Consider the following 72,089-nt stretch of genomic DNA (forward strand, 5'->3'; position numbering starts at 1 on the left):
CATTCAACACCATAGTACCCTCCAAGCTCGTCATCAAGCTCGAGACCCTGGGTCTCGACCCCGCCCTGTGCAACTGGGTACTGGACTTCCTGACGGGCCGCCCCCAGGTGGTGAGGGTAGGCAACAACATCTCCTCCCCGCTGATCCTCAACACGGGGCCCCACAAGGGTGCGTTCTGAGCCCTCTCCTGTACTCCCTGTTCACCCACGACTGCGTGGCCACGCACGCCTCCAACTCAATCATCAAGTTTGCGGATGACACAACAGTGGTAGGCTTGATTACCAACAACGACGAGACGGCCTACAGGGAGGAGGTGAGGGCCCTTGGAGTGTGGTGTCAGGAAAATAACCTCACACTCAACGTCAACAAAACTAAGGAGATGATTGTGGACTTCAGGAAACAGCAGAGGGAACACCCCCTATCCACATCGATGGAACAGTAGTGGAGAGGGTAGCTAGTTTTAAGTTCCTCGGCATACACATCACAGACAAACTGAATTGGTCCACTCACACTGACAGCGTCGTGAAGAAGCGCAGCAGCGCCTATTCAACCTCAGGAGGCTGAAGAAATTCGGCTTGTCACCAAAAGCACTCACAAACTTCTACAGATGCACAATCGAGAGCATCCTGGCGGGCTGTATCACCGTCTGGTACGGCAACTGCTCCGCCCTCAACCGTAAGGCTCTCCAGAGGGTAGTGAGGACTGCACAACGCATCACCGGGGGCAAACTACCTGCCCTCCAGGACACCTACACCACCCGTTGTTACAGGAAGGCCATAAAGATCATCAAGGACATCAACCACCCGAACCACTGCCTGTTCACCCCGCTATCATCCAGAAGGCGAGGTCAGTACAGGTGCATCAAAGCTGGGACCGAGAGACTGAAAAACAGCTTCTATCTCAAGGCCATCAGACTGTTAAATAGCCACCACTAACATTGAGTGGCTGCTGCCAACACACTGTCATTGACACTGACCCAACTCCAGCCATTTTAATAATGGGAATTGATGGGAAATGATGTAAATATATCACTAGCCACTTTAAACAATGCTACCTTATATAATGTTACTTACCCTACATTATTCATCTCATATGCATATGTATATACTGTACTCTACAACATCGACTGCATCCTTATGTAACACATGTATCACTAGCCACTTTAACTATGCCACTTTGTTTACTTTGTCTACACACTCATCTCATATGTATATACTGTACTCGATACCATCTACTGTATGCTGCTCTGTACCATCACTCATTCATATATCCTTATGTACGTGTTCCTTATCCCCTTACACTGTGTATAAGACAGTAGTTTTGGAATTGTTAGTTAGATTACTTGTTGGTTATCACTGCATTGTCGGAACTAGAAGCACAAGCATTTCGCTACACTCGCATTAACATCTGCTAACCATGTGTATGTGACAAATAAAATTTGATTTGATTTGATTTGATTTGATTTGATTTGGATTTGTTCAGTCAGTTCTAGGAAGAACCCTCCAAAGATAAAATGGTTAGAATGGTAGAATAAGATTATAAAATGGTTCATGGTAGAACCCGTCATAGATGGTTCTAGGTAGATCCCTCTGCACATGGTTACTGTTTATACATATATATATCTCTTAAAGTACATAACAAAAACACATCATTAATAGTTACCTTCCAGGTAATACGACCCGCAGCTCATCAAGTGTCATCAAGTGTGTGTGACTTTCTATCCTCAATATAGATGTGTGTGTCTGGGTATCTCCTGTGGAAAATGGCCCTCATGTTGAACTCTAGGGTTCCATCCTACTTAAGCACACCTCTTCTTATGTTGTCAATCACACATTAGATCACTGGATACTAATCGGGTGCTCCACAACATAGATACAGACACAATACAATTAGTATTGTGTCTGGAAAGATGGAAATCAAGATTTGTACTGAATATCAGATGTGATCCTATCACATCAAAGTTTATTGGTCACATGCACAGTATACAGGATATAGGCTAAGCTTTGCAGTGAAATACTTACTCGTGGGCTCTTCTCAACAGTGCAGTACACATCCACCATTACATAAGGTGGTAATGTCCGTCATGATAATATAATGACAATGTCCCAGTGATGGGTATACCTGTCTTTATAGGAAGGATGAGTCCAGAGGATGGGGGTCACTAGACCCGGGCTGGGGAAGACACTGTAATTTATGATGCAGAGACATGTTGTAACCTTGTGTGTGTAATCTGACAAAAGCTAAAGGGTTCCCCTGGAAGTCTGATAGTATGTCCTGTCCAGCTGGTCTGGAATCAGCTCAGGTATCTGCCACTATAAAGATATAACACAGAGACAGACACACAACTGTTAACTTAGCTATATCTCATCATTAGAATATGTCATGACGCCATGCATAAATTACAATATTGTGATAATCAGATACTCTGTGAGGCTAAATTATTCCCCAGATTAATTATTTCTCTCTCTCTCATACTCGTAACTAGTATGAGAGGGAGAGGGGGGCACAATGTTTAACTACAGCCCAGACTGCTATGGAATACTTGGTCTTGGAGCATTTCAAATTATTCTCTTGGCAAATCCTAGACATTCCACTTAGTATATGTTACGTTTTGTACGGTATGTTTCGTAAGATATGTTACAAATAACAATTTGCAATTATAACAATTATATATTAAGAATTTGCAAAACGTGCAATATGTTACGAATTTTCTAAACGTACGATATGTCACAGGGGATGACGCTGGAGAGGCGAAGCAGATACGGAGAGTCAAACATTTAATATGGAATGGACATGGAATGAGACAGGAACAGTGTAATACAGACAAAGACAAGTAATACAGACAAATAACAATCAATGCAGCAGCGGGGAACAGAGCTGGGGAACTGACAAATGTAGTGGAGGTAATAAACATGTGATTGAGTGAGTCCAGGTGAGTCCAATAGCGCTGATGCGAGTGACGAGGGAAGGCTGGTATGCGTAATTGATGGCAGGGGTGCGTGATACAGGGCAGCCTGGTGCCTTCGAGCGCCAGGGGCTGAATAGGGGGAGCAGACGTGACATGATATGTTACTAATTCTAGCTAGATGGCTAATGTTAGCTAGCTGACTATCGTTAACTAGGCTAGGGGTTAGGTTTAGGAGTTAGGTTAAAGGGTTGAGGTCAAAGGGTTGAGGTCAGGGTTAGCTAAAATAGTTACGGTTAGGGTTAGGGGAAGGGTTTAGCTACCATGCTAAGTTGTTGCAAAGTAGCTAAAAAAGTAGTAAGTATTTGAAAACTGGATAATTAGCTAAAATGCTAAAGTTGTCCATGATGAGATTCGAACTCACAACCTTTGGGTTGCTAGATGTTCATGTTATAAGCCAACCGTAACCTTCTGGTTTATGTAACCATACCAACCTTAACATACCATACTAATTTCAGTGTCCCAGTTTTAGGTTGACTATGTTAAATCTAGTCTATGAGACCAGGTTGCTATGGAAGTTTGCGTAGATGGTGGTGTAGATTCTGATGGCATGTCTCTCGAGGAGGCTAAAAAGAGATTTTGGCTTGGCAAAGTTGAATATTTTCAGGAGTCGAGTGATTGGTTAAGGGAGGATGATATGAGGAAACAGGAGGCTGAAAAGACCAAGGGAGGCAGAGGATGGGTTTGAATCTGTTGAAGCGAGCAATAACAAGAGAGGGTATGTTCGAGGAAGATTGGTGTCAAGTTCAAACAGAGTGAGCCGGATGCTAGTTCAAGCTCTGGAGGTGAACTGGATGGGTAGACGGTGTTGTGAGGAGCTAAGAGCACAAGCCTTGCGTTGATGGACATGGTTCTGATAATTGTACGTTTGGTCTAGTGGGAGTGCGAAGAAGAGGGTGGAACCAGGCCACTTGGCTGATCCATGGGTGGTTTCAGGTTGGGTGAAAAAGATGGTGGGTGCTGTTGAGTCAGTAAAGTTAACCGGAAGTGGAATTGTGATGTTTGTTTGCTTCTTCAGATCCTTGCAACGCAATTTGGGGAAAGACCCGTATCTTGCTTTGCGCATAGGTACAGGGCAACATTGAAGGTAGTGATTTCTGGGGTAGCGTTAAGTGTGGAGGTGGAGCAATTTAAGTCGAAGATTCCTAGTGTTTGTGATGCTCACCATTTGGATCTTTCCATAAGGGAGGTGTCTGGGTGTCTTTGACTGAGCACAGATGGAGCAGGTGGAGACATAAACCCGGGCATCCCTAGCCAAGGTGGGCCACCAGTACTTCTCCGTTAGGCAGGCGATGGTACGGCTTATCCCAGGATGACCCGACACAGGCGCCGTGTGCACCCAGGCAAGGCTGCGGTCCCGCACACTCGTGGACAAGGTTCTCTGGGTTCTCTGGGCACTGGTGCAGGTTCCATGCACAGGGCCTGCTGAATGTCGGAGTCCACGTCCCACACCACTGGAGCGATGATACGGGATGGCGGGATGATATTGTCTCCTCTCCCTCTCCTCTACGTTCTAGAGGCGAGACAGGGTATCCACCTTCACATTCTTCGAGCCTGGCCTATAAGAAAGTGTGAATTGGAACCTGGAGAAGAATAGAGCCTACCTGGCCTGTCTTGGGTTTAGCCTCTTCACTGCCATGATGTACTCCATGTTGCGGTTGTCTGTCCACACCAGGAAAGGGTGTTTGGACCCCTCCAGCCAGTGCCTTCAGCCTTCTTGACCGCCAAGAGTTCTCGGTCCCCTAAGTCGTAGTTCATCTGGGCGGGGTTCAGCTGCTTGGAGTAAAAGGCGCAGTGCCGTAGCTTTGGAGGGATTCTGGTGGTCACCATGTTCTGCAGCGGACGGCAGGAGGAGGTACAGATAAAGTTAGCCATGGTGGACATCACTGCCCCAACTCCTACTTCAGAGGCATCCACCTCGACAATGACGGGAAGTAAGGGGTCGGGATGTGCTAGCACGGGAGCCCCCGCCATCCAACGAAACCCCGCCCCGCCATCCAACAAAACCTCTAGGGACCTCCTCTCAGCAGGGAGGTAGGAGGAATACGTTAACGGTAGCTTTATTCAGTGTTCGATAATCAATGCAGGGGCGCAGACCCCATCTTTATTTTTAACAAAAAAGAAACTTGAGGAGGCTGGTGATTAAACCCTGCTGGAGGCTCTCCTGTATGTACATCTCCATGGCCTAGGTCTCCGCATAGGAGAGGGGATAGACATATCCTCTCAGAAGGGCTGCGTCAGACAACAGGTCAATGGCACAGTCCCAGTGGCGATGAGGCAGGCAGGCGTGTAGCCTGCGTCTTAGAAAACCCGGTGCAGATCCTGGTAACTCCACTTGAGGGGCGTGGTCCGGACTTTCCACCGTAGTGGTGTTGACAGACACCTCGAGACACCTCCCCTGACACTCCTGCGACCAACCCAGCAGTCTCCTCAGACTAGGAAATAACAGGGTTATGCCAACTGAATCAGGCGAGACGTAAAACAACTGGGTGCCTATAACCAAAAAGGTGATCTGTTCTAATTGAGTGTCATGGGTCAGCAGAGAAACGGGAACGGTGATGTGATGTACTAGTCCTGTCCCTATTTCAAATCAAATGTATTTATATAGCCCTTCGTACATCAGCTGATATCTCAAAGTGCTGTACAGAAACCCAGCCTAAAACCCCAAACAGCAAGCAATGCAGGTGTAGGAGCACGGTGGCTAGGAAAAACTCCCTAGAAAGGCCAAAACCTAGGAAGAAACCTAGAGAGGAACCAGGCTATGAGAGGTGGCTGTGCCAGGTGGAGATTATAACAGAACATGGCCAAGATGTTCAAATGTTCATAAATGACCAGCATGGTCAGATATAATAATAGTCACAGTAGTTGTCGAGGGTGCAGCAAGTCAGCACCTCAGGAGTAAATGTCAGTTGGCTTTTCATAGCCGATCATTAAGAGTATCTCTACCACTCCTGCTGTAGAGAGTTGAAAACAGCATGTCTGGGACAGGTAGCACATCCGGTGAACAGGTCAGGACTCCATAGCCACAGGCAGAACAGTTGAAACTGGAGCAGCAGCAAGGCCAGGTGGACTGGGGACAGCATGGAGTCCTCATGCCAGGTAGTCCTGAGGCATGGTCCTAGGGCTCAGGTCCTCAGAGAGAGAGAAAGAAAGAGAGAATTAGAGAGAGCATACTTAAATTCACACAGGACACCGGATAAGACAGGAGAAGTACTCCAGATATAACAAACTGACCCTAGCCCCCCGACACACAAACTACTTCAACATAAATTCCCGGAGGCTGAGACAAGAGGGGTCCGGAGACACTGTGGCCCTATCCGATGATACCTCTGGACAGGGCCAAAAAGGAAGGATATAACCCCACCCACTTTGCCAAAGCACAGCCCCCACACCACTAGAGGGATATCTTCAACCACCAACTTACCATCCTGAGACAAGGCCGAGTATAGCCCACAAAGATCTCCGCCACGGCACAACACAAGGGGGGGGGGGTCAACCCAGACAAGGAAGATCACATCAGTGACTCAACCCACTCAAGTGACTCACCCATCCTAGGGACGGCATGAAAGGGCACCAGTAAGCCAGTGACTCAACACCTGTAACAGGGTTAGGGGCAGAGAATCTCAGTGGAGAGAGAGGAACCGGCCAGGCAGAGACAGCAAGGGCGGTTCGTTGCTCCAGAGCCTTTCCGTTCACCTTCACACTCCTGGGCCAGACTACACTCAATCATATGACCCACTGAAGAGATGTGTCTTCAGTAAAGACTTAAAGGTTGAGACCAAGTCTGCGTCTCTCACATAGGTAGGCAGACCATTCCATAAAAAATGGAGCTCTATTGGAGAAAGCCCTGCCCCCAGCTGTTGGCTTAGAAATTCAAGGGACAATTAGGAGGCCTGCGTCTTGTGACCGTAGCATACGTGTAGGTATGTACGGCAGGATAAAATCAGAGTGATAGGTAGGAGCAAGCCCATGTAATGCTTTGTAGCTTAGCAGTAAAACCTTGAAATCAGCCCTTGCCTTAACAGGAAGCCAGTGTAGGGAGGCTAGCACTGGAGTAATATGATCATTTTCATTTCATTTCATTACAGTACAACGGTTTGATTTGTTTGATCGTAGCTAGCTACATAGCTAGCTACATAGCCGTCTTTGTATCAAAGATAATTGTGTAGTCTAGAGCTACTTTCTAGGTTAGCTAGCCAGCTATTGTCGTTCTTTTAACGCAACGTAACGTAAACAACACTGCTAGCTAGCCAGCTAGCCCCCGAATAGCAGCACTGTCGAAACTATTACACTCAACGGAACGACTTGATTAGTGTAGTGTCAACAATGCACCCACTGCCAGCTAGCCTACTTCAGCAGTACTGTATCATTTTAATCATTTTAGTCAATAAGATTCTTGCTACGTAAGCTTAACTTTCTGAACATTCGAGACGTGTAGTCCACTTGTCATTCCAATCTCCTTTGCATTAGCGTAGCCTCATCTGTAGCCTGTCAACTAAGTGTCTGTCTATCCCTGTTCTCTCCTCTCTGCACAGACCATACAAAAGCTCCACACCGCGTGGCCGCGGCCACCCTAATCTGGTGGTCCCAGCGCGCACGACCCACGTGGAGTTCCAGGTCTCCGGTAGCCTCTGGAGCTGCCGATCTGCGGCCAACAAGGCAGAGTTCATCTCAGCCTATGCCTCCCTCCAGTCCCTCGACTTCTTGACACTGACAGAAACATGGATCACCACAGACAACACTGCTACTCCTACTGCTCTCTCTTCGTCCGCCCACGTGTTCTCGCACACCCCGAGAGCTTCTGGTCAGCGGGGTGGTGGCACCGGGATCCTCATCTCTCCCAAGTGGTCATTCTCTCTTTCTCCCCTTACCCATCTGTCTATCGCCTCCTTTGAATTCCATGCTGTCACAGTTACCAGCCCTTTCAAGCTTAACATCCTTATCATTTATCGCCCTCCAGGTTCCCTCGGAGAGTTCATCAATGAGCTTGATGCCTTGATAAGCTCCTTTCCTGAGGACGGCTCACCTCTCACAGTTCTGGGCGACTTTAACCTCCCCACGTCTACCTTTGACTCATTCCTCTCTGCCTCCTTCTTTCCACTCCTCTCCTCTTTTGACCTCACCCTCTCACCTTCCCCCCCTACTCACAAGGCAGGCAATACGCTCGACCTCATCTTTACTAGATGCTGTTCTTCCACTAACCTCATTGCAACTCCCCTCCAAGTCTCTGACCACTACCTTGTATCCTTTTCCCTCTCGCTCTCATCCAACACCCCCACACTGCCCCTACTCAGATGGTATCGTTTCAAGACTAGTCATTCAACTGAGACTGCTCTCCTCTGTATCACGGAGGCGCTCCGCACTGCTAAAGTTAACTCTCTCTCCTCTTCTCTCATCCTTCTAGATCTATCGGCTGCCTTCGATACTGTGAACCATCAGATCCTCCTCTCCACCCTCTCCGAGTTGGGCATCTCCGGCGCGGCCCACGCTTGGATTGCGTCCTACCTGACAGGTCGCTCCTACCAGGTGGCGTGGCGAGAATCTGTCTCCTCACCACGCGCTCTCACCACTGGTGTCCCCCAGGGCTCTGTTCTAGGCCCTCTCCTATTCTCGCTATACACCAAGTCACTTGGCTCTGTCATAACCTCACATGGTCTCTCCTATCATTGCTATGCAGACGACACACAATTAATCTTCTCCTTTCCCCCTTCTGATGACCAGGTGGCGAATCGCATCTCTGCATGTCTGGCAGACATATCAGTGTGAATGACGGATCACCACCTCAAGCTGAACCTCGGCAAGACGGAGCTGCTCTTCCTCCCGGGGAAGGACTGCCCGTTCCATGATCTCGCCATCACGGTTGACAAGAACCTTGGCGTGATCCTGGACAACACCCTGTCGTTCTCAACTAACATCAAGGTGGTGGCCCGTTCCTGTAGGTTCATGCTCTACAACATCCGCAGAGTACGACCCTGCCTCACACAGGAAGCGGCGCAGGTCCTAATCCAGGCACTTGTCATCTCCCGTCTGGATTACTGCAACTCGCTGTTGGCTGGGCTCCCTGCCTGTGCCATTAAACCCCTACAACTCATCCAGAACGCCGCAGCCCGTCTGGTGTTCAACCTTCCCAAGTTCTCTCACGTCACCCCGCTCCTCCGCTCTCTCCACTGGCTTCCAGTTGAAGCTCGCATCCGCTACAAGACCATGGTGCTTGCCTACGGAGCTGTGAGGGGAACGGCACCTCAGTACCTCCAGGCTCTGATCAGGCCCTACACCCAAACAAGGGCACTGCGTTCATCCACCTCTGGCCTGCTCGCCTCTCTACCACTGAGGAAGTACAGCTCCCGCTCAGCCCAGTCAAAATTGTTCGCTGCTCTGGCCCCCCCAATGGTGGAACAAACTCCCTCACGACGCCAGGACAGCGGAGTCAATCACCACCTTCCGGAGACACCTGAAACCCCACCTCTTTAAGGAATACCTAGGATAGGATAAGTAATCCCTCTCACCCCCCCCCCTTTAAGATTTAGATGCACTATTGTAAAGTGACTGTTCCACTGGATGTCTTAAGGTGAATGCACCAATTTGTAAGTCGCTCTGGATAAGAGCGTCTGCTAAATGACTTAAATGTAAATGTACAAACCATTCACAAACTGATATCTTTCCGACAGATAAGATCTAAACCAGGCCAGAACTTTTCCGTGTAGACCAATTTGGGTTTCCAATGTCTCCAAAAGAATGTGACGATTATCTAGGCCTTGAATCGGAATTGGTGACTGTATGGGAACCAAAGGAATGCGTAACGCAGTGGACAATCAGCTCTGGCCACAGAGCAGGTGTAGCCATGTGCTCTGGATTCCATGTAGGGTCTTCGTCTGGACTGCAGAAGGTTGTCCAAACGAATCGCCATGCTGATGAGCTGGTCGAGTGACAGGTTGTCATCACGTTAGGCTAACTCCATCTGTACCTCCTCCCGCAGTCCGCTGCAGAACATGGTGACCAGAACTGACTCGTTCCATTCGGTGGAGGCCGCGATGGTCCGGGGGAGGCAGTCCTAGATCCATGGTGTAGTCGGAGTAGAAGCTCACAATGAGTGGATGTCTATGGTAACTGCTAGCATGCTAGTAGATACCGTAGACTTCCAGTCATTGCACTAACGCTACGCTAGTCATTGCACTAACGCTATCTAGGCTAGGGGTTAGGGTGAAATTTATGAGTTTATTACGGCTCAGGGTAAGACCCAGATGCAGACACAGGAGGCGGATAGTTCAAATCTCAGATATTCATTATAACACAGGGGGCAGGCAGAGGTTCATAACCAGGTCAGAGTCAGGCAGGTACCGGACAGCAGGCAGGGTCAGGACAGGCAGAAATGTCAGAACCGGGAACACTAGAAGCAAAACTTAATAACAGGAAACTGGTAAACACACTGGTACAACCTGACAAGACAAGATTAACAACAGACAACAGACAAACAGAAAACACAGGTAAAGATAAACAGGAGATAATGGGGGAAAATGGGAGACACCTGGTGGGGGGTGGAGACAGGCACAAGACATGTGAAACAAATCAGGGTGGGACAGAGTTAGGCTAAAAGGTTAGGGTTCGCTAAAAGGGTTCAAGTTAGGGTTCGGGAAAGGGTTAGCTAACATGCTAAGTTGTTGCAAATAACTACAAAGTTATAAGTAGTTGAAAAGTTGCTAATTATCTAAAATTCTACAGTTGTCAGTGATGAGATTCGAACTCGCAACCTTTGGGTTGCTAGACGTATGCGTTATACACCGACCAACCATCCTCCTTTTGTCTTGTGTAACCATACGAAACATACTGCATATTACTAAATAGAGTGGCTCGGACTTACGTACAGAATAATACTGATAAGGGAATTTATATGTTTAAGGTAATGACTAAAGAATTCCACCCTGAAACTTAATTATTAGATTATGTCAAATGTATTAAGAATAATTTGACTAAAGTCCAATAAGGTTTGGTCGAGACAAGTAAGGAAGAAATGTGTGTGTGTGACTAAGATAACACGGAGGACAATTAAACTATACATGACCTGACCTGGTTGGAATTTTGAAAAACTTACGACAGGAAAGAGACACTGTCAAAGTTTCACTTATCTTGGGAGGGAGGGAACGGTATGGAACTGCCAGCTTTGTAGTGATAAACGTGGAAGGTGAACTGTGGGGAAAGATACATCCCACCTACTGTTTGTGTGTCAGTGTGTGCGTGTAATCCCCCTACTGCTTGTGTGTCGGTGGGTGCGTGTAAGTAGGTGGGGGGGTAGGAGTTATAAAATGACATGTTTGTATTTTGGGTCTTCAGAGTGCTCTCTGAATAAAACGTACAGACCTTTTCCATAAGCTGAGTCTTTGCCTAATTATTATTAAACCCAGGGTCTTACAAAACTTAGGGATAGGTCAAAGCTTAAATAATTGTTAGTTATCATCATTGGGATTGAAAATTCTTGTGACAAATATGAAATGCTCTGAGACCAGGTTGCTCCCCTAGCAGTTGGTGCTTCCAGTTCTCGTTGCAGGAATGGTTTGATTCTTCCAATAATCACTCTATTGCGGCATTGCCTTATCAGTTGTTAGTTGAATATTACATCTAGATATAGGCACTTATAATGCCTTATACATTTCTTCAGAATTAGGCAGCAAAAGCTAGCAGATCTCAACTGGTTGTAGCATGGAGCAGCTTACAGAATGTAATGACATCGGTAGTCGGTAAATGCATCGGTAGTTGATATTTACCTGTAAATGCTAACTAATTGGGTATTGAATGGGTATTCAAACCAAAGTATTGGTTAAAACTTTGCGATGAGCAATTCAGTCATCACTTAGGGCCCCTAAAAGGCTAGAACCGGCTCCTCCTAACCTGCTATGCTGGTTGAAACCGGCAGACCTGCCCTAAGAACAGTCTTGGTTTCCACTAAGGCGATACAGCACAATCTTTGGGTTGGTAGTTACCATAGCCACAAAGTTATAAACCCTGTCTATTACTACTATTTATCTTCTTAAAATGTGATTTTAAACTTAACTTTAACTTTAACCCTAACCTTAACCATACTCAAACTTATGCGTAAACCCTAACCTTAAATTAAGACCAAATAGCACATTTTTGTTAACATACATTTTTACGATAGAGCCTAGCCAAGTTTGACCTTGGCTACGCTATCTAGTGGAAACCCCAATTAAATGGTTTGCATAAGCTATTCAACGCTCTTCCGTGTTTAACTAAGTAGTGAGGAGAGGAATTTAAGAATATGTTTTTTTCTGTGTGGACACTGCTCATGCTCTCAAAATGTCGGCGGCCCAGAGAATACATGTTTCCGAGGTGAGCAGGACGATTATGAGATGGAGTTGGGAAGAAGAGGTCGAAGAGAATGAGGAAAGCAGAGCATGGATTTGAATTTGAGATAGATAAAAATGGAGATGGGGTGTCGAAGAAGATTGGTGTCAAGCGCCGACAGAGTGAGTAGTGCCCCAGACTGAGTTCTGGTGGTGAAATGAAAGGGAATGAGGGTGAGTTAAAGTCAGGTGGAATGTGTGGTGAAGAGCTCGGAACCGATGCCTGCCATCAATGGGCATGATAAAGAACAATCTGGTCAAGCAAGAGTGAGATTTTTGAAGAATGTGGATCCTTACCTTTTGGCGGATCCATTTGTGGTTTCTGGGTGAGTGGGAAAGGAGTTGGGTGCAGTTGAGTGGGGAGGTGAAGCAATTGATGTTGAAGATTGCTTTCCTTTTGGTGTGACAGACCCGGTGGTGAGTGTGGTGAAACCGAGGAGGCACTGTCAGTCCTTTTGAGTCAGCCTTTACCCGACAACGTCGTGTTAGGATATATCAGTTATCCCATTAGAGCTTTTGTGCAGAGTCCACTGAGCTGTTTCAGGTGCACCGTTTATGGTCATGTCTGCAGTAGTTCGTAAGAGGGAGATTCCTAGATGAGGGAAGTGCGTAGGAGGGCATGGGATAGAGGATTGTGTTGTTTCAGTGGATAAAGTTGTGCTTGTCAACTGAAGGGGTGTCCATGTTGCTGGGGATCGGAAGCAGGTTGAGGTGGCTAGAGTAGTTGTGCAGAAGGTGTCGTATACTGAGGCAGTGAAGAGAGTAGAGGAGGATGGGTCAAGTATGAGGGATCATGAGAGGATCCATGTGAATAGTAGATCTGTGCAAGCACAGAGGGATAGGCCAATGAGTGATATATAATTCAATAAGGTTGGCTTCTTAGCGTTAATGGCAATGGTTATCAACTGTACCTCAGAAATGGAACGTAGATCTCTGGCAGCTGTAGAGAAGTATTTTGGTATTTGGGATTTGACTTCAGAAGAGTTACAAGGTGTGTTGGTGTCCAGTCCTCCCAGGCCTTTGGCATGGTGAAGGAGCAGATAAGGTCAAGGTAGTGGAATGGAGTAGTACGTTTTTAATGAGTGTAGGGTTAGTTAGAAGGGTGTATTTTTGTGTAATTGTTAGTTTTTTCTCCTCTTCCCCTTTTGAATCACAAAGTATGATGGATGTATATTATAGTCCAGCTGGGGGCGGTAATGCAAAATATTGGATGCCAACCCAAAAAATAAGAAGGCTTTGCGTTTCCGGTGGTGCACGTCGCATGCGCTCTGGTGCAGAAGTGGAACGCAAGTCCAGACAGCAGCTATCGCCGAACACCCACTTAATCAGAAAAAAGAAATCGAGGTATATTAAATTTAGGTTGCATTATATTAAAGATGAAAGGTTAGCTAAGTTAATGCATTTGTAAGAATTCATGATTCAAGTATTTATACTTCAGTGTTCTAATTGTAGACTGACGTCGATTACTGGATAAGCCTTGAGGCCTGCGACGTGTTTGTCTGCGTGCCGATAGCATGCTTTGTCTAACTAGCCAGTAACGTGTTTAAGACTAGTGAAGAATGATTGCAAACTATTGTTGCTGGTTTTGTAAATTATTATTCAGGCACTTACATACTTGATAGTTTAGATAACATGCGTCCAAGAGAATAATATCAGAGGCTAACAACTGATAATATTAACTACCTAACTATACTCATTCATTAAAATGTTCGCGAGCCGCCTAGTTGCTTTTCTTTCTTCTAGGCCAGACCATTAAAATAAAGAAATGTTACTGTTTAGTTAGCAACTCAAATGGCTATGCCCATTGATGAAAGTGTTGAATACATTGTTTCGTTTTTCTTAACGTAGTGCCTAGTCTTTCACAAATTAAATTGATTCAGATTCTGCGTGTTTCGATTTCTGCTTTGACGATATTGAGTGATGCGCGCTGGCTTTTCCTCTAAAAACCAAATCCCGGCAGGTGGCGATATTGAGTCGTTTTGTCTTATCATCCAATGGTAATATTTTCAACCGGTGGACCGGTTCGTACATAAAACATTCTCCATTCAGGCTGCAAATACAAGCATTTCGCAACACCCGCGATAACATCTGCTAAACGTGTATGTGACAAATATAATGTCATTTGAAATCTGTAGATTTTCCTAATTTAACTCGATATAATGGTGAGAAGTCGGGGAAACAATGCATACTTTCTTTTCCACCACCATGCTACAGTGTCTATTGCTAGTTCAGGATGTTGTGCATCACCATCTGCTGGCCTTTTGGCTACCCAGATGGTGCATTCCTGACCCATTTGCTGAACCACAGACTACCAAGGAGAACAAAGTCTGGCACTCTTGCCAGCTGGCCAATTTATATTTAGCTACAACCCTTAACTACATGGTCATCTGGCATATGGACATTTTCATTGAATATTAGCCCATCAAGATGTGACTGTATAGTAAGTAACTTGTCGATTCTGTCTCAAAGGGCTGACCGACCATAAACCAACCATGGCAGATGGAGAGGGATTTGTGGTGCGCATTCGTGGCCTTCCCTGGTCTTGTGCTGTGGATGAAGTGTCAAGATTTTTCTCTGGTAAGAACCTGGCTACTTATATTGTTAAATGTAAGGAAGTCTGACCTATTTTCAGGTGACTAAATTGGTATAAAATATTACAGATTGTAAAGTTGCAAACAACGGCACAAGCATCCATTTCACCTACACTCGTGAGGGCAGGCCAAGCGGAGAGGCCTTCGTAGAGCTGGAGTCGGAGGACGACCTGAAGATTGCAGTCAAGAAAGACCGAGAGACCCTGGGTCACAGATATGTGGAAGGTAATTAAGGTTTTGTCTCCCTGTTCCAGTACTGACTGCCTTTTAATGTGTTTGTGCCAACATCGTGTTCTGGGAGAGGATTAGATTCCAAAGAATCCTCACATTCATTTTTTTTCCTCAGTATTCAAATCGAACAATGTGGAGATGGACTGGGTCATGAAGCACACCGGTCCAAACTGCCCAGAGACTGAGGGGGATGGGCTTGTGCGGCTGCGCGGCCTTCCCTTCGGCTGTAGCAAGGAGGAGATTGTCCAGTTCTTCTCAGGTGTGTTTAGTGCCCTTTCCCCCTCCACTCTGATAAATTCTTATGCCTTTGTCACAATAGGCAAAACAAATGCAATTGAAATTGCATGCGACATCCAATCTTGTCATACATCATGGTTTCATAAATGATTTGTTTATCCAACTGTTTGGTAATTCTAACATTAGTGATATAGACCATGCTTGCTGTTCAATTTAGCTAGCTAGCCAAAATGTAGCCTATTTTCTAACCATGTTTTACCACGCTAGCTACCTGACCAAGCTGGAAACGAGATTCGCTAGCTAGTGCAGTTCATGTTGGACAATTACATTTGAAACTGGACAAAAACGTTTGGATTCACTATTAAAATGGCATTTTATTGACTGCCAATCATTTGCGGATTGTAGCAGTACGAACACATTTTTATTTCATGCAATGCAACCAAGTTGCAGGCTGACACTAAGCAACACCGATGCATCTTGTTTTGCAAGCCACATGTATTGCAGCCGATTGCTTCATGTGACACATGCTTTAAGATAATCATCCTTAGTTGATCTCAACATGACTTTGAAAATACACTGCCTGTAGTTCAAGATTTGGCTGAAGGAAAATTGTAATCTCAAAGGTCTCTTGACATTGAATTGGCATCTGAACTCTTTGATATAAACATGATAGTCAAAAATAACTGAGACAGATTAGATTAAAGCTGGATACTTCTGTTTTGGATTAATATTAAAGTAACTGTCCAGTGAGAATCTCACTTTTAAAGGCATGTGTTCATTTTTTGTGGCCAAAGCCACAAAGCTTGTGTTAAAAAATAAATTTAAAAAAACTTCCAAAAAACCCACTTCAAGCCCGTGTATCAAACAGACCATTTTGTAAATGCTTGCGATTTCCTCATATGTTTTTGGCCGAGACGTCGCATTGGCTGAGCTGGCCAATCAGGTGTTTATTTATCTTTATTGACCGGTATACACCCACACAATTTTGCTGTTGGTATGCCCACACCATTCACCACAAAATGTATTTATTTTTACGTAAAGGAAGGCTATTTCACTCCTATTGTAATTAATTATATACAACTGGAAACACTGGGCAGTTACTTTAAATTCAGACTGTCGTACATTCAGCAGTAGCATCACCCAAAACTGGTATAATAACTTAATATCTCCCGAATATTCTATGGATCCCTTCATTTCATTTATGTTCCCAGAATGAAGTACAAAAAAAGTAAGTTAATGGTCAAAATGGTGACACCCATCTGGTTCGCTGTTCATAAGGCTTTTCTTTTTATAGGGTTCTCGTGTCTGATGTGTTTTAATTTTGTTTTAGCAGAAAAAGAGCAACAACACTGAATGGGCATGTCATTTAATGTCCCCCACTGGGGTTATCTGTCCTTGGGTTGAAGGGTTGGAAATCGTGCCAAATGGGATAACATTGCCGGTGGACTTCCAGGGGAGGAGTACGGGGGAGGCCTTCGTGCAGTTTGCTTCACAGGATATAGCTGAAAAGGCTCTAAAGAAACACAAGGAAAGAATAGGGCACAGGTGGGGATGGATGGTTGGCTGGCTAAGCTGCTTTTCTTATGGTATTCATCTGTTGCCACAATCGTCTTCTGTCGTAATGACACATGTCAAGAAGCTACACATTCAACAAGGACATTCATACATGTATCCATATGAGATCATCAACCATAGCCTCGTCGAATTCAGAGATTCACTTATTTTTTGCCCAAAAAATACTTTAGTGCTGAGTGATTGTCCTGGACTTTGTTTTGAGTTTTCGATTGATTACCACTCAAGGTGGTCTGACTTCCACTCAAGGTGGTCAGGAAACACCTTTGGTGGATGGAGAATTCACAATATTTTACTAAACTGGGTTGGATAAAAACACATGCTTTTGATCTACACACCAATCCAATGTGCTAATTTTGGATGTAATTTAAATGTGGCATCTCTTTAAAATAAAATAAAGAAAATGCACCTTGATATCATGGTTACCATTTTTCACTCAGCACTAATCCACAGACCCTCATGTCACACAATGTGTAACTGAGACCCAGTCTTCCTTAGACCATGGATCCTGCAGTCACAAGGAAAGATTTGGTCGTCTGGGGGTCAATGATGGCATTTCTACACTGACAAGTGTAATTTTCTATGGTTCATTCTCTGTTTTTTTTTTTGTTGACTTCTCAGTGCTAGTTTATTTAAGACATCAACAGGAAAATAGCTTTATCGTTCCAGGGGCTGTTTATCATTAACCCTAACAATTAAGAAACATCGATGTTCGGTCAGTAAAAATGCATAGTTTCAGAGGCATCAATTAGTTTCTAGATACTATGATTGACATGCATGGCTGTGAGCAACAGGACGAACATGCTACAGACCTATGTCATTAGTATTGGCAGATTTTCTTTGTTTTGTTTTGCTCCATGTAAAGTATTCTCCTCAATAGCAGTTAAACCTTTTGGGTCCAGGACCCTGGCCTAACGCTTGTCTGTGCGCCTTTAGGTATATTGAGATATTCAAGAGCAGCGATGCAGAGGTGCGGACAAATTACGATCCCCCACGCAAAACGATGGGTGGCATGCAGAGACCAGGCCCCTACGACAGGCCCGGTGGTGGTGGTGGTGGCGGCCGTGGCTACAATGGCATGAGCCGCGGAGGCTCCTTTGACAGGATGCGCCGTGGGGGCTACGGCGGAGGTGAGGCTGGTGAGAATAAAGGCTATATGAGAATAAAGTGCTTTGTCCTTTCCATCTTTCTCCTACACCTTTTTTTCTGGTTTCTGTTCTATCTTCTTTGGAAATCTCAGGTGAGTGGTGATGGGACATGGCAGCAAGGGTAAACTGAAAATGTTTCTTGTGGAACGCATTGGGTATTAGAATGCAAGGGTTTGATTCTTTGGTTCTGTACAGAATGAAACGATTGAAAAATAATTTAGGTTCCAACCTCTGGGTGAAAGCATACTGGAGTTACTTTGAGTTGGTGTATTTCTAATGTTTTCGTGGGTGGAACTATTTGTAAGCTTTCTATCTCTGTCGACTTTCCTAATGACTTATAGGTTCCGATCGTTATGGCGACGGTGGTTCAAGTTTTCAGAGTACGACTGGACACTGCGTGCACATGAGGGGACTTCCTTACCGGGCAACAGAGACGGATGTCTACAGTGTGAGCACCCGAACTAGTTACATAATATACAGTCATCTGTTGACAGTCACTGATGGAAAGGTGAACAATCACTGACTGGGAATGCTAATTGTCTCAATTTTCTCCCGTGTAGTTTTTCTCGCCATTGAACCCAGTGCGTGTGCACATCGAGGTTGGTCCAGATGGAAGGATGACTGGAGAGGCTGATGTTGAGTTTGCCACACATGAGGATGCTGTGGCAGCTATGTCAAAGGATAAAGCCAACATGCGTGAGTCGGCAGTAATTTGATGTGTCATCGCCCTTTACATGATATTACTTTATTTACCCTTCCCGTCTGGACAGTTGCATCCTAAATCCATTGTTTTTTAAAAATCCAATTATGAAGTTTGATGTAACTGCCCTCTCGCTCTTCCTTATCAGAGCACCGTTATGTGGAGTTGTTCCTCAACTCAACAGCAGGGGGCAGTAATGGAGGCTATGGTGGCCAGATGAGTGCTGTGGGTGAGTATTTTCAGTTGGGGATAGATGGAGGTATAAAATGGAATTTTCTGGGCCAACGGGGGTAGTGTTCTTTGTGCAGACTTTGGCATTAATTGGACAAACACGATATTGTTAAGTTATTTTATTTGAGAGTTCTATTTTCCACAGCCAACCAATCTTCCTATGGAGGCAGCCAGCAGATGAGCGCTGGTTACACGGGTGGTTACAGCAGCCAGTCCAGCATGGGGGGATACAATGATTACAGTAAGTGTCAGCTCTCTGCTGCCTGTCACAGGAGGGTTGTTACTATGGCTGTTACGGTGACCTTATTACTGCCACACCGGCGGTCACGTGTCATGACCACAGTCAAATTCCATGTGACAGTTTAGTCACGGTAACTAGGCTTCTCCAAGCTCTGCTGCTGCTGATGGTCATTAGTAGCCTTACCAAACTCGTTAACTGCCTGGTACTCGGCCCTCTATTGTCCTGCTAATCACTCTGACATCAATGCAAATGTTTTCAATAACGTGCAACATTTCTATAGGCTATGCCATTACTTGAGTACAGTTTTGATAGCCTCTATGCTAGACCTATTTATGAACTTTCCTAATATTAAGCACATTGCTTTGCTTTACGACAGGATTATAGCCTACCTGGCTGGTATGAAAATGAACCACAGAGAAAGCGTTTGTATTGAAGTGCATACATTACATGTATGTATTTTTCCCATGCCCCTGTTCCTGACAGGTGCATTATAATGATCCATCCTAAATCCGAACTAATTTCACACTTATAGTATTTAGCAGCATATGTAAAGACAACACAAAATGAAGAATAGGCTTTTGTCACCCATCACACTATCACTTGTGAATGATGTATTATCACTTTTAAATGATGTGCACTTGGGCAAACACCTCATGCCTTAAGTGTTTTTTTCTTTTTCAAATCAGTCACATGCATCATGTAGTCTCGTCCGTAGGCCTATATGTTTGGACAAGGTTTGTTTCAGAACCTAAAGTGGCCAAATAACTCATTAAACGAAGCACATTAATCCGCTTTACAACCGGTGTTGAGCCCAGCTGGCATACGTGCTGCGTATGTGAGTTTCAAGTTGGGGAAGAACTAGTTCACCATAAACATTTACCTTTATAATAAAGCATTACATGCATAGTTGCATCTGCGTTTGAAGTGTTTTCCCGCTAATTGATTGCTTTTTGCAACATTTGTGCCTACAGCCTACTGCCGTGTTCGTATTGCTGGCTTATGTGAAGAAATGGCCTAATAGTTTATCAACATTTGTGCCTACAGCCTACTGCCGTGTTCGTATTGCTGGCTTATGTGAAGAAATGGCCTAATAGTTTATCAACATTTGTGCCTACTGCCGTGTTCCTATTGCTGGCTTATGTGAAGAAATGGCCTAATAGTTTATCAACATTTGTGCCTACAGCCTACTGCCGTGTTCCTATTGCTGGCTTATGTGAAGAAATGGCCTAATAGTTTATCAACATTTGTGCCTACAGCCTACTGCCGTGTTCCTATTGCTGGCTTATGTGAAGAAATGGCCTAATAGTTTATCAACATTTGTGCCTACAGCCTACTGCCATGTTCCTATTGCTGGCTTATGTGAAGAAATGGCCTAATAGTTTATCAACATTTGTGCCTACAGCCTACTGCCGTGTTTGTATTGCTGGCTTATGTGAAGAAATGGCCTAATAGTTTATCAACATTTGTGCCTACAGCCTACTGCCGTGTTCCTATTGCTGGCTTATGTGAAGAAATGGCCTAATAGTTTATCAACATTTGTGCCTACAGCCTACTGCCGTGTTCCTATTGCTGGCTTATGTGAAGAAATGGCCTAATAGTTTATCAACATTTGTGCCTACAGCCTACTGCCGTGTTCGTATTGCTGGCTTATGTGAAGAAATGGCCTAATAGTTTATCAACATTTGTGCCTACAGCCTACTGCCGTGTTCGTATTGCTGGCTTATGTGAAGAAATGGCCTAATAGTTTATCAACATTTGTGCCTACAGCCTACTGCCGTGTTCGTATTGCTGGCTTATGTGAAGAAATGGCCTAATAGTTTATCAACATTTTACGCTAAATGTTCTGATCGGTTGCGTCAACGTCATTGCTTTTAAAAGTGTATTTATTTAATATGATTGGTTGTATTAAATGGGGATCTATTGCACAACGGTCCCAGAGCATGTTTGTAATATTTATTTCTTGCACCGAAGGATAAGTTGACCAGTGGTATACAGTACATTCAGACGCCTTTACTACTTCCACATTTTGTTGCGTCACAGCTTTATTCTAAAGTGTTTTCCTCATCAGTCTACACACAATACCCCATAATGACAAACCATTAACATTTGTAGACATTTCTGTAAATGTTATGAAAGAAAAACAAATCACATTTACATAAGTATTCACACTTGACTCTCAGTACTTTGTTGAATCAGCTTTGGCAATGATTACAGCCTCGAGTCTTGTGGGTATGATGCTACAAGCTTGGCACACCTGTATTTGGGGAGTTTCTCCTGTTCTCTGCAGATCCTCTCAAGCTCTGTCAGGTTGGATGGGGAGTGTTGCTGCACAGCTATTTGCAGTTTTTTTGGTACCCATCCACTCTGTTCCTCGACACAATAGTACAAAAGTTGACCTAGTGCATTTGGGAAGTATTCAGACCCCTTTTCCACATTTTGTTACGTTACAGCCTTATTCTCTAATTGATTAAATATTTTCCTCATCAATGACAAGGCAAACAGTTTTTTAGTCATTTTTACAAATGTATTATAATCCTTTTTTACGTAAGTATTAAGACCTTTTGCTGTGACTCTAAATTGAACTTCATTAATCGTCCTTGATGTTTGTTCAACTTATTTGGAGTCCACGTGTGGTAAATTCATTTGATTGTACGTGATTTTGAAACTCGCACCTGTTTATATAAGGTCCATAGTTGATGGTGCATGTCTGAGCAAAAACCAAGCCATTAGGTTGAAGGAATAATCCGTAGAGCTCTGAGGCAAGATTTTGTTGAACAAGTCAACCAATTTATGCTGCATTGAAAGTCCCCAAGAACACAGTGGCCCCATCAACTAACAAAACCCACCTTAGAGCTGGCCGCCTGGCCAAACTGAGTAATCAAGGGAGAAGGGCCTTGGTCAGAGAGGTGACACAGAACCCAAAGGTCACTGACAGTGCTCCAGAGTTCCTTTGTGGAGATGGCTGTCCTTGTGGAAGGTTCTCCCATCTCTGCAGCACTCCACCTATCAGGCATTTATGGTGGAGTGGCCAGACAGACGCCATTCCTCAGTAAAAGGCACATGACATTCTGCTTGTAGTTTGCCAAAAGGCACCTAAAGGACTCAGACCACAAGACACGATATTCTCTGGCTGATGAAACCAAGATTGAACTATTTGGCCTGGATGCCAAGCGTCGCATTTGGAGGAAACCTGGCACCATCCCTACGGTGAAACGCAGTGGCAGCATCATGCTGTGGGGATGTTCTTCAGCAGCAGGGACTGGGAGACTAGTCAGGGTTGAGGGAAAGTTGAACAGCAAACTACAGAGATCCTTGATGAAACCCTGCTCCAGAGCACTCAGGACCTCAGACTGGGATGAAGTTTCCCCTTCCAACAGGACAATGCCCCAAAGTAGACAGCCAAGTCAACGCAGGAGTGGCCTCGGGACAAGTCTCTGTCCTTGAGTGGCCCAGCCAGAGCCTGGACTAGAACCCGATCGAACATCTCTTGAGAGACCGAAAAAATAGCTGTGCAGCGACGCTCCCCATCCAACCTGACAGAGCTTGAGGATCTGCAGAGAAGAATGGGAGAAACTCTCCAAATACAGGTGTGCCAAGCTTGCAGTATCATACCCAAGAAGACTTGAGGATGTAATTTCTGCCAAAGGTGCTTCAACAAAGTACTGAGTAAAGGGTCTGAATACTTTTGTAAATGTGATTGGTTTATTTTTTACATTTGCACAGTTCTAAACCTGTTTTTGCCTAGGCATTATGAGGTATTGTGCGTAGATTGAGGGAATACAATTTAATCCATTTTAGAATAAGGCTGTAATGTAACAATGTAGAAAAGGTTTAGGCCTGAATACTTTCTGAATGTGCTGTAGGAAGACCTGTTAACTGCGAAACACAAAATGGACGCATGTGCGCACTTTCTGGGGAATCGTTTGGTGAAAATATCCTATTTTCTTCAGCGACGTTCAATTGTTTTCTAAATACCATAAAATAATGCCACTGGAATTCTAAGCAAATCTTTTCAGCTAAATTAGCTAGTGTATCCCACAGCCATATCAGGCATAACATAAGGACAACTCGAGAGTGTTTATAATGTTCTACTAGATCACATCTTTAGACCGGTTTGCGATGGTGTAGGCTATATTAAGTGGATTTGTTAGACTTAGAAACAAAAAATATTTATTAGCCTACATGCCAGTGACTCAGACCATTGCAGGAAAGCCAGGAGATGCAAAATGTTTTTTTATTGTTAATTAACGGTCAATTACCGTGAGACCAGCTTGCTTGATAGTCTCTGGTTGACAGAATTTAATGACTGCCACAGCCCTAGTTAACATTATTAAACCCTATTATTATTATTATTATTTGTTAAACTCCATATCAGATGAGAATAACTCTTGGCCTGACACAGTTAAATATTTGCATCTCTTACCAAAATATATCGCTAGGAAAGTGGAGACTACATAGAACGCCTTCGTTATTGAGACTGTGTCACGTTTGCTAGCAAAGAGATTTGCGGAGACTAAATGACTTAAAATAATTGTTTTGCCCTATGTTTAACCAAGCTTAGCTAGCCAGCTGAAATTGTTTGCATTTTGTTTGCAAAATAGTTTAGAAGACATTTGCTATCTACAGTAGCGTCGCTGTGTCAAAATGTCTCAATGACGTGTCTGCTATCTTGTTTACATTTTACCGTTGTTGCATAGTTTGTTTTGAAGGTAAGCCTGCAACGGTCCTAATGTGGATATTCCTTTTTCCTGTTAGGTAATCAGAGCGGGATGAGCAGCAGTTACTATGGCAGCAGCCGTGGCTCCATGGGCATGAATGGCAGCATGAGCATGGGAGCCGGGTGGGGCATGTAGGAGATCCAGGGGGTTCTAAGCTGTTGGCGAAATTATTTTTCGAGATGGTTACAGATTTTGTACAGATTGGAGTGGTGTAGCTCTAACGTATGAAAGCTGGGGGGAAGATGTTTTTACCCCAGCCTTTCTTAACTGTGTCATTGGAGCCTGTATGTTATGTTTTTGTTTTGTGAATGAGACAGCGCAGGGTGAAGGATTTTGGTTCCACCCTAGTTATACCTGTAGTTCAACTCTGAATGACTGGATGCTGTTTGTGAAGCCACGTGTCCTTTTGTAAATATGGTAATCATGACTGCTTGTTATGACTCCTCGTGAGTCTGCAAAAATGTTCTGCTCCTTTTTCATGGTTCCTATAAACTTGGTTAGAGCCAGAGGGATTTTTATAATGTTAAAAGGGCATGTTGAATTTGCTTTTTATAAACAGGATATTATTTTTGGTTGCTGTTTTAAACCTTGTAATAGATGTCTCATCCCTGCTCACTGTTTTGATTCTGCTAATGGGCATCATTAATAAACATTTATTCACTGATTATTTTTTGTCTCGTCCTTATAAAGCAATATATTTTGGGGCACATTATAGTGGTGTAGGATTAAACAACATGGAACGGTTTCCCAGGTGCAGCTAAAGGAGAGTACTGTAATAAAAAAGTATGCTCAATTGCAAAATAAATACTGCCGTCCCTATATGCCCCATTCTAGCACTGGGTGGCACCTTTTCAGATGTTGCGCTTTGTAGGCTAATCCATTCCAGGGGCCCCTATGGTCTAGTTATGGTGTTAAGCAATGTTGGAGTTTAGAAACACCATTCAGTAGTGAAGGTTGCATACCACCTCACACCTGTCAGAACCTCAAGCTCAGAGTGTTGTAGAAAACCTAGCCACGGCCTACAGAATGCGCACCAGTATTTGTGCCAACCTGTTAATGTGCCCCCCTTGCTTTTCAGTAATCACATCCTGGTCCATGTTTTTTGATAATATTCTATCAACTTCCATCCTCACACATTTAAAGTCTTCAAATTTTTTTTTTTGACTCCGTCATGACTATTAGGTCTACTGTAAAGGATTCATTTATTACAGGATAATGCAGCGAATGTTCTCATGACAGTGGAGGCTACATATTGTCAGAAGTAACATTTTAATGTCCATTGACTTGGCCTATATGATACTGTACATGACCAAGTATGTGGATAACTGCTTGTTGAACATCTCTTTCCAAATTCTTGGGCATTAATTTGGAGTTTGTTACCACTTTGCTTCTAGAACAGCCTCCATTCTTCTGGGAAGGCTTTCCACTAGATGTTCTAACATTGCTGCAGGGACTTGCTTCTATTCAACCATGAGCGTTAGTGAGGTATGGCGATTAGGCCTGGCTCGCAGTTATTCACCTGTCAGCAACTGGTGTGGCTGAAATTGCAGAATCCACTAATTTCAAGGGCAGTCCTCATACTTTTGTATATGTAGTGTATATGCCATGAAATTCATACTTTACAGTTTAGGCTCTGCCTCTGTAATTGAAAAGTGTGGCCATGAATCAGTGGGCGGCAACATCCATAGGGTTGTTGCGCCACTGGGGAATGAACAGTTCTTTTCCAAAATTCTGTGCCAAGCACTGTGAGAGGCCACTTGCTGAGAAGCAGCGACACCTTTAACGGACATATATGGTGCTGTGGAAACGAGTTCAATAGGTTTATGGCGCATTGCGTTTATTTTCAGTAGCTCCAAAAAAACAGCAATGAACATTGTATATCGATTTGTGCTTTTTCTTTTCCATCGATCAGGTGAGTGAGTTGGGACTGTTACAATGTTGCAGTGGTCTGTTTATTTTGGGGGTAGGTTATATTACATAACCCCGCCTACAGTTATAACAACGTATAGGCGAATCATGGGTGTACAGTCGTGGCCTAAAGTTTTGAGAATGACACAAATACTAATTTCCACAAAGTTTGCTGCCTCAGTGTCTTTAGATATTTTTGTCAGATGTTACTATGGAATACTGAAGTATAATTACAAGCAGTTCATACGTGTCAAGGGCTTTTATTGACAATTACATGAAGTTGATGCAAAGAGTCAATGTTTTCAGTGTTGACCCTTCTTTTTCAAGACCTCTGCAATCCGCCCTGGCATGCTGTCAATTAACTCTGTGCCACATCCTGACTGATGGCAGCCCATTCTTGCATAATCAATACTTGGAGGTTGTCAGAATTAGTGGGTTTGTGTTTGTCCACCCGCCTCTTGAGGATTGACCACAAGTTCTCAATGGGATTAAGGTCTGGGGAGTTTCCTGGCCATGGACCCAAAATATCGATGTTTTGTTCCCCGAGCCACTTAGTTATTACTTTTTCCTTAAGACAAGGTGCTCCATCATGCTGGAAAAGGCATTGGTTGTCACCAAACTGTTCCTGGATGGTTGGGAGAAGTTGCTCTCGGAGGATGTGTTGGTACCATTCTTTATTCATGGCTGTGTTCTTAGGCAAAATTGTGAGTGAGCCCACTCTCTTGGCTGAGTAGCAACCCCACACATGAATGGTCTCAGGATGCTTTACTGTTGGCATGACACAGGACTTATGGTAGCGCTCACCTTGTCTTCTCTGGAGAAGCTTTTTTCCGGATGCCCCAAACAATCGCAAAGGGGATTCTTCAGAGAAAATGACTTTACCCCAGTCCTCAGCAGTCCAATCCCTATACATTTTGCAGAATATCAGTCTGTCCCTGATGTTTTTCCTGGAGAGAAGTGGCTTATTTGTTGCCCTTCTTGACACCAGGCCATCCTCCGAAAGTATTCACCTCACTGTGCGTGCAGATGCACTCACATCTGCCTGCTGCCATTCCTGAGCAAGCTCTGTACTGGTGGTGCCCCGATCCCGCAGCTGAATCAACTTTAGGATACAGTCCTGGTGCTTGCTGGACATTCTTGGCGCCCTGAAGCCTTCTTCACAACAATTGAACCGCTCTCCTTGAAGTTCTTGATGATCCGATAAATGGTTGATTTAGGTGCAATCTTACTGGCAGCAATGTCCTGGCCTGTGAAGCTCTTTTTGTGCAAAGCAATGATGACGGCACATGTTTCCTTGCAGGTAACCATGGTTGACCGAGGAAGAACAATGATTCCAAGCACCACCCTCCTTTTGAAGCTTCCAGTCTGTAATTCAAACTCAATCAGCAATGACAGAGTGATCTCCAGCCTTGTCCTCGTCAACACTCACACCTGTGCTAACGAGAGAATCACTGACATGATGTCAGCTGGTCCCTTTGTGGCAGGGCTGAAATGTAGTGGAATGTTTTTTGGGGATTCAGTTCATTTGCATGGCAAATTGCAGTTTATCTGATCACTCTTCATAACATTCTGGAGTATATGCAAATTGCCATCATACAAACTGAGGCAGCAGACTTTGTGAATACTTATATCTGTTTCATTCTCAAAACCTTTGGCCACGACTATATATTCTAGGAATATATGATTATTGTAAAGATAATATGATTGTAAAATAGGTGTATATTCTAGTATTAAAATGTAAATTAACTGGAGTCAGAGCATTTGTTTGCTTTGACTATTTTTGCTGTCACTCGGGAGGGATTACCTTTTGTGGCTGCGTTCAATCTTATTCCCTAGTAGTATTCAAATAAAAGTCCCATGTGTGTCTCCAGTGTCTTTCAGGCTATCCAGTGGTGCCTCTGTCAATGCCATTGAGGGGTATGAAGGTAAGTCCCTGCCCAGATATCTGTGGACAGTCTCCTCCACAATGATAACAAAATAACACAAACGGGTAGAATATGACAAGGAGGAATACTATTATGAACATGGTGAAGATGACCATCTGTCTGGGGATTATGAAATGCACTTTCCAAGAGGTACAGTAGGTTACCACAGTTTATATATACTGTACGTATTCATCAGCCTCTCTGAAACTGGAAACTGTTTGCAAAGATTCACATAGTTTAGCAATAAACCTATTTACAATGTAAAAGGACCATATACACTGAGTATACGAAGCAAAAAGAACCATTTTCTAATATTAAGTTGTACCCCCCCTTCTCTCAGAACAGCCTCAATTTTTCAGGGCATGGAATCTAGGTGTCGATAGCTTTCCACAAGTTGGCTGGATGACCTTTGGTCTGAGGACCATTCTTGATACACCTACTACCATACCCTGTTCAAAGGCGCATACATGTTTTTGTCTTGCCCTTTCACCCTCTGAATGGCACACATACACAATCCATGTCTCAATTGTCTCAAGGCTTAAAAATCCTTCTTCAGCCTGTCTCCTCCAGCTCATCTACACTGAGTGAAGTGGATTTAACAAGTGACATAAATAAAGAATCATGGATTTACCTGGTCAGTATATGTTATGGAAAGAGCAGGTGTTCTTAATGTTTTGTATACTCAGTGTATATTATATAAAAACATTGTACATTACTTTACTTTCCTCTCCCGCTCATCTCGTGGCATTTTCCACCAAACTGAAAGTTCTGCCCGTGGCTCCTTTCACAGGCAAGAGAAGGGAGGGCAATGGTAAGAAGAGGAACCACTGTCAGAGGAAATATAGGACTACTGCAATCATGGGGTCTGACAATACCTGCATGTGAGCCCCATCCGCTCATTTAGCGCATTATATGTATTTTGTTAGACACCCATCATTGCGTCTTTGTGTGCGCAGAGGGGTGTAGGAGTGACTCTGACATTGGGGGTTGACACATTTTGCTCCTCGGGTCTTGGTGTATGCCCCCAAATTTTTAAATGCTCATTTCTATTACCTTTTGAGAAAAGGATATAGACAAAACTTAGAAATGGGCAAATGTACACTGCAAAGGGGTGGGCTTTGCAGAGGGGCACTTGCTCTGATACAGTCCAAGCAGTCTTATGGCCATTCATACTGTACTGAATACTAGTGTGACTGATAATGTGGATATATTCAATTAAACAACCACTTTGTACTCTTTCTGCTACTGCATAATACATTTCCAAGTATTTTTCTCAATTCCCCTGTCATGTTCTTACTACTGCTGCTCTACATACTGTATGGTTTGAAACTTAACATAATATTTTCAATTTATAGTTATTATACTGTAATAATCAGCAGACATAGTTAATAAAAACTGTTTTAATAAAAAAGTAGGCATGAAAGGTCAAACTGAAATTAATCTCCCAGCTACACAATTATCAAAAATAAAATATAATCACGGCTATCACGATCATCGTAGTGACGAGACCAAAGCGCAGCGTGATGTGAATACATCTTTTTAATGAAAGACGAAAAAACACGAAGTACACTAAACAAACAAAATAACAAGACGAATGTGACCGCTATCAAAACTGAGTGCAAACATACAACATCACATAGACAATAACCCACGAAATACCCAAAGAAGATGGCTGCCTAAATATGGTTCCCAATCAGAGACAACGATAAAGAGCTGCCTCTAATTGAGGACCAATCTAGGCAACCATAAACATACATAAACACCTAGATGGTAAACAACCCCATAAACCTACAAAACCCCTAGACAGTACAAAAAAACCCTGACCTAATCAAAATATATAAAGAAATCAAAGAACACTCAGGTCAGGGCGTGACAGTACCCCCCCACAAAGGTGCGGACTCCGGCCGCAAAAACCTAATCTAAAAGGGAGGGTCCGGGTGGGCCTCTTTCACTGCGGTAGCTCGGGCCCCGCTCTACCTCAGTCTTGGTCCACTTAGGTGCGCCTCATGAGCGGGGACCCTCGCAGCGGCCCCCCCGAACTGAAGATCATCGTAGAGAGCACCACTGGACGTAAAGGCACCTCTGGCGGCTCCGGACAGGAGGGCGGCTCTGGCAGCTCCTGGCTGGCTGGCGACTCAGGACAGACGGGAGACTCTGGCGGCTCAGGACAGACGGGAGACTCTGGCGGCTCAGGACAGACAACAGGCCCACAGTACAGGGGGCTGAACCTAATCAGAATCAACTGTCAATTGACACCTGAAACCCCACCTCTTTAAGGAATACCTAGGATAGGATAAAGTAATCCTTCTCACCCCCCCCCTCCCCCCCCTTAAAATATTTAGATGCACTATTGTAAAGTGGTTGTTCCACTGGATGTCATAAGGTGAATGCACCAATTTGTAAGTCGCTCTGGATAAGAGCGTCTGCTAAATGACTTAAATGTAAATGTAAATTGCCAGTGGCCTCCTAAAGTAGAAAGCAGACAAGAGATTTGTTTCATGTCAAAGAGACACAACTTGAATATCTGGGATATTTTTAAAACATATAACCCCAAACTTTCAGAAAATTGTATCACAAGGATAGTCTGCACATCTGGCACATCCTCAAGGATGTGTTGTTTCTAAAAATTAGGAACATTGGAATATAAAATAAACTATTGTTAGACATAAAACGTAGCAAGATTGCTAATACTAGCAAGCTAGGTAGCAAAAGTCGATCGCTTAGCAACAGTTACTAAAGTTAATATTAGCTAGCAAGCTAGCTACAACATCTCTAGCACAAGCATTTTTGCCAAGTCTGAATGATAGAAATACACAACATTTCGCAAATTATAATGACATTGTTAAATGTAGTAAAATAAGAGTTTTAAACTCCACAAACCCTCTTCGAAGTCGCTGTCACTGTCGATGATCACAAACCCTGCAAAACAGAAAAAGACAAGAAAAACAAGCCACAAATTAATTTGAACAACTTGTTGATGCAGTAGGCCGCCAAGCACTCTCTCCGCCAGTCTTGAAAAGCACCCAGGCATTTTCCAGTTGATTGTTCTCAGGTCTCAAAAATCAAACTTGTCAGCAGCAAACTGAAGTTGTTGTTTTTGCATAGAAAGCGTTCCATAGAACGTCGGTTAGATGTCTCTTGGCAACACACGTTCGAATATGATTGTTTACAAAATTGACTGTGTTGCCATAGAAATGAGTTTGGAATTCTATGATTCCCTTTAGAATCCGTTAAAATTGCTTGTCATCATTCTAGTGACGTCAACGTGCTCCTTTGTAGCTCAGTTGATAGAGCATGAGGTATTGCAGTCGAAGCAGTGTGCGTTGACGTGGTTTGTGGTGTTGATTAGCTCAAATTTCAACATGGTCGAGGCATTCGTTGGAACTTGGAAAATGACTTCCAGCGAGAATTTTGATGAATATATGAAGGCAATAGGTGTGGGTTTTGCTACTCGGCAGATGAGGAATATGGCGAAGCCCAATTTGCTGTTCAGCATCGACGACGGTGTAATATCAATGAAATCCCAGAGCACTTTCAAAACCACAGAGGCCAAGTTTAAATTGAATGAATAATTCCACGAGTTGACAGCAGATGACAGGAAAACCAAGACTCTGATGACCTTTGAGAACGGAAAACTGGTGCAGAAACAAACTTGGGACGGCAAGACTACCACGCTCGAGCGGGAGTTGCAAGATGGAAAATTGATTGCGAAATGTGTAATGGATGATGTGGTGGCCCTGAGGACCTATGAGAAAGAGGTGTGATTCCAGCCTGCTGAATTGAAGACCCCCACCAGCAAATAAAAAAATATGCATGTTATCTGTTCAATTACCTACCATGTTAAATTCACTGACTCAATTGGTACCAAAATCCCATGAAGCTTTGAATAAAGTCAGTTCTGAAAAAAAATATAAAAAAATAAAGATAGAGCATGACGTGTTGCAAACATTGCTAAGAAGATAGATAATGATTTCAGGGATGAAACTGAGATAATACTGTATTAAAAGCCTCAAAGGACAATAGGTCCCCTGGAGATGATGGTTTAATAAGCGACTTTTATAAAGCATTCAATGATAAATTGATTCATTTCATTCTTGCTATGTTTAGAAAATGGGGAGTTACCGGCTTCCTTAAAGCAAGGTGCAATTACTTTGAATGGCATTAAATACACATTAAATACCATCCCCTTTAGGTTTGTTGAACATGAGTGGAATTGAATCTCCAGCACACGGGTAGCGCTAAAGACGTGTGAGTATAACTTTTCCAGGTGAGTTGAACCTGCCTGTGGGTGGGGATTTTCCTGGGAGGTCTACTGATGAAGCCCAACTGTCTTTCAACACCTCCATCATGGCCTACCTCCTCCTCCCTCTGCAGTCTGGCACTAAGTGTGACAACGTTCAGGTGGCTGGTCTGACCTTGTCCTTCAATGGGTAAATATGACATCTGATTGATTGGTTGGTTGGTGGGTGGGTTGATAAAAGGTTACAGGTTACGGAAAGAACATGGTACCAATACTATTAATGTACTGATTGTACAACACATTCACAGTGATGGTGGCCCATGTTGACTCCAATGCTTCCCCCCGTTGTGTCAAGTTGGCTGTATGTCTTTTGAGTGGTGGACCATTCTTGATAAACACGGGAAACTGTTGAGCGTGAAAAACCCAGCAGTGTTGCAGTTCTTGACACAAACTGGTACCCCTGGCACCTACTACCATGCCCCGTTTAAAGGCACGTAAACATTTTGTCTTGCCCATTCACCCTCTGAATGGCACACATACACAATCCATGTCTCAATTGTCTCAAGCCTTACAATAAAAAAAAAACTTTCTCCTCCTCTTTATCTATACTGATTTAACTAGTGACATCCAAAAGGGATTATAGCGTTAACCTGGATTCACCTGGTCAGCATATGTCATGGAAAGAGCAGGTGTTCTTAATGTTTTATACACTCAGTGTAACTCATTGGCACTGAAATTAGTTATTTTCAACCATTAACTGGGGCCTTGTTGAGGCCTTATCTAAGTAAGTAATTGCTGATTGACAATAAAGTATTATTTTGATGTATGGAAAAAATATGGTATGCAATTCATATGTAGAGAAGGTTCTCTCTGGTAGTTGTTCAATATGACTTCAACTTTTACAGGGCACTCTGGTAAAATATATGTTTAATCTCAGTGTGACTCCCTGTTTAAATAAAAGTTAAATCAAAATTAAAAAACATCAACACAAACACAGGATATGGGGTACACATGGTATCACATCATTACATACTTGGCCCTACTGCACCTGCATTCTAGCACCATTCCAGCATCTGGAATTAACTCAACATGTTTGAGGTGAGGGATCAATACATGTGGGGGAAAAGGTGGCTGTCGATTGTATGATTCTGATATGTACAGGTAAGTTCATTGTGTGTGTGTGTAGGGGGGGGCGTCCATGTTTGTGTCCGTACTCTGAGATGTGTTTGAATATGAATGAGCAGCAGTATTGTGATGTGTCCTATCCTGTCCTTGCAGAGTGATCTTCCTTGGCCTCATCACATGTCTCAGTGGCTCCTCCTTAGGAGGGATGGGGACACCACCATGGGCTGATTTCAAGGTTTTACTGCTAACATACAAAGCATTACATGGGCTTGCTTCTACCTATCTCTCTGATTTTGTCCTGCCGTGCATACCTACACGTACCTACGGTCATAAGACGCAGGCCTCCTAATTGTCCCTAGAATTTCTAAGTAAACTGCTGGAGGCAGGGCTTTCTCCTATAGAGCTCCATTTTTATGGAATGGTCTGCCTACCCATGTGAGAGATGCAGACTCGGTCTCAAACTTTAAGTCTTTACTGAAGACACATCTCTTCAGTGGGTCATATGGTTGAGTGTAGTCTGGCCCAGGAGTGTGAAGGTGAACGGAAAGGCTCTGAAGCAACGAACCGCCCTTGCTGTCTCTGCCTGGCCGGTTCCCCTCTTTCCACTGCGATTCTCTGCCACTAACCCAATTACAGGGGCTGAGTCACTGGCTTACTGGTGCTCTTTCATGCCGTCCCTAGGAGGGGTGCGTCACTTGTGTGGGTTGAGTCACTGATGTGATCTTCCTGTCTGGGTTGGCACCCCCTCTTGGGTTGTGCCGTGGTGGAGTTCTTTGTGGGCTATACTCGGCCTTGTCTCAGTAAGTTGGTGGTTGAAGATATCCCTCTAGTGGTGTGGGGGCTGTGCTTTGGCAAAGTGGGTGGGGTTATGTCCTTCCTGTTTGGCCCTGTCCGGGGGTATCATCGGATGGGGCCACAGTGTCTCCTGACCCCTCCAGTCTCAGCCTCCAGTATTTATGCTGCAGTAGTTTATGTGTTGGGGGGCTAGGGTCAGTTTGTTATATCTGGAGTACTTATCCTTTCTTATCCGGTGTCCTGTGTGACTTTAAGTATGCTCTCTCTAATTCTCTCTTTCTTTGTCTCTCTCGGAGGACCTGAGCCCTAGGACCATGCCTCAGGACTACCTTGCTGTTCCCAGTCCACCTGCCGTGCTGCTGCTCCAGTTTCAACTGTTCTGCCTGCGACTATGGAATCCTGACCTGTTCACCGGACGTGCTGCCTGTCCTAGACCTGCTGTTTTCAAATCTCTAGAGACAGCAGGAGTGGTAGAGATACTCTTAATGATCGGCTATGAAAAGCCAACTGACATTTACTCCTGAGGTGCTGACTTGCTGCACCCCCGACAACTACTGTGATTATTATTATTTGACCATGCTGGTCATTTATGAACATTTGAAGATCTTGGCCATGTTCTGTTATAATCTCCACCCGGCACAGCCAGAAGAGGACTGGCCACCCCTATTAGCCTGGTTACTCTCTAGGTTTCTTCCTAGGTTTTGGCCTTTCTAGGGAGTTTTTCCTAGGCACCGTGCTTCTACACCTACATTGCTTGCTGTTTGGGGTTTTAGGCCGGGTTTCTGTACAGCACTTTGAGATATCAGTACGAAGGGCTATAAAAATACATTTGATTTGATTTGACAGACCCCATACTCATCGCTAGAGATCGAACTTCAGACTCCCTCCAAAACCACTGAACCCTTCAACACACCGAAAGAGATTACGGCGCACGCCCTTAGAGGGAGCCGGAACAGGATAACTCCCTCCACCCTCACAAATACACAGAGGAGGAGGAACTATCAAACACCCAGGGAGAGAGAACGAGTGAACTCAGTCGAACACAGTCAGAAAGAGGAGTTGGAAGAGGCATTAGATAGAGGAGGAGGTTACCCCAGAGGCCATTCCTCCTGTTCATGTGAGCAAGAAAGAGCAGAAGGCTTCTGATCAGCCAAATGGCAGGCAGAGGGAGAGGTCATAGTGATTCACACCCACAGAGAGAAAGACAACCCACACCCTCTTGGTTGAGATGAACTGCACAGAGGTAGAGGCAGAGGGCCTTTAGGGCTAGCCAGTCAGCCTGCCTGCTCTGAAACTCAATTCAATTGTATTTAAATTCATGTTCATTAAATATTTTTATTCAAGAATTGAAAAGTCCCATTTACTTAATGATCATTTTTCACTGTCTTCAACCCTCAAGAACCAGGGTGAGTCTCGGTCACCCTTTTACTTGGCAAACACAACTTGCATATCGTCATAGACTAGGCCGAAACTTTAATCTTTTAACCTTGCCTGAATCAAACAATGTTTTTTTTTTTATAGTGAGCAAGAGTTACGCTTTTTCCTTTTCTATGATGATGATCATATTTTTGGCTGCACCTCAACTCAACGTTGGTTGAGCGCCCTCTATTTTTTTGTTGTGAAATAATACTTTTTTTCAATGTACAAAGTAAATTATTAAAAGCATTAATATTGGGATGTTTCCCACTTATTTACACAACCTACTCCACACTTGCAAAGTGAAAGTTTATAGAAATGTTCTGAAGTTAAGTAGTAAACAGAAGAAAAGCAGAAAAGAGTCCAAATATAATGTGAATAATTTAATGGTCTATGGTTCAATCCCATTTCTGAAGGTCCTTGTGACAGGCTCAGCAGCACACTGCCCTCCAAAGCCTGTAATATAATTGCCGGACTGCCCCTTTCCTGGCATGGAACATCCAGTGTAACGTCCTTGGTGACGTGTGAGGTGACATCTGGGATGACCACAGCAACATCCTCTGGAAAGGGAAAAAAAAGGAACAAAATGTAAACGAATGCAAACCATAGCTTCTAAACACTGGCCAGTTGAAAGGTTCTGCTAAGATGTCATGACAAACGGCACCTGTCAGAGTGCTCTCTAAGTGTTACTCACCTGCTTGGATGTCAGCTGGCAGAGTGTCGAAGACGGTCATTGTGAGAGTCCTTTCTTCAGGTGTGACGTGCTCAATCAATCCTATTTATTTGTACTGGAATTTTATATATTTTTTCTCTGCTGCTACTCGTGTTTTACAGAAACACGTTTGAGTGGGTTTTCTACAGTCTGGCCCATGTTGACACAATATGGAGAATGCATAGGCTGCAAACCAGCATGACTATCACGCATCAACTATAGACGAGTTTCACTAACTACTGCAGTTTGGAGTTAGGTTGATGTTAGAGGCTACTGGAGGAAGTTATGGGGCATACTTGAACTCTTTAAGGGAACATGAACCTTTCTACTCTCCAATCAAATTCTACGAGATGGGTTTTTGAATGCAGTACTGTATTTTCATTGAAATGGCAGATTTTTATGATTTCACACAAAAATGAATGTAATGCTTCCCACAAATATATTATTTTACTATTTTGTTTCAAATGGTCCCTCAGACATGCATATTTTTGTATGATTGAATACATGTTTGAATCCCAATACCTTGATATTTTGAAGTTCATTTTAGTCCTCCTCCTTGCATGTTTTGTTTCATACCTGTGCCTTGGAGAAAACAACTATAGCCCTCCAAGTCTAATACGCTATACACACCAGCAGCCTACAGTGTTAACTTATTGAGAATGTATATCATTGCATTTAACATTCAAACTTCTTTTGAACTCTTCAGATCTTAACCGGATCAAACTGTAATGTTAATAAATTACCCGAAGTCAAACTGGTTTTGGTGTCTTAGACACAAAAGGTTGATTTCTCCTCATAGTAAAAACACTGTTTCATGGTTTGGACTAAAAATACTGGGTATTTGTTTCGTAGAACTTTGTATTGCATTGAAAATTGTATTGCAATAACAGGTGAAGTGCTTGTTGAAATCATGCTGCCTTGCTGCTCATTCCTTAAAGTACTATTACCAACGAATACCTGTTTGTCTGTAGCCATAGCTGTTCTTAACCTTTTCAACTCTGAGGCCCTCTGGTGGCATTTTATAAACGATGCATAATATTGTATCCTGCCCTCATAAAGTACATTTCGGTCCTTACAGAAACATGCTTAGGGAAAGGGAAAGGGGAATACCTAGTCAGTTGTGCAACTGAATGCATTCAACTAAAATGTGTCTTACGCATTTAACTCAACCCCTCTGAATCGGAGATGTATGGGATCTGCCTTAATCGACATTGACGTCATTGGCGCCCAGGGAACAGTGGTTTAACTCCCTTGCTCAGGGGCAGAACGACAGTTAAGTACTGTTAGAAAGCTAAGAACTGTGGGATCCATTGTCAGAAACAATGTGACTATTACAGAGCCTGAGATATGGAGTAGGTCCCAATTGTCAGTTGTTGGGGAATAAGAGATTTGAAAGTCTAGGTTCGACATAAAATATGTAACCAATTAATCGCTCTAAACATGTGCACATTTCCATAGGAACATAGCCATTTTAAAAGTGCGGGGTTTGTGCAACGCTTTTCATTTTACAGAATATACACATGAGAAGAAAGCTGAAGTCTCTATCCATACATTGATGTAAATATTCCCTTGTCTGATTCCCAGTTCGTACACTAGTTAGCAGTAGGAGATCACATGACTTCTCTTGGCCACTTGAAACCAGTTGCATCTGGATCCTGTAATTTCCTAATGAGCTGCCCCCAGGTGGTGAGGGTAGGCAACAATTTGTAACTGGATCCTGGACTTCCTGACAGGCCGCCCCAGGTGGTGAGGGTAGTTAACATCATATCCGCCATGCTGACCCTCAACACGGGGACCCCTCAGGGGTGCCTGTTTAGTCCCTTCCTATACTCCATGTTCACCTGTGGCTCCAATACCATCATTAAATTAGCCAATGACACGATTGTGGTAGGGCCTGATCACCAACGACGATGAGACAGCCTATAGGGAATTTTTATAATTTGTTTATTGCTTAAACACAAATTTTAACACAGCATAAACCAATACTGATCAAATTAGAAATCAAAGCAGTGGTAGGTTTTATGGGGAAAACATTCAATAAAATCACATACACATGGTTAGCAGATGTTAATGCGAGTGTAGCGAAATGCTTGTGCTTCTAGTTCCGACCGTGAAGTAATATCTAACAAGTAATCTAACAATTTCACAACAACTACCTTATACACACAAGTGTAAAGGAATGAATAAGAATATGTACATATAAAAATATGGATGAGCGATGGCTGAACGGCATAGGCAAGATACAGTAGATGGTATAGAGTACAGTATATACATATGATATGAGTAATATAGGGTATGTAAACATTATATAAAGTGGCACTGTTTAAAGTGACTAGTGATGCATTTATTACATCCAATGTTTCATTATTAAAGTGGCTAGAGATTGAGTCAGTATGTTGGCAGCAACCACTCAATATTAGTGATGGCTGGTTAACAGTCTGATAGCCTTGAGATAGAAGCTGTTTTTCAGTCTCTCGGTCCCAGCTTTGATGCACCTGTACTGACCTCGCCTTCTGGATGATAGCAGGGTGAACAGGCAGTGGCTTGGGTGGTTGCTGTCCTTGATGGTCTTTTTTGCCTTCCTGTGACATCGGGTGGTGTAAGTGTCCTGGAGGGCAGGTAGTTTTGCCTCGGTGATAAGTTGTGCAGTTGCTGTATCGCCTGGCCTGACAGGATACTCTTGATTGTGCTCTCGATCTGTAAAAGTGTGTGACCGTTTTTGGTGACAAGCCAAATTTCTTTAGCCTCCTGAGGTTGAAGAGGCGCTGTTGTGCCTTCTTCACCATGCGGTCAGTGTGGGTGTACCACTTCAATTTGTCCGTGATGTGTACGCTGAGGAATTTGAACCACTACTGTCCTGTTGATGTGGATAGGGGGGGGGGGGGCTCCCTCTGCTGTTTCCTGAAGTCCACGATCATCTCCTTTGTTTTGTTGACGTTGAGCGTGAGGTTATTTTCCTGACACCACACTCCCGAGGGTGTAGCATAAGAACAGCTTCATTGGCACAATGGACAATAACCTTGCACAATGTTCTAATCTAACATTCTAATCTATATCTGCTTAATTTGAAAATGATGTCAATGTTGGAGCCCCTTGCTATCCATAAATGAAAAAAACAAGAATATGGTGCCGTCTGGTTTGCATATTAATATACGGAATTTGAAATTATTTATAGGTTTATAAGTATATTTTATCCAATTACATTTTTGATACTTAAGTATATTTAAAACCAAATATTTTTAGACTATTACTCTAGAATTTTACTGGGTGACTTTCACTTGAGTAAAAGTAAAGATACCTTCATAGAAAATGACTCAGTCATGTATGACAATTGGATACTTTTTCCACCACTGCACTGGTTCTGTGTATAAGCCATTTAGCAATAACTTTTACCCAAAGCGACTTAGCTACGATCATGCTTGCTTCGTCCCGCAAAGTATTGTTCCTAGAGATTCTGAATATGTCGCTGTTAAGTGGAAACGTTATTTTCGTTTGAGTTGGTTGATCAAGGACGCAATACTAAGTACAGAAGCTTCTGCAACGAGTCGTCTGTATCAACAATAGTTCGTTGCGGGACGATGCAACCGCCATGCACGTACATATTTTACATATGGGTGCTCCCGGGAATAGAACCCATATTTCTTGCATTGCAAGCGCCATGCTGCACCAACTAAGCTACAGGCCACAGACAAAAAAACGGAAATGTAGATAATACACCAGTATTTATTGTTTCGAGTGGTCTTTTTAGTGGTATGGGGATCCAGTATTCCGTCGCTGATCGCATTGATTGACAGATCATCCCTGAAGTTGTTTTATTACGTAAAAGTGCATTCACATTATGACGTTGGCTGAGTTACCGTATAAAATGCGATAGTTTATCTCTTTGGTAATCACTTGGTAAAGTATTACATGATGGGAACATAGGCTCCAGCCATATACTTTAACCATGGAGGATAATTAGGTAAGCCTATGAATTGCTAACAGAGAAGCCCCATGCAGTGGTGCAGGAACCGCTGCACCGTCTTTTTTTATGCTGCGGCAGGAACCACCGGGTTTACAGGACATGCCGATAGGGGTACCGCAAGTAGTGGCAGCTGGGTGGCGGTGTGGGCTAACGTTAATGTGCCGCTAATATTATCATTTTTAATATTGTAAAATTTTTTATGCATTATAATAATCTATGGGACTTGTTATACATCAAACAGTGCTTCTACACCTGTATTGCTTGCTGTTTGGGGTTTTAGGCTGGGTTTCTGTACAGCACTTTGAGATATCAGCTGATGTACGAAGGGCTATATACATTTGATTTGAAATATGATCCTTGCAAAGCTAACAGCAGTCGGCTATTTATCATAATTCTACCTAAATTACAATAATAATAGGTGACTCCATAACGCATTAATTACGAATCTTGATATCAGGCAATAGGATCTATGTGTATTTATAGCGAAAACCTTTTCTGTAAAAAAAATGTATATATTGGCCATTATAAACTGGGTGTTTTGAGCCCTGAATGCTGATTGGCTGAAAGCTATGGTATATCAGAGCGTATACCACAGGTATGACAAAACATTTATTTTTCCTCATCTAATTAAGTTGGTAACCAGTTAATAATAACTGTGCGTTGTGTAATGTGTAAGAACAGCCCTTAGCTGTGGTATATTGTCCATATCCATGAGCATTTAAAGAATGGTCTAATTTCTTCCAATCAGAGTTTAAACGAAGATGATCCACATCATCATCAAAGTTTGGAAGGTCAAGTCCAGAAAATCAAGAATGATATCCTGGGTTTAAACTATCCGGAAGATAGTGAAGTGAAGGATCCCCTGCCTCAGATCGAGCTGAAGGATGTGACAAGGAGAAAAGTTAAGGTGAGAGAATAGACTGAGGAGAGAAAGGGAAATCTGGGGTCTTACCTGTCCACACTTTAAACCTGTCCAATACGCCATATAACATGTTGTTGTGAGGTTGGAGGGTAAATTGTCCTTACAACAGACTTCCATCTCATAATATTCAATCACCAAGTGTTTACTGTAGCTCTTCTCAAAGGCCTGTATAGCAACGGCAACATACAGTATGACATTGACTGTATTGTCTTTTTAGACCAAGAGGAGGACCAGTGCCAACAGGTCCACAGTTGAACAGAGCACTGATACTGATGCAGCTGAGAGAGATTTTGTTGATAATCAGAATGATGAAGATGAGGAAGAGGTGAAGAAGGATCCCCTGCCTCAGATGGAGCAGGATGCTGTGAAGAGAAATAAAGTCAAGGTAAGGGAATAGATTGAGCAGAGATGTGGATATTTGTGATATCTTTCATATCTATAACCTGCCCCTACAGCATGTTGTTCCGAGGTAGGTAAATTGCCTATGCAATACCTTTTTATCTCCTAATAGTAAATCTAGGGCTGACCCCATTTGGTCTACAGTTTGGTCGATAGGGTGTTGGTTGACTGGGATTTTTTTTCTTCATGGTGCACATGGACACCTGTCTGATTCGCGCCTGTCTCAGTTGACTAATCCATTGCCGAGGCCACAGGGATGGCACAGTCCATCACGCTAAGACGTGATACTGACATGGTATATGGTTATATTATGTAAAAATAATGGTGCAACACTAATAAATCAAATATTATTTTACAACAAATGCACTTTCTCCTGCATTGGATATGGTCGCTGTCCGTGGTTCTGAAAAATAATCTTCAGTGCTCCGTAGAATTTCCGCCCTTTCCTATGTTGCTATGTGCATAATAGCAAAGTTAACCAGCATATTGGGATTAAGAACAATGCTGCAGAGGCAACAGCAGCAGCAGAGGCGGGGAAACAGCCCTTGCCTTAGCCTAATTGTCTAATAAAATTGAGGAGAGAGGAAAACCCAACTAAATTAGGTCTTTAATCAAAAGCCTAATTGTTAAATGTGCCTGGCTTTGTAAATCATCCATATATATATTACCAGTCAAAAAGGGGTTTTCTTTATTTTTACTATTTTCTACATTGTAGAATAATAGTGAAGACATCAAAACTATGAAATAACACATATGGAATCACGTAGGTATCAAAAAAGTGTTAAACAAATCTAAATCTATTTTACATTTGAGATTCTTCAAAGTCGTCACCCTTTGCCTTGATGACAGCTTTGCACACTCTTGGCATTTTCTCAACCAGCTTCATGAGGTAGTCACCTTGAATGCATTTCATAAATTAACATGTGTGCCTTGTTAAAAATTAAGTAATGCTTAATGCTTAATGCTTTTGAGCCAATCAGTTGTGTTGTGACATGGTAGGGTTGGTATACAGAAGATAGCCTTATTTGATAAAAGACCAAGTCCATATTATGGCAAGAACAGCTCAAATAAGCAAAGAGAAACAACAGTCCGTCATTACTCTAAGACATGAAGGTCAGTCAATTTCAAGAACTTTGAACGTTTCATCAAGTGCAAAAACCATCAAGTCGCAAAAACTATCAAGCGCTATGATGAAACTGGCTCTCATGAGGACCGCCACAGGAAAGGAAGACCCAGAGTTAACTTGGCTACAGAGGATAAGTTTACCCAGAGTTAACTGCACCTCACATTGCAGCCCAAATAAATGCTTCACAGAGTTCAAGTCACAGACACATCTCAACATCAACTGTTCAGAGGAGACTGCGTGAATCAGGCCTTCATGGTCAAATTGCTGCGAACAAAGCACTACTAAAGGACACCAATAAGAAGAAGAGACTTGCTTGGGCCAAAAACACGAGCAATGGACATTAGACTGGTGGAAATCTGTCCTTTGGTCTGATGAGTCCAAATTCCAACAATGTCTTTGTGAGAGTAGGTGTACAGATGATCTCCACATGTGTGGTTCCCACCATGAAGTATGGAGGAAGTGTGATGTTGTGGGGGCGCTTTGTTGGTGACACTGTCTGTGATTTATTTAGAATTCAAGGCACACTTAACCAGCATGGCTACCATAGTATTCTGCAGTGATACGCCATCCCATCTGGTTTGCGTCTCCAGGCTGTGTAAGGGCTATTTGACCAAGAAGGAGAATGATGGAGGGCTGCATCACATGACCTGACATTCACAATCACCTAACCTCAACCCAATTGAGATGTTTTGGGATGAATTAATCTTTGCTATGCTGTAGTAATGGCTTTATAATTTTTAGTCGTTAGAACAGACTGGTATTGCTTAACATTTGCTTAACACTGTTCTAAATGGCCAGAAAAAAACATTATTGTAATCTAACAGCAACTGTTTGGCACACATAATACTCACGCAAAGCTTGCTCCTATACCCTCCTTTTTCTTGATCTCCAGTAGTTTCCACAACTAAGTCAAATGTCTTCCACAGATCCGTCTTCCCCTTTCCCTCCTAAGCAACCAGTAAACATTCACCCGTTTGGCGTTTATTTTTCTCATCCTCTGCATCCATTTAGCTGTCGATATTACTGTGTTCGGAGTTTGTTATAACCAATTTATTGATTTGATTATGATAGGCTATAGGTCAGGCCCTATTTGTCACATGCATGCGATGATTTCGTGTTTCACAGTAAGAGAGCAAGGCTCAGGAAATAGGTCATGCTTTTTGTAAACAAGTTAGGGAATTCGGTAACAGAACCTTTCAGTCATAAACGAGGAAGAAACTAAATGGCTGAAATGTTACGTCTTCAGCATTGACAGCACAATAAACACTTGCTGTTATGTGGTGCCTTTTCGCTGGAGTAGGGAGGAGAGCGAGACAACGTGTGCCTGTCACACAGGCACTCGCTGTCATTTCTTTTAATACAGTGTCACCATCGGGCTCTTTCTTGAGTCATTTGTGTCTTAATTGTTTAATTAAACAGTGTGCTTAAAGCATCAGACAAGCTCAGTGCCTATGTAGGTGATTGTATTCAAACACATAGGGTGTGTCTGATATGGAAAAATAAATGTTAACATTAGAACAGGATGACTCTCGGTCGACAAAGATTTTTATTGTCGGGGACAGCCCTACAATCAGTCTTACCCTTGCTCTACTCAAAGAGCTGTATTGGAATGGCTTCATTCAGTATCTATGTGTATATCATTGACTGTATTGTCCTTTTAGACCAAGAGGACCAAGAGAAACAAAGTGGAGCAGTTCACTGATACAGATGCAGGTCATAAATTAACCTCTAATTTCACTGAATGTAATCCTTTTGCAAGTACATGTAATTTAGTATGGACATCTGTTGAGCAGGGGACTAATAGCAGAGTGCACATGTTATACTTTCTTGGGTACTTAACTTCACAAAGTACACAAAGTTGGCTAATACATACTTGCCTTAGAAGGTTACATGTTTTCAGAATTCTTTACCTTGGTGAATGCTGCTTTGGACACAGGTCCCTCTACAACTGTGGCATTTTCTGGGATGACAGTTCAGGGGACATCTAATGAAAAGATCCTAAGTGAATGTGTCTCCAGGGCCTGTCAGACCAGGGCTCTTGACCTCCCGCCCATCGATCCGGATGCTTTCAACCCGATTATCATCCGGTTTCTGGAAAAACTTACTGAGGAGTATGTCCAAACTTCTATTGTAGTATTTGAATGCAATGTCATCTGGAGGATTTTATAAATTATATGTGTGTTGGTGTGCTTTTTGATGCTAAAAACATTTAATTATCTCCTATAGGCAATGGAGGCAGTTAAGCATTGGGAGGATGGACCTTGTAAGTTCCTTAACCCTGAAAATGATTCATAGATATATTAATAGATGTTTCAAGAAAATTAGATACAAACCTTTTATCTATCTACAGTATCATCCACATTATCACAAACAGTTACATTCAAATAGCTTTTTAGTAGCCTACTGCTTTTTATGCTTTCCAATGTATGTCACTTTCATGATTCTCGTGAACATATGTAAGATTGTTGGTATCTCTTCGAGGAGCTTGGTTTCAGAGCCCGGCTATGAGTAATCTACCTACACTGTTTCGGTCCTACAGGTGATTTTTTATTTATTTTATTTGATTTATTTCACCTTTATTTAACCAGGTAGGCAAGTTGAGAACAAGTTCTCATTTACAATTGCGACCTGGCCAAGATAAAGCAAAGCAGTTCAACACATACAACGACACAGAGTTACACATGGAGTAAAACAAACATACAGTCAATAATACAGTATAAACAAGTCTATATACGATGTGAGAAAATGAGGTGAGATAAGGGAGGTAAAGGCAAAAAAAGGCCATGGTGGCAAAGTAAATACAATATAGCAAGTAAAACACTGGAATGGTAGATTTGCAGTGGAAGAATGTGCAAAGTAGAAATAAAAATAATGTGGTGCAAAGGAGCTAAATAAATTAATAAATTAATACATTAAATACAGTAGGGAAAGAGGTAGTTGTTTGGGCTAAATTATAGGTGGGCTATGTACAGGTGCAGGAATCTGTGAGCTGCTCTTAAAGCTAGTGAGGGAGATAAGTGTTTCCAGTTTCAGAGATGTTTGTAGTTCGTTCCAGTCATTGGCAGCAGAGAACTGGAAGGAGAGGCGGCCAAAGAAAGAATTGGTTTTGGTTTTGCCCCAATAAGGAGGAAAATGATCCCGACAAGAGGGAACTGCTTTGTGTTGTTGCTGACCATATGAAGATGCCTGAAGCTTGTAAAAGTCCTGAGGAGATGCTAAAACAAGGAGAGCGCAACCTCAATATCAAAGGTGCCAAATCTAGTCTTCGTCTGTCAACACAAAGTATGGACAGACTACTCACTGAGGAGTTTCAGACCAAGGCCACTGAATCAATCCGGGAGATTGTTAAAAGATTCAGGGGTTATACATCATGTTGTTCTGGCACTACATCATCTTGTCCAGTACCTTTGTTTCAGACATGGACAATCTTACCCAGTCTATCAGGGCATCCTGCTCTCCTGCACAGAGTGAGCAGATCCTTCTTGAAAACCATCAGAGTAAGATCTGGTCTTACACTGTTGGTTGTTACTACGACATAAAAAATACGCTGAAGAGGCTTCTTACCTGTCCAGAAAAAGGGGATCTCGCAAGTACATTTGTGGAGAGCACAAAAGATTCCTTCACAATGGTTCCAACTTTGTGCCTGGATGTCGGAATGAACAAAAAGGACAAAGTGAGACCCCAAAACCTCTCTTGGCTTTCAAAAAGTATTTGCAAGACCAAGTCCTCCTTGACACCACAAAAGCGATTGCCAGCCAGGTTCTAGTCTTGTATAAGACTGAGGTGATGGAGAAGTTCTCATCTTCTGTTGGAGAGTGTGATTCTGAAGAGTCTCTGAAGGCCATTCTATTTGTGGATGGCATCATGTCTGACTTGAATGATTTCACCAGTTCTTGTTCCGCCTCACCATCTGAGTTGTTAGACAGTGAACAATGTCTCTCCCATCTCACTTTTCCACTTGGTCTGCAGGACAGCACCACCAACAGTGAATCTACCCAGAATCTTCCAGTTATAAATATGAAGAAACTCTCCAGTGTGTCTTTCCAGACAAAGGCTAGAAATGCAGTGAGCGAAGCTCTGAGATCTGTCAACCCCTTTACAAACAGCTTACTGGGAGACTCTGATGCATCTAAATTGCTGGACACTTTTGTAACAGATGTGGAGACTATTGTTCAGTCCATGTAGGCACATGACTCTGAAAATTTCAGAATTTCAAAAGTGAGCACCCTTTCTGCTGCTCGTATTATATATCTTAGATTTCGAGAAATGCTGAGGCGGTTTCTCGCTCCCTGCCAAGACTCTGTAAAGGTCATCGATGGTGTTACACCAATACATGATGAGACTCTCAAACAGGCTCCCAGTGAAAGTTTAGATTCTCAGGTGATTTGTAATAGTGATTCTCCTGAAATCCAAGCGGACCTTCAAACCTGTACCAAGGAGGTCATTAGTCAGATCCTCACTGTGTATCACTCTGAGGAATCCATGGAGGAATGCCTCTCTAGCCTAAAAGGAGAAATAGAAGACCTGTCCAAGCTTTTGGATCCCGTTGTTTCTCAGATTGACGTCCTTGCCGCCTCCAAATCATATTTATCTGTTGATGACTATGCTGTCAATACACAGGACAATTTGCATGGTGAGATCATGTTTGATCGTAGCTAGCTACTTAGCTAGCTACATAGCCGTCTTTGTATCAAAGATAATTGTGTAGTCTAGAGCGATTTTCTAGGTTCGCTAGCCATCTATTGTCGTTCTTTTAACGCAACGTAACGTAAACAACACTGCTAGCTAGCCTGCTAGCCCCCGAATAGCAACACTGCAGAAACTATTACACTCAACGGAACGACTTGATTAGTGTAGTGTCAACAACGCAGCCACTGCCAGCTAGCCTACTTCAGCAGTACTGTATCATTTTAATCATTTTAGTCAATAAGATTCTTGCTACGTAGCTTAACTTTATGAACATTCGAGACGTGTAGTCCACTTGTCATTCCAATCTCCTTTGCATTAGCGTAGCCTCTTCTGTAGCCTGTCAACTATGTGTCGGTTTATCCCTGTTCTCTCCTCTCTGCACAGACCATACAAACGCTCCTCACCGCGTGGCCGCGGCCACCCTACTTTGGTGGTCCCAGCGCGCACGACCCACGTGGAGTTCCAGGTCTCCGGTAGCCTCTGGAACTGCCAATCTGCGGTCAACAAGGCAGAGTTCATCTCAGCCTATGCCTCCCTCCAGTCCCTCGACTTCTTGGCCCTGACGGAAACATGGATCACCACAGACAACACTGCTACTCCTACTGCTCTCTCTTCGTCCGCCCACGTGTTCTCGCACACCCCGAGAGCGTCTGGTCAGCGGGGTGGTGGCACCGGGATCCTCATCTCTCCCAAGTGGTCATTCTCTCTTTCTCCCCTTACCCATCTGTCTATCGCCTCCTTTGAATTCCATGCTGTCACAGTTACTAGCCCTTTCAAGCTTAACATCCTTATCATTTATCGCCCTCCAGGTTCCCTCGGAGAGTTCATCAATGAGCTTGATGCCTTGATAAGCTCCTTTCCTGAGGACGGCTCACCTCTCACAGTTCTGGGCGACTTTAACCTCCCCACGTCTACCTTTGACTCTTTCCTCTCTGCCTCCTTCTTTCCACTCCTCTCCTCTTTGACCTCACCCTCTCACCTTCCCCCCTACTCACAAGGCAGGCAATACGCTCGACCTCATCTTTACTAGATGCTGTTCTTCCACTAACCTCATTGCAACTCCCCTCCAAGTCTCCGACCACTGCCTTGTATCCTTTTCCCTCTCGCTCTCATCCAACACCTCCCACACTGCCCCTACTCGGATGGTATCGCGCCGTCCCAACCTTCGCTCTCTCTCCCCCGCTACTCTCTCCTCTTCCATCCTATCATCTCTTCCCTCCGCTCAAACCTTCTCCCACCTATCTCCTGATTCTGCCTCCTCAACCCTCCTCTCCTCCCTCTCTGCATCCCTTGACTCTCTATGTCCCCTATCCTCCAGGCCGGCTCGGTCCTCCCCTCCCGCTCCGTGGCTCGATGACTCATTGCGAGCTCACAGAACAGGGCTCCGGGCAGCCGAGCGGAAATGGAGGAAAACTCGCCTCCCTGCGGACCTGGCATCCTTTCACTCCCTCCTCTCTACATTTTCCTCCTCTGTCTCTGCTGCTAAAGCCACTTTCTACCACGCTAAATTCCAAGCTGCTGCCTCTAACCCTAGGAAGCTCTTTGCCACCTTCTCCTCTCTCCTGAATCCTCCGCCCCTCCCCCCTCCTCCCTCTCTGCAGATGACTTCGTCAACCATTTTGAAAAGAAGGTCGACGACATCCGATCCTCGTTTGCTAAGTCAAACGACACTGCTGGTTCTGCTCACACTGCCCTACCCTGTGCTCTGACCTCTTTCTCCCCTCTCTCTCCAGATGAAATCTCGCGTCTTGTGACGGCCGGCCGCCCAACAACCTGCCCGCTTGACCCTATCCCCTCCTCTCTTCTCCAGACCATTTCCGGAGACCTTCTCCCTTACCTCACCTCGCTCATCAACTCATCCCTGACCGTTGGCTACGTCCCTTCCGTCTTCAAGAGAGCGAGAGTTGCACCCCTTCTGAAAAAACCTACACTCGATCCCTCCGATGTCAACAATTACAGACCAGTATCCCTTCTTTCTTTTCTCTCCAAAACTCTTGAACGTGCTGTCCTTGGCCAGCTCTCCCGCTATCTCTCTCTGAATGACCTTCTTGATCCAAATCAGTCAGGTTTCAAGACTAGTCATTCAACTGAGACTGCTCTCCTCTGTATCACGGAGGCGCTCCGCACTGCTAAAGCTAACTCTCTCTCCTCTGCTCTCATCCTTCTAGATCTATCGGCTGCCTTCGATACTGTGAACCATCAGATCCTCCTCTCCACCCTCTCCGAGTTGGGCATCTCCGGCGCGGCCCACGCTTGGATTGCGTCCTACCTGACAGGTCGCTCCTACCAGGTGGCGTGGCGAGAATCTGTCTCCTCACCACGCGCTCTCACCACTGGTGTCCCCAGGGCTCTGTTCTTGGCCCTCTCCTATTCTCGCTATACACCAAGTCACTTGGCTCTGTCATAACCTCACATGGTCTCTCTTATCATTGCTATGCAGACGACACACAATTAATCTTCTCCTTTCCCCCTTCTGATGACCAGGTGGCGAATCGCATCTCTGCATGTCTGGCAGACATATCAGTGTGGATGACGGATCACCACCTCAAGCTGAACCTCGGCAAGACTGAGCTGCTCTTCCTCCCGGGGAAGGACTGCCCGTTCCATGATCTCGCCATCACGGTCGACAACTCCATTGTGTCCTCCTCCCAGAGCGCCAAGAACCTTGGCGTGATCCTGGACAACACCCTGTCGTTCTCAACTAACATCAAGGCGGTGGCCCGTTCCTGTAGGTTCATGCTCTACAACATCCGCAGAGTACGACCCTGCCTCACACAGGAAGCGGCGCAGGTCCTAATCCAGGCACTTGTCATCTCCCGTCTGGATTACTGCAACTCGCTGTTGGCTGGGCTCCCTGCCTGTGCCATTAAACCCTTCAACTCATCCAGAACGCCGCAGCCCGTCTGGTGTTCAACCTTCCCAAGTTCTCTCACGTCACCCCGCTCCTCCGTTCTCTCCACTGGCTTCCAGTTGAAGCTCGCATCCGCTACAAGACCATGGTGCTTGCCTACGGAGCTGTGAGGGGAACGGCACCTCAGTACCTCCAGGCTCTGATCAGGCCCTACACCCAAACAAGGGCACTGCGTTCATCCACCTCTGGCCTGCTCGCCTCCCTACCACTGAGGAAGTACAGCTCCCGCTCAGCCCAGTCAAAACTGTTCGCTGCCCTGGCCCCCCCAATGGTGGAACAAACTCCCTCACGACGCCAGGACAGCGGAGTCAATCACCACCTTCCGGAGACACCTGAAACCCCACCTCTTTAAGGAATACCTAGGATAGGTTAAGTAATCCCTCTCACCCCACCCCCCCCCTAAGTTTTAGATGCACTATTGTTAAGTGACTGTCCCACTGGATGTCATAAGGTGAATGCACCAATTTGTAAGTCGCTCTGGATAAGAGCGTCTGCTAAATGACTTAAATGTAAATGTAAATGTAAACAATGATGAGGGGGAGGCATCCTCTAGAAGTCTTAAATCCACAGCCTTTGACAAACTATGTACTGAGGAGTTTCAAACTAAAGCCTCATATATGGCTGGTGGGATCCTTCAATCAGGGTTAATTGGCATTGTAAATACCAGCCTTGATGGTAGAAGTGCAGACATTTGTGCAGAGTCCAGTAATGAAGGTGATGATAGAGATGTCAAAATCCTTCAGAAGAGTGGAACTCCATCTTTGTTCACCTCTTCTCTGCACACCAATTCTGCAGCATCCAACATCGTCATAAGCATCACTAAAGACCTTAATAGCTTCACCCAGATGACTAAAATGTCCGATGCTTCAGTGTCTGGCCAGTTAGAGAGATCCTTGTCAGCTTCAACCCTTCATGTCAGTGTTCACAACGGGGCCAATGTGAAAGGAAAGATTGTACACTCAATTAGTATTTGGTAGCATTGCCTTTAAATTGTTTAACTTGGGTCAAACGTTTCGGGTGGCCTTCCACAAGCTTCCCACAATACGTTGACTGAATTGTGGCCTATTCCTCCTGACAGAACTGGTGTAACTGAGTCAGGTTTGTAGGCCTCCTTGCTCGCACACGCTTTTTCAGTTCTGCCCACACATTTTCAATAGGCTTGAGGTCAGGGCTTTGTGATGGCCACTCCAATACCTTGACTTTGTTGTCCTTAAGTCATTTTGCCACAACTTTGGAAGTATGCTTGGGGTTATTGTCCATTTGGAATACCCACTTGCGACCAAGCTTTAACTTCCTGACTGATGTCTTGAGATGTTGCTTCAATATATCCACACCATTTTTGTGGATATCACATCAAATAAAACTAGAAATGTTATCTAAGTCCTTTACAATTGTAGGGGGTAAGTCAAGTGATAACGAGACATAAACCAATCTGGATAGCCCTTCAGCTCTGGATAATAATACCCGACCGTAGAACGAAATATCTCTCATCAACCAGAGGTTCAATTTCTTATTTGTTTTCTCAATGGAGTTAAAGTTCAATTCACTCCTTTGTTTTCATCCTTGCATATAACAATTTCAAGATAAGTAACCTTATCTCTAATTGGGAAACCATATACTTCCTGTAAAACACAATCCTTGAGTGGAAATAAGACTGACTTACTGATATTCATTTTCAAACCCGAAACTAAGGAAAAGTCTTCAATACAGAAAACTGCTTAGAAACCTCATTCCTGTCTCTTAAAAATATTACGGATTCGCCTGGCATTAATAGAAAAAACAGAAATGGATATTTACTATCACAGAGGCTATATGAAGAATATTAAACTTGTATACGTTCACAAGAATCAGGGTCTCACAAAAAGAAAAGTTCTTACTATTTGCAAATAAAAACAGTCCTTTGCACCACGCAAGTGGTTGACCTAAATTATATATATATCTTTTTATACAATTACAAATAACATTGTACCATAAATACATGAAGTGTCAGTGCGAATTACCCTGCCATAAAATAAATATATATATAAAAAAAGTTTGGCTCACACAAACAATGCTCTTTCTTCAAGAAATATAATGTTTTGATTCAAAAGGTAAAACAGGACATGGACCAGATTTATAGAGAAGAAGTAGAGAAAAAGCTTAGGTTCCTGAAACAACGATATTATGAAACAGGCTCAAAGGCAACCAAATTACTAGCATGGAGACTCAACAAGCACAGAATACCATTTTCAAAATAAAAGACCCCAAAACAAAAAAGATCACATGCAAATGAGATGAAATACAGAATGCATTTGAATCATATTACACAAATCTGTACAAGCAACCAGAGAAGGCAGATGCACAGACAATAGAGCACTTTTTGAACTCACTCGATCTCCCCTCAATTGGGACAGAGCAAAATGATAGACTAACTTCAAAAATATCCAACAAGTCTCCAGGCACTGATGGCTTCCCTTCAGAATGGTTCAAGACCTTCAGAGAACAATTAGCATCTCTACTTCAGGCCTGTTTTAACTGGACTCTGAGGGAGGGGGGTCTCCAACCATCATGGAGAGAGGCCATCATATCAGTAATCCCAAAAGAGGGTAAAGATAAGAAAGAATGCAGTTCATATAGACCTATCGCAATTCTTAACACAGATTATAAACTATATGCATCAATAATAGCCAAATGAATGGAGAACATAATCCCAGAATTGATCGACGGAGATCAAACTGGTTTCATACAAAATAGGCAGACACAGGACAATATAAGGAGAACACTACATGTCATGGACCACATTACTCAGAATAAGACAAGTGCAATATTAATCAGTCTAGATGCAGAAAAAGCATTTGATTCAGTGGGATGGGATTACCTATTCCAAGTTATGGAAAGGTTTGGTTTCAACAAAGAAGTGATACAGTGCATCAAAACACTGCAATCATGTCCGACCACTAGAATAAAGATAAATGGACATTTGACACGAACAATAAAATTAGAGCGAGGGGCAAGACAAGGCTGTAATCTTTCACCCACGCTCTTCTCCTTGTACCTCGAACCATTAGGACAGGCAATAAGACAGGACCCAACTTTAGAGGGAATAACAATAAGAGGCAGTGAACATAAGATATGCATGTATGCTGATGACGTTCTGTTATTCCTTAAAGACCCAGGCTCAAGTGTACCTAGATTGATGGATGTTTTACAAACATTTGGAACATATTCAGGGTATGTGCTTAACGTACACAAAGACCCAAGCCCTAGTATATAATTATACCCCACAGGAAGAGCTGAAGAATAGGTACAACTTCACCTGGACCTCTTCATCCATTAAATATCTGGGAGTAAATTTACCAAAAGATACACCCAAACTTTATTGCATGAATTACGATCACATCAACAAGAAAATATATGATGACCTAGACAGGTGGAATTCACTTCCCTTAGATCTTAGTAGTAGAATTGAAACAATCAAAATGAACATCCTGCCAAGGTTACTGTACTTGTTCCAATCACTGCCCATAGAAATCCTGCCTAAACGGTTTAGGAAATGGGATAAATGGATATCAAGGTTCATCTGGAACAGTAAGAGACCAAGAACTCTATATACAACATTACAGTTACCAAAAAACTGTGGGGGTATGGCCTTACCAAACCTAAAAGTGTATTATGTGTCAGCCCAATTGAGACCCCTGGTGTGTTGGTGTAATTCAGAATACGAATCCAAATGGAAAGACATGGAGACTACTCTGACAGAGATACCCATACAGTCAGTACTGGGAAATAAGGACATGGAGACTATTCTGACAGAGATACCCATACAGTCAGTACTGGGAAATAAGGACATGGAGACTACTCTGACAGAGATACTCATACAGTCAGTACTGGGAAATAAGGACATGGAGACTACTCTGACAGAGATACCCATACAGTCAGTACTGGGAAATAAGGACATGGAGACTATTCTGACAGAGATACCCATACAGTCAGTACTGGGAAATAAGGACATGGAGACTACTCTGACAGAGATACTCATACAGTCAGTACTGGGAAATAAGGACATGGAGACTACTCTGACAGAGATACCCATACAGTCAGTACTGGGAAATAAGGACATGGAGACTACTCTGACAGAGATACCCATACAGTCAGTACTGGGAAATAAGGACATGGAGACTACTCTGACAGAGATACCCATACAGTCAGTACTGGGAAATAAGGACATGGAGACTACTCTGACAGAGATACCCATACAGTCAGTACTGGGAAATAAGGACATGGAGACTACTCTGACAGAGATACCCATACAGTCAGTACTGGGAAATAAGGACATGGAGACTACTCTGACAGAGATACTCATACAGTCAGTACTGGGAAATAAGGACATGGAGACTACTCTGACAGAGATACCCATACAGTCAGTACTGGGAAATAAGGACATGGAGACTACTCTGACAGAGATACTCATACAGTCAGTACTGGGAAATAAGGAAATGGAGACTACTCTGACAGAGATACTCATACAGTCAGTACTGGGAAATAAGGACATGGAGACTACTCTGACAGAGATACCCATACAGTCAGTACTGGGAAATAAGGACATGGAGACTACTCTGACAGAGATACTCATACAGTCAGTACTGGGAAATAAGGACATGGAGACTACTCTGACAGAGATACTCATACAGTCAGTACTGGGAAATAAGGACATGGAGACTACTCTGACAGAGATACTCATACAGTCAGTACTGGGAAATAAGGACATGGAGACTACTCTGACAGAGATACCCATACAGTCAGTACTGGGAAATAAGGACATGGAGACTACTCTGACAGAGATACCCATACAGTCAGTACTGGGAAATAAGGACATGGAGACTACTCTGACAGAGATACTCATACAGTCAGTACTGGGAAATAAGGACATGGAGACTACTCTGACAGAGATACTCATACAGTCAGTACTGGGAAATAAGGACATGGAGACTACTCTGACAGAGATACTCATACAGTCAGTACTGGGAAATAAGGACATGGAGACTACTCTGACAGAGATACCCATACAGTCAGTACTGGGAAATAAGGACATGGAGACTACTCTGACAGAGATACCCATACAGTCAGTACTGGGAAATAAGGACATGGAGACTACTCTGACAGAGATACCCATACAGTCAGTACTGGGAAATAAGGACATGGAGACTACTCTGACAGAGATACCCATACAGTCAGTACTGGGAAATAAGGACATGGAGACTACTCTGACAGAGATACCCATACAGTCAGTACTGGGAAATAAGGACATGGAGACTACTCTGACAGAGATACCCATACAGTCAGTACTGGGAAATAAGGACATGGAGACTACTCTGACAGAGATACTCATACAGTCAGTACTGGGAAATAAGGACATGGAGACTACTCTGACAGAGATACCCATACAGTCAGTACTGGGAAATAAGGACATGGAGACTACTCTGACAGAGATACTCATACAGTCAGTACTGGGAAATAAGGAAATGGAGACTACTCTGACAGAGATACTCATACAGTCAGTACTGGGAAATAAGGACATGGAGACTACTCTGACAGAGATACCCATACAGTCAGTACTGGGAAATAAGGACATGGAGACTACTCTGACAGAGATACTCATACAGTCAGTACTGGGAAATAAGGACATGGAGACTACTCTGACAGAGATACTCATACAGTCAGTACTGGGAAATAAGGACATGGAGACTACTCTGACAGAGATACTCATACAGTCAGTACTGGGAAATAAGGACATGGAGACTACTCTGACAGAGATACCCATACAGTCAGTACTGGGAAATAAGGACATGGAGACTACTCTGACAGAGATACCCATACAGTCAGTACTGGGAAATAAGGACATGGAGACTACTCTGACAGAGATACTCATACAGTCAGTACTGGGAAATAAGGAAATGGAGACTACTCTGACAGAGATACTCATACAGTCAGTACTGGGAAATAAGGACATGGAGACTACTCTGACAGAGATACCCATACAGTCAGTACTGGGAAATAAGGACATGGAGACTACTCTGACAGAGATACTCATACAGTCAGTACTGGGAAATAAGGACATGGAGACTACTCTTGACAGAGATACTCATACAGTCAGTACTGGGAAATAAGGACATGGAGACTACTCTGACAGAGATACTCATACAGTCAGTACTGGGAAATAAGGACATGGAGACTACTCTGACAGAGATACCCATACAGTCAGTACTGGGAAATAAGGACATGGAGACTACTCTGACAGAGATACCCATACAGTCAGTACTGGGAAATAAGGACATGGAGACTACTCTGACAGAGATACTCATACAGTCAGTACTGGGAAATAAGGACATGGAGACTACTCTGACAGAGATACTCATACAGTCAGTACTGGGAAATAAGGACATGGAGACTACTCTGACAGACATACTCATACAGTCAGTACTGGGAAATAAGGACATGGAGACTACTCTGACAGAGATACCCATACAGTCAGTACTGGGAAATAAGGACATGGAGACTACTCTGACAGAGATACCCATACAGTCAGTACTGGGAAATAAGGACATGGAGACTACTCTGACAGAGATACCCATACAGTCAGTACTGGGAAATAAGGACATGGAGACTACTCTGACAGAGATACTCATACAGTCAGTACTGGGAAATAAGGACATGGAGACTACTCTGACAGAGATACTCATACAGTCAGTACTGGGAAATAAGGACATGGAGACTACTCTGACAGAGATACTCATACAGTCAGTACTGGGAAATAAGGACATGGAGACTACTCTGACAGAGATACTCATACAGTCAGTACTGGGAAATAAGGACATGGAGACTACTCTGACAGAGATACCCATACAGTCAGTACTGGGAAATAAGGACATGGAGACTACTCTGACAGAGATACCCATACAGTCAGTACTGGGAAATAAGGACATGGAGACTACTCTGACAGAGATACTCATACAGTCAGTACTGGGAAATAAGGACATGGAGACTACTCTGACAGAGATACTCATACAGTCAGTACTGGGAAATAAGGACATGGAGACTACTCTGACAGAGATACCCATACAGTCAGTACTGGGAAATAAGGACATGGAGACTACTCTGACAGAGATACTCATACAGTCAGTACTGGGAAATAAGGACATGGAGACTACTCTGACAGAGATACTCATACAGTCAGTACTGGGAAATAAGGACATGGAGACTACTCTGACAGAGATACTCATACAGTCAGTACTGGGAAATAAGGACATGGAGACTACTCTGACAGAGATACCCATACAGTCAGTACTGGGAAATAAGGACATGGAGACTACTCTGACAGAGACTACCCATACAGTCAGTACTGGGAAATAAGGACATGGAGACTACTCTGACAGAGATACTCATACAGTCAGTACTGGGAAATAAGGACATGGAGACTACTCTGACAGAGATACTCATACAGTCAGTACTGGGAAATAAGGACATGGAGACTACTCTGACAGACATACTCATACAGTCAGTACTGGGAAATAAGGACATGGAGACTACTCTGACAGAGATACCCATACAGTCAGTACTGGGAAATAAGGACATGGAGACTACTCTGACAGAGATACCCATACAGTCAGTACTGGGAAATAAGGACATGGAGACTACTCTGACAGAGATACCCATACAGTCAGTACTGGGAAATAAGGACATGGAGACTACTCTGACAGAGATACCCATACAGTCAGTACTGGGAAATAAGGACATGGAGACTACTCTGACAGAGATACCCATACAGTCAGTACTGGGAAATAAGGACATGGAGACTACTCTGACAGAGATACCCATACAGTCAGTACTGGGAAATAAGGACATGGAGACTACTCTGACAGAGATACTCATACAGTCAGTACTGGGAAATAAGGACATGGAGACTACTCTGACAGAGATACCCATACAGTCAGTACTGGGAAATAAGGACATGGAGACTACTCTGACAGAGATACTCATACAGTCAGTACTGGGAAATAAGGAAATGGAGACTACTCTGACAGAGATACTCATACAGTCAGTACTGGGAAATAAGGACATGGAGACTACTCTGACAGAGATACCCATACAGTCAGTACTGGGAAATAAGGACATGGAGACTACTCTGACAGAGATACTCATACAGTCAGTACTGGGAAATAAGGACATGGAGACTACTCTGACAGAGATACTCATACAGTCAGTACTGGGAAATAAGGACATGGAGACTACTCTGACAGAGATACTCATACAGTCAGTACTGGGAAATAAGGACATGGAGACTACTCTGACAGAGATACCCATACAGTCAGTACTGGGAAATAAGGACATGGAGACTACTCTGACAGAGATACCCATACAGTCAGTACTGGGAAATAAGGACATGGAGACTACTCTGACAGAGATACCCATACAGTCAGTACTGGGAAATAAGGACATGGAGACTATTCTGACAGAGATACCCATACAGTCAGTACTGGGAAATAAGGACATGGAGACTACTCTGACAGAGATACCCATACAGTCAGTACTGGGAAACAAGGACATGGAGACTACTCTGACAGAGATACCCATACAGTCAGTACTGGGAAATAAGGACATGGTAAAAGAAATATACAATAGACAAAAATGTATTTCTCTCTGAAGACATGGTTTAGGGTAGTTAAGTAAAATAATTTAGACAGAGAGATCAAACTGTTGAGTTGGCCCGCATACGACCCCAGCTTCATCCCTGCAACTCAGGACAGCAGGTTTAAACAATGGACGCAGAAAGGCATCACATAATTCAGTACGATTATAAGGAATGGGGAACCTAGATAACTTCCAGGACCTAAGTAAAAAACATGGCTTGAATAAAAAATATTTTTACAGATACCTACAAGTACGACATTATTTCTTAAGGGAGATAAAAGTGACTGACCCTCGAGCACCTCCAAAATTAATCCAAGTATTCACTAACGCATACAACTTGGGCAATAACAAAAAAACGATTTCAAATCTCTACTTGGGTATTCAATCCTCAAAGAAACATTCTACAAACTATATTTAAAAAAAATGGGAGGAGGAACTTCACATTGAAATAACTGATGAAACATGGTTGAACATAGAGACTCAACATAGCTCCACCAACTCAAGGTCATGGAGAGAATTCTGTTGGAAGAATGTTATACGTTTCTTCATAACACCTAAACTGAAATCAAAACAGACGGGCTCACTACACCCTTGTTGGAGAGAATGCGGTCTACTGAGGGCGGACCACTCTCATATCTTTTGGACCTGCCCCGCAATCGAAACTTACTGGGGAGAAATAAGATCTAACATTGGGAAAATAATGGGATTTGACATAGAACAAACATTCATTTCTTTGTACATGGGTGAAATACCTGATAACTTACACAATAGAGAAAAGTACCTCTTCAAGGTCCTACTGGCAGCCAGTAAAAAGGCCATCACTAGGAAATGGCTACAAAAAGACCCTCCCACTGTGACACAGTGGATAGACATTGTAGAAGAAATACACCAGATGGAGCGTATGACCTTTGCTTTAAGAACTCAACAGGTGAGAGGTCAAGAATACTGGGAAAAATGGGTTTCGTACTTGGAAAAGGTCTAATTCAAAGATGTCAATGTAACTAATATGATGGTATGATGATGAAGTGCACTGTAGCTGACAGATCTTTTTTTGTTTTTGTTCTTTTATTTGTACTTTCTTTGTGTTCCTACAATAAAAACTAAGTATAAAAAAAAGAATTAAAAAAAAAAGAAATCCAGGTATTTCCAAAGGGTTCACTTACTATTTCTTCCCACTGTATACTGCATCTTACCCCAGCTGTAGGTCCATTGTGTGTGTCATCGTTTTAAGTCTCAACATCAACCAGCTCTGGTGGCATTGGAGACTTGGGATGCTTGCTCTCAAAGTGCTGTTTGAATGTCTTCAGGTCAGGCATCTGCGTCTGTAAGGGTCAGGTAAGGGATGGAGGATATTAACAATCATTGGCTGAGACTGAATTTTCGGGTGACAAACAAACAAAGTAATAAGATGCATCAAACTACTACACATCACACAGGCCAGTACAATGGACTGTACTGAGAGAAACCTAAAGGTAGGTACGTGAAACGTTCAGGTTGCTGCATAGACTATGGAGGCTCTAGTCTAGAGTGCCAGGCATTTGTTCAACTCTCTAAATGGTTAAATGACTCTGATGTTCAGGGGTGGTCGGAGAGACTGCTGGTGCTGGTGAGCTTCTGCCCCTATTTTAGGTCGTCACACAAATATTCCCCCACCCATGTCCAGGGGTCTCAGTGTTATGTCCCTTGAAATATATGTACTTTTGGTAATACTTTGTGAGTAGGCAAAGAATACAATCTTCTTCAATTGACATGTTGAATTTTTTTGCCATAGTAAATTGTATATTGCGCAAATTTCCCTAATGCGGACAGTTTGTGTTACTACCTTACACAAGCTTGCATTTTCACCCTATAAAACTTAGTGGAATTACACTAAATGTTAACCTCAGATCACGATGACAAGATTGATTGTTTTAAACAGATCTGTCACGACTTCCACCGAAGTCGGTTCCTCTCCTTGTTCGGGCTGCGTTCGGTGGTCGACGTCACCGGTCTTCTAGCCATTAATTTTCCCTTTGTTTTGTCTTGTTTTCCCACACACCTGGTTTACATTCCCTCATTACTTGACGTGTATATAACCCTCTGATCCCCCCCATGTCTGTGTGTGGAATTGTTTGTTGTAAAGTGTATGTGCACTTCAGACTGGTTATTTCAACCCATATTTTGTTGTTCTGGGTGCCTTTGGTTTTTTCCTCATTAAACGGTTAGTACCCAGTTCTGCTCTCCTGCGCCTGACCTCCCTGCAGCCCGTTACGCAACTCTTACAAGATCAATATCTTAGGTTTTGTACCATTGATTTTTCCAAGCGCTGGGATGCGCAGAACTTAGAACACGGAGTTAATGAAATGCCCAGGAAATGGCACAGAAAATTTGGGGCGGTCTTTCCATAAAAGTCAATGGCCACACACCAATGCATGGATTTGACAGTCAAATTATTACTTAAATAGCAGTCAACTGTTGTCACTGTTGTTATTCTATAGAGGGTGGTGATTCGTTTAGGTTAACTAACAAAAAAAGTGGTCTGGTCTCTTTTCCATGATGGAAGCCTCCAGAAATCAACATCCAACATTCCAAAATATAGATATAAGCCTTCAAGTACTCATCTAACCAACTTCTTCAGGGCCAGCCAGGCCCGCTGTCGCCCCCCAGGCACCCTGAAACCCAACCCCCATAAGAAGAAGCCCAAATACGACCTGCCCTAGCCCAGTATACATACAAGGTCAGGGGACAACACTGGTTTTTCGTCTTGTAGTTCAACTTGTTTTATACACAGTTTAAAGGGATAGTTCATCCCAATTACAACATTTCTTAAGTTACATTACATTTGAAATCCAATGCATCCAAAGTGTACATTAGTCTTTCCTGGATCATAACATATTTTTTGGTCCCTTTCAGATCACAGCCATGTCAACATTGGGCTTGTAAGAGACATGAATTATATGTGAGATTCAGTGAACAACGCTGGAAGGTGAGATTCTATCTCTCTTAACTACTCATTGTACTGAATAGATAATCATGAGCTAACATTGTACCACCTTATTTGCTGTAACACACAGTATTTTTAGGGAAACAAGGTATTTGTGTAGGAGGTGCATTGTAGAGTATGTTCTTTGCATTCTTTATCATGTATTTCTTATAGAAAGAGTCTATTCTAGTCATTTGTCTAATCTTGTCATTCGATTTCTATGGTATTTCTCGCCATTAGGACTGCGTATTGGCTCGTACGGGTTACTCTGCCTTCTACTGTGATGGAGAATGCCTCTACCCTCTGTGCTCCTGCATGAACTCCACCACCCACACTATGATCCAACTAGTAATCAGTATGCACTACTACACCCTCTCTCACATGAACGCTCACATTACTGGTTTCAGTGGGAAAGATGGTAAATGGTTCAGACATTAATGGCAAATATAAAAAACTAAGATACCCAAGTTACCGGAGTCTACAATGGCAGACTGTTAATTAACACACAAACGTTCCCCGGTTTCATCCTGTGTGGAAACAGCGCTCATTGACACATGCAATAATTTCCATAATTGTAACAGAGAATGATTTTTGCCATACATGCCTTACTTTGGAAATTCGACTTTATGCAATGAATATCTGTAAAGTTGGGTTTACTCCTTGCTGATAGTTCTTGCAGCTTTTGTAGTGTAGTGGTTATCACGTTCGCTTAACACGTGAAAGGTCCCCGGTTGAAACCGGGCAGAAACAGTGCTATTACTCACAAGCAAAAATTACCATAGTTGTAATAGAGATTTTTTTTTCATAAATGCCTTATTTTAGAAATTTGAATTCATGCAATGAAAATCTGTAAAATTCATTGTACTCCTTGCTGACAATTCAAGCAGCAGTTTCTGTAGTACAGTGGTTATCATGTACGCTTAACACGCGAAAGTTCCCGGTTTCATCCTGGGTGGAAACAGTGCTCATTGACTCATGCAATAATTTCCATAATTGTAAAGGATAATTATTTTTGTCATAAATGCCTTACTTTGGAAATTCGAAGTCATGCAATGAATATCAGTAAAATTCGGTTTACTCCTTGCTGACAGTTCTTGCAGCAGTTTCTGTAGCGTAGTGCTTATCAGGTTCGCTTAACCCGCGAAAGGTCACTGTTTCGAAAAAGGGCGGAAACAGTGCTCGTTGTCACATACAATAATTACTGTGGATGTTATAGAGAATTCATTTTCATAAATGCCTTATTTTAGAAATTTGAATTCATGCAATGAAAATCTGTAAAATTCAGTTGACCCCTTGCTGACAATTCAAGCAGCAGTTTCTGTAGTACAGTGGTTATCATGTACGCTTAACTTCTTCGATATAGGGAGCGCTCTTTTAATTTTTGAATGAAAAACGTTCCCGTTTTAAACAAGATATTTTGTCACGAAAAGATGCTCGACTATGCATATAATTGACAGCTTTGGAAAGAAAAAACTCTGACGTTTCCAAAACTGCAAAGATATTGTCTGTGAGTGCCACAGAACTGACGTTACAGAAAAAACCCAGATTAAAATACAATCAGGAAGTGCCGCATTTTTTGAAACCGCATCATGGCAATGACTCCTTATATGGCTATGGAGGAGCTAGGAGTCAGCTTACCTTTTCCACATTTTCCCCAAGATGTCTGCAGCATTGTGACGTATTTGTAGGCATATCATTGGAAGATTGACCCTAAGAGACTACATTTACCAGGTGGTCGCTTGGTGTCCTCCGTTGCAATTATTGCGTAATCTCCAGCTGCGAGTACTTTTCCGGTTGCTACTAAGGAGAAACCCAACTGCCACGAAGGATTTATCATCGAATAGATATGTGAAAAACACATTGAGGATGATTCTAAACAACGTTTGCCATGTTTCTGTCGATATTATGGAGTTAATTTGGAAAAAAGTTTGGCGTTGAATTTTCGTTTTTTTTTCTTAGCCAAAAGTGATGAACAATACGGAGCGATTTCTCCTACACAAATAATATTTTGGGAAAAAATGAACATTTGCTATCTAACTGAGAGTCTCCTCATTGAAAACATCCGAAGTTCTTCAAAGGTAAATTATTTAATTTGAATGCTTTTCTTGTTTTTGTGAAAATGTTGCCTGCTGAATGCTAGGCTTAATGCTATGCTAGGCTATCAATACTGTTACACAAATGCTTCTGTAGCTTTGGTTGAAAAGCATATTTTGAAAATCTGAGATGACAGTGTTGTTAACAAAAGGCTAAGCTTGTGTTTGAATATATTTATTTCATTTCATTTGCGATTTTCATGAATAGGAAACATTGCGTAATGGTAATGTGCTTGAGGCTATGATTACGCTCCCGGATATGGGATTGCTTGTCGCTAGAGGTTAACACGCGAAAGTTCCCCGGTTTCATCCTGGGTCGAAACAGTGCTCATTGACTCATGCAATAATTTCCATAATTGTAAAGGATAATTATTTTGGTCATAAATGCCTTACTCTGGAAATTCGAACCCCCTTCCCAATACATTTAAAACTATTGAAATATTAAAACTTATACAAAAATAAGACAAAAAAATAACAAAAAGAACAAAGAAACAAATTTGTGTTGATTTGGTACTTGAGAATCAATACATTACCCATCCCCCAACACTGTCAACCAAGAGTCAAGACTAAACCAATTCACCTCGGTGGTGTGCAGACTGGTTTTATATTATTAATGATTTTGCACAAACCAGAAAACAATGCAACAATATGTCTGTGAAACTATATATTCACAGTATTATGAATGAATTGTGGTTTATTTGGTAGCATTTCCGAGTGTGACTGATTGTACTAATTGCATTAGTACTGTATAAAGTTTTAGGTGTGCTATTTGATAGATTCCCCCACTCCCCCTACCTCAGGCTTTCAGTGGGGAGACCTGAGGTCAACCTACCGCCGCCCCATCTCTTACTTCTGAGTGGGAGACCTTTCCAGGCAGTAGCCTGTCTAGCTCACAAACTAGAATCAGGGCGTCCACTCTGACAAGATTAATTGACCCGCAGTCCCACAAGGTGACATGAAATTATTGACGGGACGTGACGTGCAAATGTCATCATTCCAAAACAAAATGTGTGAGAGCCCCGTGCAGCCCCTGGCAAGATGCCGCCCTGGGCAGCTGCCCATGTCACCTACACCTAAATCCGCCACTGGATTTCCATGAGCCTCCATTAAAAAAAAGCTGTTTCCAGCCACATTTTTTCAGCCTCCTGACTTGATGATTGAGTTGGAGGCGTGCATGGCCATGAAGTTGTGGGTGAACAGGGAGTACAGGAGAGGGTGAGAATGGGCTGAGAATGCACCCCTGTTTCCTACCTTCACCACCTGAGGGCAGCCCATCAGGAAGTCCAGGACCCAGTTGCACAGGGCGGGGTCGAAACCCAGGGTCTCAAGCTTAATGATTGAGGAACATCATTCTTACATAGGTTTTCCTCTTGTCCAGATTAGAGGTCGACTGATTATGATTTTTCAACGCCGATACCGATACCAATTATTGGAGGACCAAAAAAAAGCTGATACTGATTATCGGCCGATTTTTAAAATGTATTTGTAATAATGACAATTACAACAATACTGAATGAACACTTATTTTAACTTAATATAATACATCAATAAAAATCCATTTAGCCTCAAATAAATAATGAAACATGTTAATTTTGGTTTAAATAATGCAAAAACAAAGTGTTGGAGAAGTAAAAGTGCAATTGGTGCCATGTAAGAAAGCTAACGTTTGAGTTCCTTGCTATGAACATGAGAACATATGAAAGTTGGTGGTTCCTTTTAACATGAGACTTCAATATTCCAAGGTAAGAGGTTTTAGGTTTGAAGTTAATATAGTATTTATAGGACTATTTCTCTCTATACCATTTGTATTTCATATACCTTTGACTATAGTATTGCCAGTGTAACAGTATAGCTTCCGTCCCTCTCCTCGCCCCTACCTGGGCTCGAACCAGGAACACATCGACAAAAGCCACAATCGAAGCAGCGTTACACATCACTCCACAAAAGCTGCGGCCCTTGCAGAGCAAGGGGAATAACTACTCCAAGTCTCAGAGTGAGTGACGTTTGAAACGCTATTAGCGCGCACGCCGCTAACTAGCTAGCCATTTCAAATCGGTTACACCAGCCATTAGGCTGATAGGCTTGAAGTCATAAACAACGCTGTGCTTGCGAAGAGCTGCTGGCAAAACGCACGAAAGTGCTGTTTGGATGCATGCTTACGAGCCTGATGCTGCCTACCATCGTTCAGTCAGACTGCTCTATCAAATCATAGACTTAGTTATAACACACAGAAATAAGAGCATTTGGTCATTAATATGGTAGAATCCAGAAAGTATCATTTCGAAAAACAAAACATTTATTATTTCAGTGAAATACGGAACCGTTCGGTATTTTATCTAACGGGTGGCATCCCTAAATCTAAATATTCTTGTTACATTGCACAACCTTCAATGTTATGTCATAATTACGTAAAATTCTGGCAAATTAGTTCACAATGAGCCAGGCTGCCCAAACTGTTGCATATACCCTGACTCTGCGTGCAATGAACGCAAGAAAAGTGACACAATTTCACCTTGTTAATATTGCCTGCTAACCTGGATTTCTTTTAGCTAAATATGCAGGTTTAAAAATATATACTTCTGTTTATTGATTTTAAGAAAGGCATTGGTGTCTATGGTTAGGTACAGTCATCCAATGATTGTGCTTTTTTTCGCAAATGCGCTTTTGTTAAATCATCCCCCAGCGTTGCATCGATTATATGCAACACAGGACACACTAAATAAACTAGTAATATCATCAGCCATGTGTAGTTATAACTAGCGATTATGATTGATTGATTGTTTTTTATAAGATAAGTTTAATGCTAGCTAGCAACTTACCTTGGCTTCTACTGCATTCGTGTAACAGGCAGTCTCCTTGTGGAGTGCAACGAGAGGCAGGTGGTTATAGCATTGGACTAGTTAACTGTAAGGTTGCAAGATTGGGTCCCCTGAGCGGACAAGGTGAAAATCTGTCGTTCTGCCCCTAAACAAGGCAGTTAACCCACCGTTCCTAGGCCGTCATTGAAAATAAGAATGTGTTCTTAACTGACTTGCCTAGTTAAATAAAGGTATAAAAAATAAAAAATAAATTGATTTCCGATTGTTATGAAAACCTGAAATCGGCCTTAATTAATCGGCCTTTCCGATTAATCGGCCGACCTCTAATCTGGAGAGCTACTGGGTGTGCAGGCTTTTGATCCAGCCCTGAAACACACCCGAGTCTGCATTATCAAGGTCCTGTTGAGTAGCTGATGTTTAGGCTACAATTCTACTGGGCACAGACGTCAGTTTAACTTCTATTCCACGTCTGTTCAACATCATTTCATTGAAATGACGTGGAAACAATGTTAATTCAAGTGTGTGCCAAGTGGGAATGTAGTGGGAATGTAGTGTGTTAGAGCAGGGATCAAATACAAGACTGCACACCCAGTAGCTCTCCAGGAGTATGGTTGACCACCCTTGATATAAAATATTGCAGAATTACAACCAAATACTTGAATGTCTTTATACAATTATTCCCTCATTCAATGAATCAGGGATAATATAGATAAGGTAGGCTACTCCAAAGCAAGGTAGCTAAGACATGTTTATCGATAACCTTACAAGGTCAAAATATTCATGTTTCAGGGGAGATCTATGCACAGCATGGAAGTTATTTGTCAATTAGGCTATTCAACATTTGTTTACGTTGTCAGAATTACATAGCTAGCCTACTGTTTAATAGAGTGGAATCCCAGCTTTCCAAAAACTGTGTCAGATGTATTTATCAACAGGGCCGGTGCAAAGGTGACAATCATTGCAGATATGTCAATTTTTAAAGCGGCAATCAGCAGAAGAAACAATAACAAAGCGGCCTGGAGCTGGATAAATGTAATCACTCTCAAATTCATAAACAGAGCAATGGATGCGAGGATTGACCATCAATGATATCCAAATTATAAATGTAATCATGTTTTGAGGCTATATTGTGTTTGTTTACATTGGAGTAAAACAAGCTTAGCCTTGCAAAATTAATAATCCCCCTTGGCATTTTTCCTATATTGTTGCATTAAAACCTGTAATGTAATTTGATTTTTATTTGGATTTTATGTAATGAACATACACAAAATAGTCCAAATTGGTGAAGTGAAATGAAAAAAAATTACTTAAAAAATAAAATATGGAAAAGTGGTGCGTGCATCATCCCCTTTGATTTGAAGCCGCTAAATAAGATCTGGTGCAACCAATTACCTTCAGAAGTCACATTATTAGTGAAATAAAGTCCATCCGTGTGCAATCTAAGTGTCATATGATCTGTCACATGAGCTCAGGAAATATACACCTGTTCTGAAAGGCCCCAGAGTCTGTAACATCACTAAGCAAGGGACACCACCAAGCAAGTGACACCATGAAGACCAAGGAGTTCTCCAAACAGTTCAGGGACAAAGTTTTGAAGTACAGATCAGGTTTGGGTTATAAAAAAATATCCAAAACTTTGAACATACCACGGAGCACCATTAAATCCATTATTAAAACATGTAAAGAATATGTTACCACAACAAACCTGCCATGAGAGGGCCGCCCACCAAAACTTACGTACCAGGCAAGGAGGAAATTAATCATAGAGGCAAAAAAAGACCACAGATAACCATGAAGGAGCTGCAAGCTCCACAGCGGAGATTGGAGTATCTGTCCATAGGACCACTTTAAGCCGTACACTCCACAGAGCTGAGCTTTACGGAAGAGTGGCCAGAAAAAAGCTATCGCTTAAAGAAAAAAATAAGCAAACACCAAAAGGAGTGTGGGAGACTCCCCAAACATATGAAAGAAGGTACTCTGGTCAGATGAGACTAAAATTGAGCTTTTTGGCCAAAAAGGAAAACGCTATGCCTAGAGTAAACCCAACACCTCTCATCACCCCGAGAACCGCATCCCCACAGTGACGCATGGTGGTGGCGGCATCATGCTGTGGGGATATTTATCATCGGCAGGGACTGGTAAACAGTTCAGAATTTAAGGAATGATGGATGTCGCTAAATACGGAGAAATTCTTGGCGGAAACCTGTTTCAGTCTTCCAGAGATTTGAGACTGGGACAGATGTTCACCTTCCAGCAGGACAATGACTCTAAGCATACTGCTAAAGCAACACTTGAGTGGTTTAGGGGGAAACATTTAAATGTCTTGGAATGGCCTAGTTAACTTCTTGCGTCGAGCAATCCCGTATCCGGGAGCGTAATCATAGTCTCAAGCTCATTACCATAACGCAACGTTAACTATTCATGAAAATCACAAATGAATTTTGTTAACAACACTGTCATCTCAGATTTTCAAAATATGCTTTTCAACCATAGCTACACAAGTATTTGTGTAAGAGTATTGATAGCTAGCATAGCATTAAGCCTAGCATTCAGCAGGCAACATTTTCACAAAAACAAGAAAAGCATTCAAATAAAATAATTTACCTTTGAAGAACTTTGGATGTTTTCAATGAGGAGACTCTCAGTTAGATAGCAAATGTTCAGTTTATCCAAAAATATTATTTGTGTAGGAGAAATCGCTCCGTTTTGTTCATCACGTTTGGCTAAGAAAAACCTCCGAAAATTCAGTCATTACAACGCCAAACTTTTTTCCAAATTAACTCCATAATATCGACAGAAACATGGCAAACGTTGTTTAGAATCATCCTCAAGGTGTTTTTCACATATCTATTCAATGATAAATCATTCGTGGCAGTTGGGTTTCTCCTCGGAAGCAAATGGAAAAATACACGCAGCTGGAGATTACGCAATAATTGCGACGGAGGACACTAAGCGAGCACCTGGTAGATGTAGTGTAAAATGGTCAATCTTTCAATGATATGCCTACAAATACGTCACAATGCTGCAGACACCTTGGGGAAACGACAGAAAGTGTAAGCTCATTCCCTGGCGCATTCACAGCCATATAAGGAGACATTGGAACACAGCGCCTTCAAAATCTGGGGCATTTCCTGTTTGAAATTTAATCTTGGTTTCGCCTATAGCATCAGTTCTGTGGCACTCACAGATAATATCTTTGCAGTTCTGGAAACGTCAGAGTGTTTTCTTTCCAAAGTTGTCAATTATATGCATAGTCGAGCATCTTTTCGTGACAAAATATCTTGTTTAAAACGGGAATGTTTTTTTATCCAAAAATTAAAAGAGCGCCCCCTATATCGAAGAAGTTAAAGCCCAGACCTCAATCCAATTGAGAATCTGTGTTATGACTTAAAGATTGCTGTACACCAGTGGAACCCATCCAACTTCAAGGAACTGTAGCAGTTTTGCCTTGAAGAATGGGCAAAAATCCCAGTGGCTAGATGTGCCTAAGCTTATAGAGACATACCGCAAGAGACTTGCATGCTGTAAATTGCTGCAAAAGGTGGCCAAAAAAAGTATTGACTTTGTGGGGTGAATAGTTATTCACGCTCAAGTTCTGTATTTTTGTCCCCCCAAAAAATCTATTTTAATTCAAGGTTGTAAGGCAACAAAATTGGAAAAATGCCAAGGGGGATGAATACTTTCGCAAGTCACTGTATTTTGGGTTCTGTTGGGGTACAACAGTTGAGCTAAGGTCATGAGGATTTTAGCAACTGCTGATTGCCCCTTTAGGTGATTGTAAATATATTTAAAAAGGGAAACACAATATTAAAATGTTCTATGACGTTCATGACCATAAGAAACCTCATTTGACAACTTGGAACAGCGCATCCTGGGCATTCAGTTTTGCGCATTCTTAATCTGAGCATTATCAAACTCGAAAAGTCTAGCTGGCATGCATAGGCTACACCTGATTCACAGACTAGCAGCAAATAAACTTGAACAAAGCGGAATCAGAATATGAATGCCAAATCTCCATTGCTATTCAATGCTGATCCCACACAGCCTTCTTCCACTTTGAGGACTTCAGGAAACAGCAGAGGGAACACCCCCCTATCCACATCGATGGAACAGTAGTGGAGAGGGTAATAATAATAATAATAATAATAATATATGCCATTTAGCAGACGCTTTTAGTAAGTTTTAAGTTCCTCGGTGTACACATCACAGACAAACTGACACCCACACAGACAGCATCGTGAAGAAGGTGCAGCAAAGCCTCTTCAACCTCAGGAGGCTGAAGAAATTTGGCTTGTCACCAAAAGCACTCACAAACTTCTACAGATGCACAATCGAGAGCATCCTGTCGGGCTGTATCACCGCCTGGTACGGCAACTGCTCCGCCCACAACCGTAAGGCTCTCCAGAGGGTAGTGAGGTCTGCACAACGCATCACCGGGGGCAAACTACCTGCCCTCCAGGACACCTACACCACCCGATGTCACAGGAAGGCCATAAAGATCATCAAGGACAGCAACCACCCGAGCCACTGCCTGTTCACCCCGCTATCATCCAGAAGGCGAGGTCAGTACAGGTGCATCAAAGCTGGGACCGAGAGACTGAAAAACAGCTTCTATCTCAAGGCCATCAGACTGTTAAACAGCCACCACTAACATATATCACTAGCCACTTTAAACAATGCTACCTAATATAATGTTTACATACCCTACATTATTAATCTCATATGTATACGTATATACTGTACTTTATATCATCTACTGCATCCTTATGTAATACATGTATCACTAGCCACTTTAACTATGCCACTTTGTTTACATACTCATCTCATATGTATATACTGCACTCAATACCATCTACTGTATCTTGCCTATGTCGCTCTGTACCATCACTCATTCATATATCTTTATGTACATATTCTTCATCCCCTTACACTAGTGTCTATAAGGTATTTGTTTTGGAATTGTTAGCTAGATTACTTGTTGGTTATTACTGCATTGTCGGAACTAGAAGCACAAGCATTTCGCTACACTCGCACTAACATCTGCTAACCATGTGTATGTGACAAACAAAATGTGTTTTGATTTGATTGATTTGATTTGATCATCCTTTTATTATCAACCTAATTTTGACGGTGTGTGTGAATCTGAGCCAGTGATAGGTACACATTTCCCAGAACATTTGAGGTGCAGGTTTGGTGCTCCGGACCGCTCCGGCCCAAGTCAAGCACTGTCCAAGACACAAATCTTGTCTTTTCAGTCACATTTCTTGAGGTGGAGGAAAACTGAGGTGAAAGCAGCCAGCAGTGCATTTGGAAAGTATTTACACCCCTTGATTTTTTCCACATTTTGTTACATTACAGCCTTATTTTAAAATGGATTAAATTGTTTTATATCCCTCATCAATTAAAACACAACATATTACATTTAC

General features: G+C 42.8%; 1 protein-coding gene and 1 pseudogene across 3 annotated transcripts; both read left to right on the forward strand.

Moving 5' to 3' along the window:
• Window positions 1-13,540: 13,540 nt before the first annotated feature.
• On the forward strand, window positions 13,541-24,655 carry LOC123999520 (heterogeneous nuclear ribonucleoprotein H-like). Of its 3 annotated transcripts, none has more exons than XM_046305387.1 (11): window positions 13,541-13,665; window positions 14,791-14,898; window positions 14,982-15,137; window positions 15,259-15,402; window positions 16,787-16,925; window positions 17,889-18,091; window positions 18,442-18,548; window positions 18,661-18,796; window positions 18,949-19,029; window positions 19,177-19,272; window positions 24,028-24,655. In XM_046305387.1, the coding sequence occupies exons 2-11, from the start codon at window positions 14,814-14,816 to the stop codon at window positions 24,123-24,125; spliced, it is 1,245 nt and encodes a 414-aa protein (XP_046161343.1). In that variant the 5' UTR covers window positions 13,541-13,665; window positions 14,791-14,813; the 3' UTR covers window positions 24,126-24,655. The 3 variants fall into 3 exon arrangements, with proteins under 3 accessions (XP_046161343.1, XP_046161344.1, XP_046161345.1); XM_046305388.1 differs by having other exon boundaries at window positions 17,889-18,082; XM_046305389.1 differs by having other exon boundaries at window positions 24,024-24,159.
• Window positions 24,656-31,125: 6,470 nt separating this feature from the next.
• LOC124000520 lies at window positions 31,126-31,680 on the forward strand (annotated as a pseudogene).
• The last annotated feature ends 40,409 nt before the right edge of the window (window positions 31,681-72,089 follow it).

Source organism: Oncorhynchus gorbuscha, linkage group LG16 (genome assembly GCF_021184085.1).
Source record: "Oncorhynchus gorbuscha isolate QuinsamMale2020 ecotype Even-year linkage group LG16, OgorEven_v1.0, whole genome shotgun sequence".
Taxonomy (NCBI): Eukaryota; Metazoa; Chordata; class Actinopteri; order Salmoniformes; family Salmonidae; genus Oncorhynchus; species Oncorhynchus gorbuscha.

Excerpts from the sequence above, each read along its gene's own strand:
- LOC123999520 (XM_046305387.1), top strand. The coding sequence starts at position 14,814 with ATGGCAGATGGAGAGGGATTTGTGGTGCGCATTCGTGGCCTTCCCTGG. Across the intron at positions 15,138-15,258 it reads GGGTCACAGATATGTGGAAG|TATTCAAATCGAACAATGTG; the intron begins GTAATTAAGGTT and ends TTTTTTCCTCAG. Across the intron at positions 18,797-18,948 it reads AAAGGATAAAGCCAACATGC|AGCACCGTTATGTGGAGTTG; the intron begins GTGAGTCGGCAG and ends CTTCCTTATCAG.